At 37.2% G+C, this 70,832-nt stretch overlaps 8 protein-coding genes and 1 pseudogene across 8 annotated transcripts; 3 read left to right on the forward strand and 6 right to left on the reverse strand.

Annotated features, from left to right (window-relative positions):
- Positions 1–4,148: 4,148 nt before the first annotated feature.
- On the forward strand, positions 4,149–7,125 carry LOC136283959 (adenosine receptor A3-like). The gene is made up of 2 exons (XM_066173567.1): positions 4,149–4,222; positions 6,201–7,125. Exon 2 carries the CDS (start codon positions 6,220–6,222, stop codon positions 7,123–7,125), a length of 906 nt encoding a protein of 301 aa, XP_066029664.1. The 5' UTR covers positions 4,149–4,222; positions 6,201–6,219.
- Positions 7,126–18,541: 11,416 nt separating this feature from the next.
- LOC131768747 (histamine H2 receptor-like) lies at positions 18,542–19,508 on the forward strand. Its single transcript, XM_059084473.2, has one exon. The coding sequence runs from the start codon at positions 18,542–18,544 to the stop codon at positions 19,451–19,453; it is 912 nt and encodes a 303-aa protein (XP_058940456.2). The 3' UTR covers positions 19,454–19,508.
- An 8,380-nt stretch (positions 19,509–27,888) lies between these two features.
- On the reverse strand, positions 27,889–28,203 carry LOC131768771 (putative uncharacterized protein DDB_G0289245). Its single transcript, XM_066173568.1, has one exon. The coding sequence runs from the start codon at positions 28,201–28,203 to the stop codon at positions 27,889–27,891; it is 315 nt and encodes a 104-aa protein (XP_066029665.1).
- Positions 28,204–30,565: 2,362 nt separating this feature from the next.
- Positions 30,566–34,611, reverse strand: LOC136284002 (axoneme-associated protein mst101(1)-like). The gene is made up of 4 exons (XM_066173694.1): positions 34,556–34,611; positions 33,745–33,939; positions 32,254–32,448; positions 30,566–30,976 (listed from the first exon to the last, which is right to left on the reverse strand). Exons 2-4 carry the CDS (start codon positions 33,923–33,925, stop codon positions 30,774–30,776), a joined length of 579 nt encoding a protein of 192 aa, XP_066029791.1. The 5' UTR covers positions 33,926–33,939; positions 34,556–34,611; the 3' UTR covers positions 30,566–30,773.
- Positions 34,612–36,142: 1,531 nt separating this feature from the next.
- On the reverse strand, positions 36,143–44,434 carry LOC131768712 (cilia- and flagella- associated protein 210-like). The gene is made up of 16 exons (XM_059084441.2): positions 44,367–44,434; positions 44,238–44,290; positions 43,981–44,136; positions 43,461–43,514; positions 42,937–43,056; positions 42,356–42,472; positions 41,423–41,511; positions 40,784–40,910; positions 40,098–40,148; positions 39,805–39,879; positions 39,550–39,593; positions 38,832–38,952; positions 38,256–38,327; positions 37,516–37,599; positions 37,168–37,248; positions 36,143–36,647 (listed from the first exon to the last, which is right to left on the reverse strand). The coding sequence occupies exons 1-16, from the start codon at positions 44,410–44,412 to the stop codon at positions 36,288–36,290; spliced, it is 1,650 nt and encodes a 549-aa protein (XP_058940424.2). The 5' UTR covers positions 44,413–44,434; the 3' UTR covers positions 36,143–36,287.
- Positions 44,435–45,632: 1,198 nt separating this feature from the next.
- LOC131768746 (neuropeptide Y receptor type 1-like) lies at positions 45,633–47,204 on the forward strand. Its single transcript, XM_066173707.1, has one exon. The coding sequence runs from the start codon at positions 45,700–45,702 to the stop codon at positions 46,756–46,758; it is 1,059 nt and encodes a 352-aa protein (XP_066029804.1). The 5' UTR covers positions 45,633–45,699; the 3' UTR covers positions 46,759–47,204.
- A 2,977-nt stretch (positions 47,205–50,181) lies between these two features.
- LOC131768745 (capsule biosynthesis protein CapA-like) lies at positions 50,182–55,051 on the reverse strand. Its single transcript, XM_066173569.1, has 7 exons — positions 54,937–55,051; positions 54,002–54,245; positions 53,182–53,326; positions 52,685–52,855; positions 51,553–51,786; positions 50,712–50,833; positions 50,182–50,389 (listed from the first exon to the last, which is right to left on the reverse strand). The coding sequence occupies exons 1-7, from the start codon at positions 54,995–54,997 to the stop codon at positions 50,182–50,184; spliced, it is 1,185 nt and encodes a 394-aa protein (XP_066029666.1). The 5' UTR covers positions 54,998–55,051.
- A 1,338-nt stretch (positions 55,052–56,389) lies between these two features.
- LOC131768744 (capsule biosynthesis protein CapA-like) overlaps positions 56,390–70,832 on the reverse strand; it is a 22,278-nt pseudogene continuing 7,835 nt past the window's right edge.
- On the reverse strand, positions 62,172–68,018 carry LOC131768742 (capsule biosynthesis protein CapA-like). The gene is made up of 7 exons (XM_059084468.2): positions 67,810–68,018; positions 66,620–66,863; positions 65,804–65,948; positions 65,302–65,472; positions 64,136–64,369; positions 63,297–63,418; positions 62,172–62,971 (listed from the first exon to the last, which is right to left on the reverse strand). Exons 1-7 carry the CDS (start codon positions 67,868–67,870, stop codon positions 62,764–62,766), a joined length of 1,185 nt encoding a protein of 394 aa, XP_058940451.2. The 5' UTR covers positions 67,871–68,018; the 3' UTR covers positions 62,172–62,763.

The following is a 70,832-nucleotide window of genomic DNA, read 5'->3' on the forward strand; positions in this document are numbered from 1 at the left end:
TACGCAGGTGATATACAAACAGATAATTGATACAGCATAATTTTTCCTTTGAATAAAAACAGTATACTAAACTTACTCGACGTTGTGATCATTTGCATGACAGCCTGACTTGAACCAAAATAAAATCGACTTTTAACAAGCCCGGGATGAATAACTTAGAGGGACTCTTCCACACCCTCCCCCACACCTCAAATGTTAAGGAGGCTGCGTGAACACTAAAAAAAAAATCTTCTATTGCCTAATTGAAAAACACTTTGCGCAAAGCAAAGCAATGCAAAAATGTGCGCGAGTGAAAAATCCAGGTCCTGAGAATTCCAGAGGGTATACTGGTAAACCGTAATTTTTCCAAAGTTCTGTTTATTGAGTCGGTAAGGTTGAAGAATTATTTTATCAGTGATCCACCCATTCAGGGAGACTTGATAAAAACGAAAAAAAAAAATCAAACAAACAAAAAATAGATAAATAAGAAAAGAAGAAATTCAAGTATCTTAACACTCGCGAGCTTCTTTTTAACCCTTTAACTCTCCGATCTGATTGTTAATTCTCCCTTCTACCTGTTACCCATTTCCTTGTAAATTTAGTTCTGAGAATTTTGTGTTAGATCAAGTTAACAACTTCTACCTGGTAAGTTTAAATATTTTCATTATCTGTTTGCTGGATAATGTAGGGATATTATAGGAGGAAGTTTCATGTTGATCACTTTTGGGAGTGAAATGGTTAAGTAAGAAACTTTATTCCGGATTTAATCGCCTTGATTTTAAATTCAACTTTTGAACCATCGCTAATTTCAAGTAGATCGCGTGACGATATATTTGATTAACAATGAAAAATAATGAATCGTGCGAAATGAAGATAACGAAACTATTTCAACGTTATCAATACAAGTAAAATGCCTTAACATCGCTGTGGATCAGTTATCCAGTCTTTTGTTAGCTCGATAATAAATGCATCGCTGGTATCCATAACAACGAAGTGAACGAAGAACTTAGTGATATGGCATCTGCAGCACTTTCATTTGCACGACGAAGTGAAACATTCAATATGACGTTTAGTTTGTTTACATGTAGTGTGAAATTTTAAAGACTGCAAGTTTTTATCAAAAATTCATTCACTTTACCGAAATAAATCCATCAACGTGGGTTAACTCACAAGTAGCGTAGAACGAAGAAATATCTCATGCAAAGCATAAATTGTTGGAATATTTACGGCGATTTTTATGTCATGGTTATTTTTAAAGCAGGTTTATTCCACAGCTATTCTAGTTACCCTGCATGGGCGGACGACCTCTTATCAAATTGTTTTTCTTACTGAAACTAATTACCGCAGTAAAACAATGTTTTTAAGGTTTGCATTTAACAACCGTTTTTTATCTTTTGATGTCAAAAGATTTCCTCGACCACTTTATCGTTGTGTTTTATTGCGTTTGGCAGAAAACAAGAGGGAAAAATCATTAAACGAGGAAGAAAATTTAGCCATTGCAGCCACATTTAAATCGGGAGTCTTAAGTTTCAAAACGGCTGATTGGTTCAGATGAGGAGTTTCTAGTAAAGCCATGAATAGACGAGACTTACAGTGTATTAGATCAGCTACTTTAATACAAAGAATATCAATGTTGATAAAAAAGAGCAAATTATCTTGCCGAAATTAAAATCTTCCTGTACATTTCACATGAAATGCTTTAAGAAACATTACGTCCATAGGCTTCGTTTTATGGGCAACTGGGTTTATGATGTCTACTTTTCGTATTGAATAGCAACAGAAGTAAGACTCCAGCGGGTTTAAAGAATTGAAGTATGTGACCAACAAAAGTGTTTAAATGAGCGTCTATGTTAATAGTCTAAACAAGGTTGTGACGTTCCAAACAGGCCTGTATTTTTAAGAAATATACTTTACAAAAGCAATGGAGGACTCTTTGGCGAGTTTCCAAAAGTTAATCGAAACCGGCCAGGGTGAATGATCATGGATTGAGAGAGTACTCCATAGTTCTGCATTTCCGTTTTGAATAACTCCTTTTACTTTTATCGACCCATATGAGAGTTGACTAATGATAGAAACGGTAGAAACATCTGAACGACTAGAATGAAAAGCAATCCATTTTGTCGCTTTTAGAAAACTAAACAGCGATACAAGTGCAACGATTAGTGAGCTTCCTTTCAGTTCTCTTTCTCTCTGAGTGGAAAAAACAGGAATCGAGGATGATGACTGAGATAGCCTAACCAGCAACTGCAGAGATAACTAAGAGAGAAATTAGATAGAATGGGGAACACATGATGAGGTCTCAAAAATAAACGCATAACTGCAGCTGCTTACCATCAGAGGTATAAGAACCACCACTTTGAATGTAGCCGATAACCAAATTATAAATATTTGTTGTTTTTATTGTTACGGGGAAAGGCAGAACGTCGAGTTTTCAAATGGCAAGTATCAAAAAATCGGAATCATGATGAGGAGAGAATACTATCTTCATCCACTGGAGTTTGAGTTAAATTAAATACAAATGTAGCGGTAGATCAAAAGAAATAAACGTCACCGTGTTATTTTATTTTCTAAAGTTTTGTCGGCTGGATCATTTTTCCCGTTTAATATTATATATTCTTAGGTACTAATCAACAGCTTTTAAAAAATTCAACTCTATGATCAAGGAAATAGCTTATCTCTGATAGCATTTTGTAGTTTGACAACGATAAAGTAACGTACTCATTCCATATTAACGCAAATCAGGTGTATACTTCCATCCAAAATTCAGTTCGGTTGCAGTCAAATTAATATACCCTAATTACTTCCTTTATGATCCCGCCTGTGAGATAGTGAACGTGGGGCTGTCAATAAATGTCTTATTCATGAGAATATTTTTAACTTAAGATATGAAATTACAACTGTATTAGTTTCAAAAAATTACACCGTCGAATTTATGACGATACTCTTGAAGTTCTGTTCAGTAGGTTGTCTTTACTTATGACCTACCTTGCAAGAAAATAAAGTCTTAAATATAGAAATTATTACATTAATATGATAAAGTTGGTGATGTTGACTGATTACTAATTATTTTAGCTTTATACCTTATCCCTACAAACTGGGTCTCATTCGCACTCTTGTTGATAGAGCCTACAAGATCAACAACACATGGTTGGGTTTCTACGAAGACATCAAGAAACTCACTGAAATCCTTAAAAATAATCTTTTTCCAGCCCATCTGGTTGAAGGGGTTGTCGATCGGTACCTCACGCTCATCCGTGATGAGTGCGATCCCCCGGTCTCCGTTTCAGACACAACTACTAACTTTTATTTTGAATCACCTTACATTGGCCCTTTTTCTTTTGTCGCGCAAAAAAGGGTTCGCCGATTTGCTAAGTGTTATTGTAACAACATCGATATAAAGTTTGTTTTTTTATCTTTTCAAATAGCCGATATGTTTGGTGTGAAAGACCCTCGTGGGCTCCGTACGTGTATGGTTTACAAGTTTTTATGTGCGGACTCTAATGCCTGCTTTGTCTGCGAAACCCCTCGACATTTATCCACACGCGTAGGTGGGCACTTGCAATTGATCAGTGATTGCATTCTCAAATTTTCAGACATTTACATAATTCTCCACAATGTCGCACTCTTTGTTCTGATGAGTGTTGTAACATCTTAGATCACGCTGCCACAACTTTTCAACTCAAAATCAAAGGAAAAATTATTATCAAGTGAAAAATCGACTAAGAAGTTTTTTAAGGAAAAAAAAATCTTTTGAACCAAATTAAAAACATTAAAAAATATGCCTCGTATTTTAATTTTGAAATGTTTTCTCAGCCAGTTAAATCGCCTTCTTCTGTGATATAACTTCTCCTGTAAACATCAAAAGCTTTCAAAACTGTATTCAAGGTTTCTAAAAACTATTCATCTTCATTTATTTGATATTCAAGTATTGATTCTCCAGACGAAGCTGTTGTGCCGGCGGTTTGGGTTCACATAGATACGGAACTTTCTTTGAATTAACGACGTACAGGTTTGGAACAGTTTACCTGTTTTTCCTGTTCAGCTGCACTCAAAACGTCTTACGACATCTAGATATCATATGTCAGACATTTGGAAAGTCAAATTCGAGTCGTGATAGTGGTGTGTCTATTCTCTATCACTATTCCGTGGCGTGCTGTTTCTCATTCATTCGGAAAACCGCCTTTGGTCAAATTTGACTCTAACTCAGTTTTTAGGGGGTACGAAGTACTTCGTTATCAGTGAGGTAGGTTCGTAAGATTTCATTCGTTTACAAACTCTAGTTTTGGTGAGATGAAGTAAGCCGAGTTAAAGTGGGTGGAGAGAGTTTATGGAAAATCCTTTGAAAGCCTGTGGAAAATTCTAGAATTGTACTCCTATTTCCTCCTTCTAATGCTTATGAAACGGTTGATGAATTGGAGACCTCTTGTGAAAAACCTGTTCCTTCTCAGCCTTCATTACACGTTCGTGACGAGACGATGAAAAGATCTTTCTTTGTTTCATTACTGAGTACAACATTTTCCAACTTGATCCCCTCTTGCCATCTCTGTTATCATATTTACACACATCGACAATCTTTTACAAGTATGTGGAAATTTTATAATTTTAGCTCCTTTTGATTCTTATAATACGATTAAGGCAATCGAGATCTCTTGTATAAAGGCTTTTTATTATTCAGAGCATATTGAAGGAATGTTGTATTGTTGAAAAAAGAGGAAATTTGTTTCAAAATGAGAGAGGGACTGAATTATCAAACTTCTGGATATGTATACTGCACCAAAAAAAAAACGGAACATGAACGTGAGTCAAAATACAAAAGAAAGGTAGCAAATATAATTCTGTTGTTATGGTCACCGACAATCTTAATTGGCGATTAAGCGCGATAAAATTGTTAACCCTATTTTTACATCTGACTTTCACGGTGCGAATCAAGTTACACCCAGCCGCAAGAGCCGCCATAGTTTATGACTTCTCGAGTTTACCCAAACTCCTTTAAAAAAAAAACAAATTACATATGGACTTCATAATTCTAACAAATCGTTCAAAGCCAGTCGCTTCAATGATATAATTCCTCCCGCAAAAACCAAAAGCTTTCAAAGCTCCATTCAAGGATTTTACAAACTCTTTCCTTCCACTCGTTTAATGTGCTAATGTTGATTCTCTATTCAGCGGTTTTGTGGGTGGATTTACCACCATACGGGACGTTAATCACAATAACAATCGCGAAGGTTATAGGCGGATGTCTCTATCTGTAATTCTTGTTTAGCTGCACTAAAAATGCTGTTTTCCTTTCAGCTATAAACTGTCAATCATTCGGAAAAACTAAATTGGAGTTCTAAAAGTGATAAGTTTAGTCTGCATCGCACTCTTCCTCAGCATACTACTTTCCTTTCTATTTGAAAACCGCCCTTTCTGCATTTGACTCAAACTCAGTTCGTTAAAAGGATAAAAACACTTTCGTTATCATTGAGATAAGTTCAAAATATTCTAAAGATTCGTTTGCAAATTCTGCCTTCGATGAGATGAGGAAAACTGAATCAATATGGACGGAAATGTGTCATTGATAATCTTAATAATCGTAACGCGACGAAAAAGATATCTTTCTCCAGCTTGTTGCTTATGATATTGACAAAGGAAGAAATTTATCCGAAGCGAGAAAAGACTATGACTAAACTTCTGGGTGTAGAAAATAAAACATAAGAGATGCTTTTCCTTTTAAAAATGTTAGTTATATCTCACCGTGCCTACAGTTAATTTGTCTTTGAAATTTTCAAGGCGGTAACAACAACAACCGTAATTCTAATAGCGACACCGAGAAGAGGAGCAGGTCTTTCTATACTCAGTCTTTCTATTATGTTTCCAGAAGATCTCTAAATTTTTTGTTGCCATCTGTCTTTGGAGGCTATAAATTTCTTACAAGCAATAGAGATTACTAGTGGCAAAGCTTTCCGCTTATTCAGTAAACATCGACTGAAAAAGTTCAATATTATTAAATTCGTCTTTATCGAAAGGAAAAACTAAGGAAGAGGCTGAATGATTACATTTCGGGATATGAATCTTGCGTGAAACAAGAGGATCAGTTTAAATTAACGGAAGGAACTTAGTCGATCAAAACACTTCGAAAAACGTAAAAAGCAATATTTGAGATATTCCTCTACTGAGAATATTGATTTCATATTTCATTTTATCTTTGATTGAACTGCTTTTTGTTATTTTCATGGCAGCTAACAGAGCTCAGAGAAAATGCAGCCATTCTACTCAGCTTCGCAGTGTATTCCATGGCTTGTGTTCCTAATCATCGAATGTCTGGCCATAGTCATCCTTAATCTCATCGCCGTTGTTGTCTTTGTGAAGAAGAAGCGCCAGCTGCAGCGGCAGAGCACATATTTGATCATCCATCTGGCGATAGTCGATCTCTTAGTGGGCCTAGTCTCTGGGCCACTTCAGATTAGACGCATGATGAGGTGGTTATGTCCACTATGGAATTACAGACGAGAGACTATTTGGTCTCGTCGTTTATCTTTTGCATTTTTACATTTATTCTCGTTCACTTCCCTTATAAATCTTATTGCTGTTTCCTTAGAACGGCTACACGCAACATTTTGTCCATTCAGGCATCGCTTTGTAAGGAAATGGGTTTATAAAGCAATGATTATTGTCATTTGGTTAATAGCTATTGTTAGAGAAGTCGCCCAAATTTTCTTTTTGAAAATTTTTGATGTAGTAGTGATTGATACTTACTTATATTTCCTATTTTATGCAGTTTCTCTATTTGTTATCTGTGTATCTTACATCCTCATTGTTATCAAAGTACGATGTTGTCGTCATCCTCAATTCCATACTAGGTCCAAAAGAGAAAGAAAACTGACGGGTACTGCGCTTATCGTCTCACTTGCATCGTTACTTTGTTTTCTACCAGCGGTAATACATATTGCATGTATTCACTTTTCCTCCACTTATCTAGGGAATGTTGATATATACATGGCTGTGTTAGTTCTATTTTTAGCTAACTCGATTGTAAATCCTATAATTTACGCTCTTCGGATGCCAGGATTCAGAGAAGGTTTCTTACAACTAGTGAACAGGGTCCCAGACCTTTCTCGTATTGCCCCAGCAAACCTGGCACTTCGTAACCTTAGGAGAGCGTAGATTGATGGTAGGAAAACTAGATATAAAATTTGTCTTTTAAATAACTCTAACTTCTTAGCCGAGCAACATGTATTTCCATCTCATTTTTTGGTGATATGAGAGTAGACTAAGGATAGAAACGGTACAAACATCTAAATGATTAAAATGAAAAGCGATGCACCTTGTCGCTTCTGGAAAACTACACAACGATATAAGTGCAACGATTAGTGTGGAGTTAGGTTTTTCTTTGAGTGGAACGAAAAAATCATCGAGGAGTTTCAAATAGCCAGTATAAAAAAAATCGGAATTATTATGAGGAGAGAATACTTTCTTTTCCCTCTGGAGTTACTCTTAAATTAAGTAAAAATTCATCGATAGATCTAAAGAAATAAATGTCACCGTGTTGTTCTATTTTCAAACGTTTTGTCGGCTGGGTCACTTTTCCCCTTTAATATTATATATTTTCGGGTACTAACCGACAGTTTTTAAAAATTCAACTCTAGGATCTAGGAAATAGCTCATCTCCGATTGTATTATGCAGTTTAAGTACGATAAAGTAGAGAGCTTCGTCCAAATTAACTCAATATTGCAAGTGTACGCTTCCATCCAAATTTTGGTTCAGCTGCACTCAACTTAACACGCTTTAATTACGATCCCGCCTGTGGGACAGTGAAACGCAAGACTGTCAATAAATGTCCTACGCATGAAAGTATTTTTAATTTAAGATATGAGATTACAACTGTATTAGTTTTAAAACAATAAAACTGTCTAATTTATGATCACACTTTTGAAGTCTTGTCCAGTATGTTTGCTTTACTAATGGCCTACCTTCAACAACGCAATTTTTATGTAACTCCATACTATAAGATGCACTGTCTTTATCACCGCTTTAAAGATTTCTGTTCGTAAAACTTCTACCCATGGATCTTGCGAATACATAACTGGAAATAACATCCACAGCTGTAATTAATAACCTAAGTTAAGATAGGCAATTTCTTGAACTGAATATAATAAGGAACCAAGTTTACAGGAGAAGTTTATTTTTGATAAACAGACATAAGAAATATAAAATCGACCAGAGAAGTTTTTTAAAGGAAAAGAGAGAATTTTGTGGACCATTCATAAATACTTACACGAGAAAATGCCTCGTATTTCAATTTTGAAATGTTTTCTCAGGCAATTAAATTGCCTTCTTCAGAGATGTAACTTCTCCTGTTAACAACAAAAGTTTTCAACACTCCAATCAAGGTGTCTAGAAACTATTCCTCTCCATTTATTTAATATTCAGTTATTAGTTCTCCAAACGAAGCTGTTTTGCCGCCGATTTGGGTTCACTTAGATCCGGACCTTTTTTTGAATTAACGACTGACAGGTGTAGTATAGCTTGCCTATTGTTCCTGCTCCTGACGAGGTTTGCCCACCAAAAATATTTATGCAAATTAGGCTGAGGCGGAAGAGAAGAACTGAGTTCGCGCCCATAGTACGATCGATGTGATTCGGATGAACTTTCGGTAATTACTTTTTTGGCACTTTTTGGCGTCCAAATTGCATGTACAGAGTAACCCAAAACCTTTAAGCAGACCTTTCTTGTCATAACACGAATGTATTCCAGATAGTCCACTCCGGAAAATAACACCGCAAACAACAGCAAGCACAGCACAAAAACCCTCGTTCACCGTTAATTTTTCCGAAATGGTGAAAGACTGAAAAATTCAACATTACACTAACGTTTTCTGATATCTAAAAACGGATGGGAAATTCACTGTTCACCCTCAGTTAACTCAAGAAACACGCAGAGCTCATCGCATGTTACCCTACACCAGGAAAATGCCAATGAATAGCCTGTTTTCTTGAAATTTCATTAAATGATAATGCTCAAACCGTTTTAATCGGAAACATTTTCCGCTTTAAAGTTATTAAGCAGCGAGATTTATCGCATATCATCATATAGCTTTAGACGGAAATTATCAGACATACAACATTACCTTAACACCAAGAAGTAAGACTCATGCAGTTTTAAAGAATTGAAGTGCGTGATCAATAAAAGTGTTTAGATGAGAGTCTACGTTTACAGCCTAAACACGGTTGTGACGTTCTAAACACGCGTGCATTTTTTGAGAAATATACTTTACAAAAGCAAAGAAGGACTTCTTCCTGAGGTGGGTGAATGATCGTGCATTGAAAGAGTACTCCAAAGTTCTGCATGTCCAGTTTAAATTACTCCTTTTTTTATGCTTCCCCACCTCCTACCCCATTCGAGAGCAAGTAACGCAATAATATAATAATAATTCCTCACTTGAATTGCTTCATTACGTATATATTTCCATACGTTTGAAACACAGATTTCAAAAGTTTGGATTCGTTTATATAAGTTATGTAAATGAAGGCAAAAACTCCGGAACAAAATCGTCTCGAACAAAACAAAGACTATAGGTGACAAAAAAACCTTTAAACCCTATGCTTTGAATATCGCATATTGACTTTAAGTATTTATATGATCTGGGATGCGCAAAATGGTTACGTAATACACTCCAGTCCAAAATTTCCACTGGTTCAGCTGCACTCAACTTAACATGCTCTAATTACGTCCTTTACGATCCCGCCTGTGAGACAGTGAAACGCACACAAGGCTGTCAATTGATGTCTTATTTATGAAAATAGTTTTTAACTTATGACATGATATTACAACTATATTAGCTTTCAAAAAATTACACTAATTCATGATTATACTTTTGAAGTCCTGTCCAGTATGTTTGCTTTATTAATGGCCTACTTTGTAAGAAAATAAAGTCTTTAATTAAGAAATTACGACCAACTTTCAACAACGCAATCTTTATACAACTACATGTTAAAAGATGCACAGTATTTACCTTCGCTGTAACGATTACTGCTCATAAAACTTCTACGCAGTTATGGTTCGAATACTTCATTGGAAATATAATCCAAAGCTGTCATTAACAACTTGAGTTGAGATGGGCAATTCCTTGAACTGAATATAATGAGGAACTAAGTTTTCAAGAGAAGTTTATTTTTAATAAAAGAAAATTACATAAGAAATTAAAAATCGATTAACGAAGTTTTTTAAAGGAAAAAGGAAATTTTGTGACCATAATTAAAAGATTTAAGAAAACGCTTTGTATTTCAATTTTGAAATGGTTTCTCGGCCAGTTAAATTTCCTTCTTCAGTGACATAACTTCACCTGTAAACACCAAAAACTTTCAAAACGCCATTCAAGGTTTCTAGAAACCATTCATCTCCAATTACTTGATATTCAGGTATTGATTGTCCAGACGAAGCTGTTTTGCCGGCGGTTTGGGCTCACTTAGATACGGAATTTTCTTTGAATTAACGACGTACAGGTTAAGAACAGCTTACCTGTTGTTCCTGTTCAGCTGCACTCAAAACGTCTTCGGACATCTAGATATCATATGTCAGACATTTGGAAAGCTAATTTCGAGTCTTGATAGTGATGTGTTTATTTTCTATCACCATTCCTTGGCTTGTTGTTTTCTTATTCATTGGGAAAACCACCTTTGGTCAAATTTGACTCCAACTTTTTTTTCACAGAATACGAAGTACTTCGTTATCAGTGAGGTATGTCCGTATACATTTACAAACTCTATTTTTGATGAGATGAGGTAACGTGAGTTAAAATGGGTGGAGATAAGTTATGGAAAATCCTTTGTACGAAAATTTGCATATTTGAGCGATCGAACGAAAGAAGTCATTTCTCGAAAACTAAAATATGTTTTCTCAAAAAACTACACTATAATTATTAGGAAATATTGGGCTGCAAAATATGAAAGTAGGAGTGAAAGCAAATTTTATGTGACTTGCCACTGTTTGTCTGATGCATGCTGACATTAGCTCTTAAAACCCGATGCTTTGAATATCGCGTGTTGACTTTGGATTTTATGTGATCTACGATCCGCGATACGCTCCAGTCTCTGAATCGAATCCTGGCTGAGAGTAGACAAGAAGACTCGTATAAGAGTCGACTAAGGATAGAAACGGTACAAATATCTAAATGATTAAAATGAAAAGCAATGCATACATTTTGTCGCTTCCAGAAAACTAAACGACGATACAATTGCAACGATTAGTGAGCTTCCGGTCAGTTTTCCTTCTCTTTGAGTGGAACCAAAAACAATGATGAGTGAAGTTCTGTCCAGTAGGTTTGCTTTACTCATGACCCAGCTTGCAAGAAAATAAAGTCTAATTAAGAAATTATTACCAAATGAAAAAATCGACTATAGAAGGTTTTTAAAGGAAAAAAGAAAATTTTGTGGACCATAATGAAAAACATTAAAAAAATCCCTCATACTTCAATTTTGAGATGTTTTCTAAGCCAGTTAAAATGTTTTCTCAGCCAGTTAAATTGCCTTCTTCAGTAATGTTACTTCTCCTGTAAACACCAAAAGCTTTCAAAACTCCATTCAAGGTTTCTAGAAACTGTTGATTTTCATTTATTTGATATTCAGGTATTGATTCTCCAGATGACGCTGTTTAGCCGCGTTTTGGGTTCACTTAGATACTGGACTTTCTTTGAGTTAACGACATACAGGTGTACAACAGTTTACCTGTTGTTCCTGTTCAGCTGCACTCAGAACGTCTTCCGGCATCCAGATATCATGTCAGACATTTGCAAAACTAATTTCGAGTCTTGATAGTGGTGTGTTTATTCTCTATCTCTATTCCTTGACTTGCTGTTTTCTTATTCGTTCGAAAAACCACTTTTGGTCCAATTATGACTCAATCTTATTTTTAAGAGGATACGAAGTACTTAGTTATCAGTGAGGTATGTTCGAATACATTTACAAACTCTAGTTTTGGTGAGATGAGGTAAAGCGAGTTAAGATGGGTGGAGAGAAGTTATGGAAAATCCTTTGTAAGCCTGTGGGAATTTTTTTCGAATTTTCGTTTTGTTTCGTTCGTTTAATGCTTATGAAACAGTTGAGGGATTTGAAACCTCTTGTGAAAAGCCTGTTACTTCTCAGCCTTCGTTACAAGTGGAAAATAAAACATAAGAAAGTTTTTTGCTTTTGAAAATTTAGTTCTATGTTACCGTACCAACAGTTAATTTGGCATGAAAATTGTCAAGGTGGTAACAACAACAACAACAACAACAACAACAACCGTATTTCGAAAGCAGCTCCAAGAAGAGGAGCAAGTCTTTCTACTTTATATTTGACATATTTTTTTATTGGGAATATTTAATTTATATATCATTTTATCTTTGATTGAACTGTTTTCTCTTATGTTCATAGCAGCTAACAGAGCTCAGAGAAAATGCAGCCTTTCGCCTCAGCTTCGGAGTGCACTCCATGGCAAATCATCACAAGTTACAAGTTTAAATGAATCTCTTATTTTTTTTGCGAACGCGATTGAGATCACCAGTGGCAAAGCCTTCCGCCTATTCAGTGAACATCGAAAGAGATTTATATCATTAAATTCGTCTTTATCGAAAGAAAAAAACCGGAACAAGCTGATCATGATTAAATTTCCAGATATGAATCTCGCATAAAGAAAGACGAGGATCGGTTTAAGTCAACGGACGAAACTAAGTTGGTCAAACACGTTAAAAAACCTAAAAAGCAACTTTTGACATACTTTGACATTGAGAATATTGAATTCATGTTTCATTTTATCGCTTATTGAACTGTTTCCTGTTATTTTCATAGCAGTTAACAGAGCTCAGAGAAAATGCAGCCTCTTTATTCAGCTTCAAAGTGTATTCCGTGGCTTGTGGTCCTCATCATCGAATGTCTGACCATAGTCATCCTTAATATCATCACCATTGCTGTTTTTGTGAAGAAGAAGCGTCAGCTACAGCGGCGGAGTACATATTTGATCATCCATCTGGCGATAGTCGATCTCTTAGTGGGCGCAGTCTCTGGGCCGCTGCAGATTGAAATAGGAATGTCGCAGCTCTGTCCTTTATGGAATTACAGACGAAAGACTGTTTGGTCTCATCACATATCTTTTGCATTTGTACATTTATTCTCGTTCACTTCCCTTACAAATCTTATTGCTATTTCCTTAGAACGGCTACACGCAACATTGTGTCCATTCAGGCATCGCTTTGTGAGGAAATGGGTTTATAGAGCCATAATTATTGTCATTTGGTTAATACCTATTGTTAGAGAAGCCGCTCAAATTTTCTTTTTGGAAATTTTTGATGCAGAGGTAATTGATACTTACTTGTATATCCTATTTTATGCAGTTTCTCTATTTGTTATCTGTGTATCTTACATCCTTATTATTATCAAAGTACGATGTAGTTGTCATCCTCAATTCCATTCTAGATCAAAAAGAGAAAGAAAACTGACGGGTACTGCGCTTATCGTCACACTTGTATCGCTACTCTGTCTTCTATCAGTGATGTTATATGGAGTATGTCTTCATTTTCCCTCCAGTTGTTTAAGGAATGTTCATATGGATATGGGCGTGGTAGTTCTATTTTTAGCTAACTCACTTGTAAATCCTATAATTTACGCTGTTCGGATGCCAGGATTCACTTCGTAACCTTAGAAGAGCGTAGATTAATGGTAAGAAACTATTCATGAAGTTTGTTTTTTTAAATGACTTTAACTTATTAGCCGAGTAACATGCATTTCCACTTTATTTTTTGGTTTCCATTAAAATCTTAACATGAGTAAGAGAAAATTACGCTGGTGGTATACGAACAGATAATTGATACAGTATAGTTTTGCCTTTGAATAAAAACAGTTTATTCAACTTTTTATAAGCCCGACGTTGTGTACATTTCTACGACAGCTTGACTTGAAGCGAAATAAATGCGACTTTTAACAAACCCGGGATGAATAACCGGTGAATAACCATAACCGGTGAATAATTAAGTTTACTTGCAGTATGATATTGACGGCGGTTCATATTACAATTATTTTTAAAACAGGTTTCATGCCGATACTATTCGAGTTATCCTGCATGGGCGGACGACCTCTTATCAAATTGTTGTATTACAGACAACTAACTACCGCAGTAGAGCGATGTTTTGCATTTTACGAGCGTTTTTCATCTTTTGATGTCAAAAGATTTCCTCAACCACTTTATCGCTGCGTTTTATTGCGTTTGGTAGAAGACCAGAGGGAAGAATCATTAAACGAGGCAGAAAATGTTACCATTGTAACCACATATAAAGTCTCAAAAAGGCTGATTGGTTCAAATAAGGAATTTCTAACAAAACATCGATATAAGAGTGTTATAGTTCAGTGTATTAGATCAGATAATTCAGAGCAAAGAACATCAATGTGGATAAAAAGAGCAAATTATCTTGCCGAAATTAAAATCTTCCTGTACATTTCATTGAGGCTTCAAGAAACACTCCATCCATAGGCTTCGTTTTATAGGCAACTGGGTTTATAATGCCTACGTTTTGGATTGTTTGGAAAACAGAAGACTCCTGCAGTTTTAAAGAATTGAAGTGCGTGATCAATATAAGTGTTTAGATGAGAGTCTATGTTTACAGTCTAAACACGGTTGTGACGTTCTAAACACGCGTGTATTTTTTGAGAAATATACCCTAAAAAAGCAAAGAAGGACTTCTTCCCGAGGTGGGTGAATGATCGTGCATAGAGCGAGTACTCCAAAGTTCTGCATGCCCGGTTTAAATTACTCCTTTTATTATGCTCCCCCACCCCCTACCCCATTAATAATAATTCCTCACTTGAATTGCTTCATTACGTATATATTTCCATACGTTTAAAATACAGCCTTCAGAAGTTTGGATTCGTTTATTTGAATTAGGTAAATGAAGGCAGAAACTCCGGGACAAGATCGTCTCGAACAAAACAAGACTATAGGTGACAAAAAAACCTTTAAACCCTATCCTTTGAATATCGCATATTGAATTTAAGTTTTTATATGATCTGGGATGCGCAAAATGGTTACGTGATACACTCCAGTCTTTATCCAAAATTTCTCCTGGTTCAGCTGCACTCAACTTAACATGCTCTAATTACGTCCTTTACGATCCCGTAAAACGCACGCAAGGCTGTCAATTAATGTCTTATTTATGAAAATAGTTTTTAACTTATGACATGATATTACAACTATATTAGCTTTCAAAAAATTAAACTGTCTAATTCATCATTATACTTTTGAAGTCCTGTCCAGTATGTTTGCTTTACTAATGGCCTACCTTGTAAGAAAATAAAGTCTTTAATTAAGAAATTATGACTAACTTTCAACAACGCAATCTTTATACAACTACATGTTAAAAGATGCACAGTATTTACCATCGCTGTAACGATTTCTGCTCATAAAACTTCTACGCAGTTATCGTGCGAATACTTCATTGGAAATATAATCCAAAGCTGTCATTAACAACTTGAGTTGAGATGGGCAATTCCTTGAACTGAATATAATGAGGAACTAAGTTTTCAAGAGAAGTTTATTTTTAATAAAAGAAAATTACATAAGAAATGAAAAATCGATTAACGAAGTTTTTTTAAAGGAATAAAGGAAATTTTTGACCATAATTAAAAGATTTAAGAAAACGCTTTGTATTTCAATTTTGAAATGGTTTCTCGGCCAGTTAAATTTCCTTCTTCAGTGACATAACTTCACCTGTAAACCCCAAAAGCTTTCAAAACTCCATTCAAAGTTTCTAGAAACCATTCATCTCCAGTTACTTGATATTCAGGTATTGATTGTCCAGACGAAGCTGTTTTGCCAGCGGTTTGGGTTCACTTAGATACATACTGTACCCTCAGTTTATTTTATTTGTTTTCGCTCGGCTTATACGCGAATGCGTGCCCATTTATAATTGTTCTAATAAGTCGAAAAAATATAAGCCAAACCCCTCTCTATGGCTCAGATTTTACCAAATATTAGCGTCAATTTTTTGTGAAAATCGCTCGGCTTCTAGCCAAATAAATACGGGTACTCTAATTACTTCCTTTATGATCTCGCCCGTGAGATAGAGAACGTGAGGCCGTCAATAAATGTCTTATTCATGAGAATATTTTTAGCTTAAGATATGAGATTTCAACTGAATTAGTTTCAAAAAATGAGACCGTCGAACTTATGATGATACTCATGAAGTCCTGTCCAATAGGTTTCCTTTACTTATGACCTACCTTGCAAGAAAATAAAGCCTTTAATTGAGAAATTATTACCAAATGAAAAATCGACCATTGAAGGAAAAAAAAAATTTGTGGACCATAATCAACAACATTTAAAAAAATGCCGCGTATTTCAATTTTGAAAAGTTTTTTCAGTCAGTTAAATTTCCTTCTTCAGTGATATAACTTCTCCTGTAAACACCAAAAGCTTTCAAAACTGCATTCAACGTTTCTAGAAACTATTCATCTTAATTTATTTGATATTCAGGTATCGACTTTCCAGACGAAGCCGTTTTGCCGGCGCTTTGGTTTTACATAGATACGGAACTTTCTTCGAATGAACGACGTACAGGTTTGGCCACAAGCGGCCCAAGCTCACGTCTCAAGAAAAGCCAACGATTAATTCATGAACGCGTCACGTGTTGTGTGACTCTGTGTTAAGTTACGAGAGGAACCGTTGAAAATTTGAACACGTTATAAGGAATAGTATGGGGAACGAAATATGGTTGATTTACAACGATAAATATTTCGAAATATGAACATTTTTCTCGTAAAATCAATAAAACTTACTCATACCCTGTGTATCCGTTGTAGTTTTTGGCGATTTCTGCTGTTTTAAGCTTGCTTTACCATCATTGTTATTCATGGCAAAAGACGAAATGTTCATATTTCGAAATATTTATGGTTGTAAATCGACTCTATCTCGTTCCCTATACTATTCCTTATAACATGTTCAAATTTTCAACGGTTCCTCTCGTAGCTTAACACCGAGTCGCACAACGCGTGACGCGTTCATGAATTAATCGTTGGCTTTTTCTCGAGACGTGAGCGTGGGCTGCTTGTGGTTTGGCTTGTTGTTTTCTTATTCATTCGGAAAACCGCCTTTGGTCAAATTTGACTCTAACTCATTTTTTAGAGGACACCTACTACTTCGTTGTCAGTGAGGTATGTTCGTAAGATTTAATACCTTTCCAAACTCTTGTTTTGGTGTGATGAAGTAAAGCGAGTTTAAATGGGTGGAGAGAAGTTATGGAAAATCCTTTGCACACCTGTGAGAAATTTTAGAATCTTATTTTTATTTTTATTTATATTTTAAACCTTTTGTGAAAAGCCCGTCGCTCCTCAGCCGTCGTTACACGTTCGTGACCAGACGATGAAAAGATCTTTCTTTGTTTCATTACCGAGTACAACATTTACCATCTTGATCCCCTCTTGCCATCTTTGTTATCATATTTACGCCATCGACAATCTTTAACAAGTATGTGGAAATTTTCTTATTTTAGTTTGTCTCTTTTGACGCTTATAAAACGATTAAGGCAATTAAGACCTCTTGTATAAAGGCTTTTGCTTATTCAGAGTACATCAAAATAATGTTAAATCGTTGGAAAAAGAAGAAATTCGTTCCAAAGAGAGAGAGGGAGGCTGAATTATCAATCTTCTGGATATGTATTGCACCAAAAAAAAAGGAACATCAAATGAGTCAAAGTACAAAAGAAAGGTAGCAAATGTAATTCTGTGGCTATGGTCACCGACAATCTGAATTGGTGATTAAACGCTATAAAATTGTCAACCCTATTTCTACATCTGACTTTTGCAGTGCGAATCAAGTTACACCTAGCCGCAAGAGCCGCCATAGTTTATGACTTTTCGAGTTTACCCAAACTCCTTTAAAAAGAAAAAAACAAATTACAAATGGACCTATTATTTGTAGTAAATTGTTCAAAGGCAGTAAACTTGCCTGCTTCAATGATATAAACTTCTCCCGTGGCAATCAAAAGCTTTCAAACCTCCATTCAAGGTTTTTAGAAACTATTCATTTCCACTCCTTTAATTTGCTTATGTTGATTCTCTATTTTCAGCTGTTCTGTAAGTGGATTTACCACGATACAGGACTTTAATCACACCAACAATCGTGGAGTTTAGGCGGATGCTTTAATCTGAAATTCTAGTTTTTCTGCACTAAAAATGCCGTTTTTCTTTCAGCTATTATCTGTCAATCATTCGGAAAATGTAAATTGGAGTTCTAATACTGATAAGTTTGGTCTGCATTAAATTCTTCCTTAGCATGCTACAACAAGCGTGAGTGAAGAAATTTATCCGAAGTGAGAAAAGACAATGGTTAAACGTCTTGGTGTGGAAAATGAAACATAAGGGGTGTTTTTGCTTTTAAAAATGTTAGTTATATTTCGCCGTGTTTACAGCTAATTTTTCTTTGAAATTTTCAAGGCTCCGAGAAGAGGAGCAGGTCTTTCTACTGTATATTTGACATCTTTCTTTATTGAGAATTATTATTCATTTCATCTTTGCTTGAACTGTTTTCTGTTATTTTCATAGCAGCTAACAGAGCTCAATGAAAGTGCAGCCTTTATCCTCAGCTTCGCAGTGTATTCCATGGCTTGTAGTCCTCATCATCGAATGTCTGGCCATAGTCATCCTTAATATCATCACCATTGTTGTCTTTGTAAAGAAGAAGCGTCAGCTACAGCGGCGGAGTACATATTTGATCATCCATCTGGCGATAGTCGATCTCTTAGTGGGTGTAGTCTCTGGGCCGTTACAGATTGAACACATAATGGGGTGGTCTTGTCCACTGTGGAATTACAGACAAAGGACTATTTGGCCTCATAATTTATCTTTTGCATTTTTACATTTATTCTCGTTCGCTTCCCTTACAAATCTTATTGCTGTTTCCTTAGAGCGGCTACACGCAACGTTTTGTCCATTCAGGCATCGCTTTGTGAGGAAGTGGGTTTATAGAGCCATAATTATTGCCATTTGGTTAATACCTGTTGTTAGAGAAGCAGTTCAAATTTTCTTAAGGGGAATTGTTGATCGAATGGTAATTAATACTTACTTGTATTGCCTATTTTATGCAGTTTCTCTATTTGTTATCTGTGTATCTTACATCCTCATTACTATCAAAGTACGGTGTAGTCGTCATCCCCAATTCCATTCTAGATCAAAAAGAGAAAGAAAACTGACGGGTACTGCGCTTATCGTCTCACTTGTATCTTTACTTTGTTTTATACCAGCGATGATATATGCAGGATGGGCTGGCAACTACTCCACTTATTTCATAAATGTTCATATTCATATGGCTGTGCTAGTTCTATTTTTAGCTAACTCACTTGTAAATCCTATAATTTACGCTCGTCGGATGCCAGGATTCAGAGAAGGTTTATTACAGCTAGTTTACAGGGTCCCAGACCTTTCTCGTATCGCCTCAGCAAACCTGCCACTTCGTAACCTTAGGAGAGCGTAGATTGATGGTAGAAAAACCATTGATGAAGTTTGTTTTTTAAATAACTTTAACTTCTTAGCCGAGCAACATTTCAGCAGCATTTCCATTTTATTTGTAGTTTCCATTAAAATCCTAACATGAGTAAAAACTACGCTTGTGGTATACGAACAAATGATTGATACAGTATAGTTATTATCTTGAATAAAAATGGATTATTCAATAGCCCTGATATTGTGTTCACTTGCATAAAAACTTAACTTTGACCGCAAAAAGGGACTTTTAAACCTGGGATGCATTACTTAACTGAATTTAATATTTTGTAAATAGGGCGTCACGCATGAACGTAATGATATAGAGAAGAGTCTCTAAACGCTCTTCGTTAGCTCAGCGGATGAACATCGGAGAACGGAAAGGTATAACTTTACTGAACCGACCAAGGGAAGTGTGAACATTAATCCTATCGCCTTCTTGGGAATTAAGTTCAACTTTTCGGTGAGAGCCGGCTCATTAAAAATATTTTCCTGAGCTCCAAGTCGCATAATGACCTGCCACTTCGGAACTTGAGAAGGTCTTGGATAAATCGTTGGAAACTTCAAATGAAGTTTGAATTTCATATGTTCAGTCAGCGAGTATTTGTTTCGCCAGAGAAGATCTTGTCCTATAGGCTTTATTGCCTTTAGAGTATATATATGAATGGATGACTGAAATGGGTAAGGAAAAGTTCCGTTATGCAATAGCGACGTCACTGAGGCCCAGCTTAAGCATATATAGATGAAGCATTACCCATCAACTGGTAACTCTGGGTAACTCCTTTCAGACCGAGGTAACTGGGGACGGAGGAGAGAAATTATGTTGCTGTCGTCAACGACAGTCCTGGTACCAAGTCGGGATGAAATTGATAACCATGGTCAAGCTGATTTGCCCAATCTGAATCAGGAAGCACCTTGCCACAAGAGCTGCCATAGTCTAAGATGTCGCGAGTTAACACATACACACCAGCCCTGTAACCTTCCCGGGGAAAACAGCAGTTCTCTCAGTTTATTACTCAAAAAAATCAAAGTAAAATACTGAAATCACGGGAAACGGAATTCTCGTAAAAACCAAAAACGCGAGACGCAAAAACGCAGTGGTGAGAGCGCTCGCCTACAGGACTTCTGAAACGTCATATGTGGGTATAGTTAATTGTTGGTTCTCGTCCTTGCTCTGAAGGATTTTCTCTGAGTCCTCCGGTTTTCCTTTTTCCACAACAACCAACAGTCAATTTCGAACTGAAAACAGTAAAAAAAAAAATATATATCGAATGCCTTGCCATTGCCATCCTTAATATTATCACTATTGTTGTCTTTGTGAAGAATAAGCGTCAGCTACAGCGGCGGAGTATATATTTGATCATCCATCTGGCGATAGTCGATCTCTTAGTGGGCGTAGTCTCTGGGCCGCTACAGGTTGAACATAGAATGGCGACGTTCTGTAATCTGTGGAAGTACAGTCGTGAGCGTATCTGGTCTGATTATTTGATAGTGGGATTTGTAAATTCATTCTCGTCCACTTCCCTTGTCCATTTAGGCACCGCGTTTTGAACAACTGGGTTCATAAGGAGATGATAATTGTCATTTTGTTAGCGAACATAGGTAGAGAAACCGCTCAAATCGTGTCATATGAGATACCTACTAGCCACGAAAGGTTTCTTCACAATACCCTTTACATCTCTTTTTATGCAGTTTCTTTGTTTGTTATCAGTGTATCTTACATACATGACGGGTAAACTTGCATAAACGAACCGGAAATTTTGAAAGCTATATTTGTAATGTATGTTGTTGAATTTTAGGTATAAATGGAGTTTGATTCGGATGTGACGAGATCCACTTGTTTTGCTGGAGCCAACGTTGCCGGTACCTCATCAGTCTTCACGTTGGTTTAAAGTTTCAACCAGGAAAGAAATGGAGAACTGAAATGGTCACGATTTGTTGTTAAAAATGATACATTTCTATAATTGCGTTGTGTTGCCTTTTCTAGGGAAAATCATCAAGTCATTTCCAATCTTTCTTTTCATATTTTCGCTCATCAGGGCTACAAACTCATCGTGGAATAAGTTTCATCTGAAAACAACACGATTTTCTATAACACCATAACTCTTCAACTGCCTCTCGAGGTGATGCCAGCGAGCAGTCCAAAAAGTCTATTTCACCACCCAAAAATTTAATTACCGGAGCGACATTCATTCATTCTCTTCCTAGGGATTTTTATCGTTAGTTTTTTCAATTTTTATTTTTTTTCCCTTTGGAACTTAATCTTTTGAATTATTCCATCGCTGAATTGTTACGCTGGCGATGATATGTTCCTTGATAATTTTTGTGTTCCCTTAAAAAGGAGTGAAAGACAGATGGTAATGGAATTGATGATGGAGACAGTTTAGTTTTACATTTGAAAAAAAAGGAATAGATTATTTCACAGCTTTGTAATTAGTGTGCTTCTCGGCTCTGCAAAGATGCCATTTTTCATGACAACAAGACATCTCAAATGATCTCAGACTTTATTTAAAAGTATTTATCAATTATTATTATTCAAAACTATGCCTTCCTCCATGGACAAAATACTGTTACGCAGGTCTGTTCATTGACACCTGAGCTAGTCATTAGCAACTAGCTAATTCAAACACTTACTAAGACAGCAAGAAAAATAAAAATAAAACAATAAGATATCAACCAGCTGCATCTTTACACAGGCAGAAAATGAAAAAGTAGGTAGGTGGTGACTTTCATGATTGAGTTCCCGACTAAGACAGTAATCCTGGTATATATAACTATACCCCGACAATGTTCGTTGCTCTGAAGTAGTAGGAAAACCAAATGATGAGGCTACTGAGGATAAATGAAAATTTAGCAACGTTGTGAGCATCACGCATTACTTTCTTCTTTCATCTCCGGCTTTACTTTTCAAGGCCTCTGTTTCTTGTTTCATTTGCAGGGAATTGAGTATGCGGAGCAAAGCTAGTGTTTTTAGCTCTGGTACCACATACAGCTTTGCCTCTTTGTTGCTCTGGGTAGTAACACAGGCTGGAGTGGCTTTCTCCAAGGAATTTTTCTGTTCGTCATTCAAGTTTGCGGAGCCTCTATTGTTATCCATTCCTCACGCCTTAAACTTGCACCTTGCTGCAGAATAATAATAAAAAATGTGGAAATTAGTGCAATCAGGATGTATAAGATATGCTTTACGGGTCACCATTAAACAGACAAAGAATCAAAGAGATTTAGGAACTAGTTTAAAAACAATACCACTGATCAAGTTTTGTGAACATTCAAGTCTTTCTTTCTTTCTTTCTTTTTTATTTTTTTTTTCTACAAGAGAACTTTTCCTATTATAGAACATGTTCATTGGTTAAGAACACCCATGCCAAGAATTTAGCAATCCTGGGACTATGACATACAGAATCATTTTTTCTTTTACTGTGAGCGCTAAAACTCGGATGTACTCGTATTTAACACGCATCGAGAGATTTTGGTTAATAGAGCGTGCTCTATCAGAGTACAAACATAGAGCTCAGCTAAAGCTGTCACGCCATCTGCCAAATTGAACTATGTCCGACCTTTTCCCGGACTTCTCTGTAGCCTTTTTTTGGTGAATTGAAAGTGAAATTTCGTAACAAGCGAGCGGGCAAGTAGCAACAGATCTAGAAGGACCAAACAAAGGTTTGTAAGCATGTCAAGCGCCATAATTTACGTTATTATGATGTGAGCGGAGACGAAAATTCTCACCGAGAAAACGAGAAAACGAAACAAAGCGAAAATTCAAGGAGTGGAGAGAAATGTTCTACTACGTCTCGTGTGGCTCCCTACACTTCTTTCGTGCTTTAGCCGCTCCCTGCGTGCTTTACAGCAGGACAGAACATAGTTAAGGCTTCTTTATTTGTCAAATAAACAGTCTATAATCTCTTGACAGGCATCGAATAATTTATTTGATTGTGGTCTCTCATAATAATGCTATGCTACTATAATATTATTCCTTTTCACCGCCCTGTGTTTGAGTATCCCGATGACGATCGCACTGGTGTGTTGAACATCTCAGCTTCGCCATTTTGTTTCTTTTTTAATTGATTCACAAATGTAACTTGATCAAAATTTATTTTTCCCCAGAAACAAATTATATATTATCCATCTGATTTATAGTTGTTTCGATGCAATATTAATAATACAAAGTTTAACCGCTGTGTTAATATTAAATGCTAAGTAGAGAAGAGCACGAACTTACCTGAAATAAATTGAGGTCTGCTGGGATGTGACTTTACTCTGAATTTCTGACGCTATCAGTCTGGTGTCTTTCTTGCTAAATGCAAGTGTTTTATACGTTTCTGAGTAAACATAACACCATCTTCTGTCAGTATGTCAGCAATATTTTTCCGAGCAAAGAGCCAATTAAAATCAGTGGCTTATTTTAGGGAGAACACCAGGCCCTAGGGGATTTTGTTTTCTTGGGTGCTTTTTACTTCCGGTTAAGTCCCTGTGGTCATGACCTTGTGCGTGTTTGTTAGGATTCTTTATAAAATAACTGATATCGCGTGCACCCTGATTGTTAAAATGCACCGTAAACTCCCACAAAATTGAAAAATATTGTGTTCTGCTTTAAGTGTATTTTGTAAAAACAATACACCGCACTTTCTATCGGCTAACCGTCGTTATAACCGAGATGATGTGATAACACTCAAAAATTGAGTTTGTCAATCGCTTGCCTCCGGTTTGTGATTACAAACTTCTATCGTCTTTTCCCAACAATCCACGTGGGATCTTACGCCGGTAAACCGTGGAAAGTGCCGTACATTGTTTACATAGCTATAGGAATTTTTTAGCATGTTGTAAATTAAACCGACCCTCAAAACAAATTTATAATTTTGGTCCTAACTCATGACAGGTGTCTTTGCTACTAGACGATTTTATGGGCTATGAAAATTCAATTCGGGAATTACTGGCTATAGAAGGAATCATCGGGAGACTTCGATTTCCATAAACTGAGAGAAGTTTGGCGTCACTCATCTTAGGAACTGAAAATATAGAGCTATGAATCCAAGCAAGTTTAAAGTACTTATGATTTCTCGTATAATTTATCAGTTTGCACTACAATTCCTGAATTAATCTTTAGGGGAAAAAGGCATACGATATCCGTATATTTTCCGATCATGATGGGTGTAGAATAATCATTACTCAGGGAAAGTCCCGCGGATATGATTTGAATGTGATCGACTGGGAATAGCCAACGGAAGTTAGAATTCCCCCGAGATCAAAGAGCATAACGAACTTCCTGTGTAAAATTATCAAAAAAGCTGAGTGTGGCATTTTTTTGTTTTCTTGCAATACTACAGAATTTTGGCTTATTCGCCCTGTCCTATACCATGTTATTACCGATTCTTTTTCGAAAAATTTGGCAATGTTCTGTTGTGTAGATGACACGTAAATGTCTATAATGTAGGAACGACGACTCCACAAAGGGGTAATTTTTTTTTTAAACTAATTAAAACAATCGAACGCAAGGGCAGAGATCAACAACGATCTAATTGTTCACCAGATAATAAAACAATCAAAAGAGCGTTTGTTTAAAAATATTTTGACAATTCTTAGTCACATCGTTCATTAATTTTTCTTCACTTCGTTTCAGTTCTTCCATTTCATTTATTAATTTAATTCCATGTTTCATCGGGTAAGAATGAGAGGGATGAAAAAGTAAAGAAAGAATTTTGAGAAATAAAAACAGCATCTGTAACCACAAAGGTAAATATTGAGGTTTCCAAATAAATAAATATCCGGCATATGCGCTAGTTATAAGTCAGTCTGCCGTTAGTACTTTTTTTTTCCTTTTTCCGGAAATATGCAACTTCTTGGATGAAATGTGTGTACCAGTTTTTTTTTCTTCAGCAGGAAGGACAATTGCAAGGAGAGAGACGCTGATGGACTAAAATAAGAGAGAGGTGTAAATATGTAGTTTGCTTTGGGATACGCCTGGAGATATTATGGAACAAGATAGCTACTTATAACTTGATACTTTGAAGGTCAAGTGTTGTTTATGTGCTTGTCTGAGTCAGAATTCTGTTTGTTTTTTGGCTCGTTTCTTGATCTTTTTAATCAATAAATGTATTTCAAAGGAATGGCGCAGCCCCCTTCAACCAATATAACTTTTTTTGTTAAAATATTGATGATAACAGAAGATCTATTAAAAATGGGTCTTTCATTCATTTGGCTTGTTTTCACTGACAGTTTGGATAGGAATTATAGCGAGAGAGAGAGACTTCTTTTCCATAAGCTGAATCAAGTTTCGCGCGGTCAGTGTTTAGTTCGAAGAGTCAGGCGATCACCCAGCATCCTTCATGGGAAAATATAAAAGCTGAAGTTACGCTGGTTTCACCCGACAATCAGGGAATTACGAACTCTCAGTTCAAAGCTAACGATAAAGATAATTGAGATGTTCTTCACGTTTTCACGGAGTGACTATACGTTTTGGCTGTTTTGCTTCATTTTATTCCTATTATAAACAAATTTAGAAAACTACATATGCAGTTGACTCGCTGAGACACGTTTCCTCACTCTGCGTTATGATTCTGACCTCCCAGTAGGTGAAAAAATAGATAATTGAAAGATTAAACATTTTAGAGGGATCTGAACGTCACGACTGGTGCACAAAGCTTGATTTGATTAAAATTTTTTTTTTAAGTTTGCAATTTGAAAATTATTTTGGTGAAATATGAATCAGTTCATCATTGTGATTATAACGCGCTTAACGAGGGCTAGTCGTTTTGCAGATAAACGTCGCTAATTTCAACTGATAGCTTGACTCTACAATCTATACCGACTCTATGTCTTGAGACAAACGAATTAATGTTCTCCGCAATTTTCCATTCTAGTTATTTCAGTGCATTCTTCCACTCTACGTACTTAGTTTTGGCTCACTGATGTGGACACTCATTTTCCTTGTCGCAAAAAAAGACTTAAAATATCAAGATTTATCTCCCTTAACTGTCACAATAACACGAGGCTATGGGCAGAATTACTTTATTACGGAGTTACTCACTGACGCTAGAATTGGTAAACTGTTGAATATATAGCTTGGCTAACACGCTTCTGCATGTTCTGACGGAAATTACAAGGGTAAGACAAACCTAGACATGGAACTAGTCATCCTTCACGTAAATTCAAATCGAAAACACCGCCAAAGGGTGACAGAAAGGACTGTAGAAAAGATTCGTATGTCTTTGGTTCCCTTAGACCCTCCGCCAGCGTTTTCTTCTGTAGAATAGTAAAATAAGGTCGACGAGTGTTTTACAAATACAAATTGTTTTCCGAGAAAATGACGTCAGCATAATTTATCAAGATTTTCTCGGAAAGAAGCAAAGATTGACGTGTGAGACAACACAGAAGCGAGAGGTCTCCGAGAGATGATTATGTCAGCGTTAATTATCGAGATAATCTCAGAAAGATACTTGGTTTGACCAGTGAGATGGCACAGAAGCAAGTAAGTGCGTAAACGAGTTATTGCCATGCTGATGTTTGCTCTGCCTTTAGTTTAACTTTCGTATTTTTAGTAAAAGAAATGAAACCGCATAACCCACCGACGCTAAAATCAGTCAACAACTGAATTTGTAGCTTGGCTGACATGCTTGTGAATATTCCGATGGAAAAGACAAACCCAGACATGGAACTAGTCATATCCTTCATGTAAATTCGAATCGAAAACACCGCAAAAAGAGACAGAAAGGATGCAATTGAAGAGGCAACGACGCTAAAATCAGTCAACAGTTAATATATAGCTTGGCTGACACGCTTCTGCATGTCTTGACGGGAATTACAAGGGTAAACCTAGACTTGGAACTAGTCATCCTTCGCGCAAATTCGAATCAAAAACACCGCAAAAAGGGACAGAAAGGGTGCAATTGAAGAGGGAACGAGGATCTGAGGATTTGAAACAAAGCGGGCTTACATACCAACAACACAGGCTTGCTGTGATGATGAGACGCGAATCTCTTGAATCTCGCTTTTACTAGAGAAATAATGATACTAATGATCAAAATAAGATGACGATAACAATAAAAACGATATTCCCGGGAGCTGACTCGATATTAAACTATGTAATACTGTGAATGCTCTGTGAAGTTCTAAGAAAAAATAGTGAGAACTACATGGCCTGGTGTTTCGAAGATATATAGATGAAAAAATCAAATTACCTTCACTCCCGGTTGGTACCATTTTATTTCATTTGCTTTCGATGTACTTCAATCAATTTCCTAAATCGTCAAACGAGTTTTCCTTCGACGCTCTAAAAACTGCCACTACTACTAGTAAATAATGCTTAATCAGCAAGAAATTCAAATCATAGTTTAATAACAACCCTCAAAAAACAAAGACCATCAAATGTCTCTCACAAATGATGATAAACGAAATCATGCTCCCTTTGAGTTTAAAAGCAGTTCCACAGGCTTAGTTGTTCTGGTTTTCCCGCTTGTCTGCAGTAGACTGAGCGCGCGATGAAAAGCCTTCTTTTGGAACACCACCGCCGTGCTCTTTTGCTTCTGAACTCTGAATCCTTGACGCCGCTTCTTTAGTCATCGGATTTTTGTTCTGGTTTTCCCGCTTATCTGCCGTAGACTGAGCGCGCGATGAAAAGCCTCCTTTTGGAACACCACCGCCGTGCTGTTTTGCTTCTGAACTCTGAATCCTTGACGCCGCTTCTTTAGTCATCGGATTTTTGGGCTGCGCGTTTTCTCCAGAGCTTTGACTTCCTTGCTTGTCCATGGTTCTTTAGTTCCCTTGCTTCTAAAGTCAAATTCATTTGTGGCGGTAAAAGAGAAAGAAATGAACGTCATGTAGTGATCGGTTTTACGATGAGTGCCTTTCGTGTGTACATCATTATTTGAGGCGGAAAGAAATAAGGATATCATGCAGTGGAATATGTAAATTCCAAAGCACTTTCAGGTCGATTCAACCTTTAGGGTTGTCTTAGGAAACGGCTCTGTGAGATCGATCTTCAGATAGTAAAAGGCTTTGCTCATTTTTATCTTAGTTGAGAAATATAAAACTATCAAAAGCACGCTAGATAAAAGAGTATTCGAAATCGAAGATTTCCTTTGAAATGTCCACATCCACGCGTTTCTCATCCATCCTGATATGCATTGTCAACAATACTAACATCGAATGAAACCTTCCTCCTGCTCTAAGATGTCTATTCTGTACCTGAGAGGCTGGATAGACAAACTTAACCAAGGATCCTCTAGATTTTTCATACGATTCAGTCAAGAAGAAGACACGACTTCATTTTCACCGTCAAAATCGCCGTGATCGACGGCGAGTGAAGGCTATCTTAAAGATTTTCATAAGATGCATTTCAAAGCGCTTTCGTTTTCGAAGAGACATGCGATCATTGTAAGTTAGTAAACTGAATTAACCTAAGATTGCGTATGTATTGCGAAAAAAGCTCGACGGCGCGTGATATCAAAAATTTGAACGGTTTATCACTTTGGAAGCTATCCTACCTATATACTAATGCATTCGGCGGCCTCTAGTTCTCCTTTCATTGGATTTGACTGCATTCTCGGGAGGAATGTTACGAACTGAAACTGCAAAAGCAAATGATTAAGGCAACTAAGTATTGACTTACGTTATGTGACTGTAGAAAAGACTTGTATGTCTTTGGTTTTCTCAGACCCTCCGCCAATGTTTTCCTCTGTAAGATGATAGAATATTGTTAACGAGTCTTTCACAAATACAAATTGTTTTCCGAGAAAATGACGTCAGCATAATTTATATGGGTTTTCTCGGAAAGAAGCTAAGATTGACATGTGAGACAAACAGAATCGAGAGGGTTTCGAAAAATGATTATGTCAGCGTAAATTATCGAGATAATCTCAGAAGATACTTGGTTTGACCAGTGAGATGACAAGAAGCGAGTGAGCGCGTATACGATTTATTGCTATACTGAGGTTTGCTCTGCCTTTCGTTTAACTTTCGTATTTTCAGTAAAAGAAATAAAACGGCTTTACCCGCCGACGCTAAATCAGTCAACAGTTGAATATATAGCTTGGCTGACACGCTTCTGCACGTCCTGACAAGAATTACCAGGGTAAGACAAACCAAGACATGGAACTAGTCAACCTTCACGTAAATTCGAATCGAAAGCACTGCAAAAAGTGGCAGAAAGGGTGCAATTGAAGAGGGAGCGAGGATCTGAGGATTTGAAACAAAGCGGGCTTAGATACCAACAGACGCGAATCTCTTGAATCTCGCTTTTTGCAGTAGAAATAATGATACTAATGGTCAAAATAAGATGACGATGACAATCAAAACAATATTCCTAGGAGTTGACTCGATCTGTAGAATGATAAAATATTGTTAACGAGTCTTCGACAAATACAAATTGTTTTCCGAGGAAATGACGTTAGCATAATTTATTTAGATTTTCTCGGAAAGATGCTTGGATTGACATGTGAGACAACACAGAAGCGAGAAAGTTCCGAGAAATGCTTATGTCAGCATATAATATCAAGATGATCTTGTAGAGATACCTGGTTTGATTGGTGAGATAACACGGAAGCGAGCGCGTAAACGATTTATTGCTATACTGGTGTTTGCTCTGCCTTTCGTTTAACTGGCGTATTTTCAATAAAAAAGAAACCTAAACTTAACATTTAGATAAAAATATTGCTCTCAGCAGAGTCAGTCCTAACTCTAGGAAGAGCCAAGCATGCTGCTTTGAACACGTGCGGGTACTTCTAAGAAATTCGTCCTTGCTAGGAAACAAACAGCCCAACGAGACATCCAAAACAAAGAAACATCAAGCTTACATTATTGATTAAGTTCCCTTTCTTTGTTCTTTTATTCCAACATAATTCATGCCATGTGACTTTCAATTGTTAGCAGGTTAAGACCAATTTATATCATATGTTTAACAGCTGTTGCTGAGTATCTACATATTTCTTTTTACGTTGGACTCCAAGAGCCGGTGCTGTGCTTGAGCATAACTCAATGAAGTAAAGATAGACTGAAAAGGACAATTAAAAGCAAATTTTGGGATGTGTTACTTGGCTCAGACGCAAAAAAAACGTTCATAAGATTCTCGTCGACATTATCTCCACTCTCGAGTAATTCTGAGAGGGTGAACTCCAGAGGGATTTACCGGAATAAGATTCACTCAATCATTCGGAAACTGATCTAACTTCCGTTTTATTAATAGTATATAAAAGTCCCTTAGCACTCAACTCTAAGAGTTGAGACACAGCTAAGACAATGGTCAAAGGAATTATAACACCAGTTTCGTAATCATTAATTGTTAATCGTTATATCATCATGGCTTGTTATCTGATTCAGGCTCATTTCCCTTCTTCGTCCTTCGCTGCTTCATTCTTGTCTGCCGCACGCTGAGCGCGGGGGGCAAAGGTTCCTTTTTCAACTTTACCGTCATTTTTTTTCGCTTCAGCGCTCTGAATACGTGCTGCTGCTTCTTTGTCCATCTCCGTCTTCGGTTTCCCTTCTAATTTCTTACCGCCTTTATCGTCCATTGTAGCAGTTTTCACTACGACAACAAAGAAACCGCTGTTTGTATCTTTTTTTCCGAAAACGCTATTCACAATTCCCACTCTGGTTCAGTTGGTAACAAGAATAGTTATTAAATGTTCATAACTTGCATATTTTCCTCAACGATTCAAAATGTGCGTTATTCGCTTCGCACAATACAAAGAATAAACCTTTGTTCACAAAATACGTTTCTGGTCTGTAGAATACTGAAATAGCGGGGTATACGTAATTACTAAAGGTGTCTATCTATTGAAGCCCTTTTCCTTACTTGTTTTCTTAGTGCAACCATGAAGTCTTAAATCACAGACGGTTTGCTTGGTAACTTTGCAGAACATTAACATCTTCTAGCCTGAATTAGTTTTAACCAATTTATACCCGATAGGAGATATGAATGTCCACCACCCTTGGACTTCTTTAAACAGTCGTATTTTGTTTTTTTTAAAATAAAGTTTGATAACTTTTCCAATTCCCCTTTTCAAATCATTAGTGCGGGACGGGTTTACAGACTGAATGTTTTAGCTTTGAAGAAGGTCTTGATATCAAGAATTTCATAAATATTTCACCTCATCTCTGTATATAGTACAAATAGGAGAGAGTTTATGCCCTCGGCAATTAAATATATTCAAATCTCTCTACTTGATGATGAAGTTTAAACGCCTAAGACGAACTTCTTTTCTTTCGTTTATCTTTTGAGACTTCCCTTCACTTTGACAAAGGGAACTTTGCTCTGATATCATGATTACTGTTACCTCGTGAAACATCGTGGTGTTGGGCACTATATTGAGTGCTTTGTGAAAATATTATCTAAAGATAACAAGAACCGTAATGCAATTTTCAGGGAGGGAGGGGCAGAAAACTTCTCTCATGAAATAATAACGTCTTATTGTCGAAGACTGGTGGAACTATAGATGAATGGGGAGTGGGGGTAGGGGGTTGAAGTGGGGGTGGGGGATAAGGGTGTGGGGTTGGGGGGTGGGGGAATGAGGAGTGGACGGGGTAGCAGGCGAGAAAAAATACACAACAGCGATCCGAACAAGCCATAAAGGAATGGTTGGGCCGGATCTATTATTTACAAGAATAAGATTCACTCAGTCATTCAGAAAATTGATTTAGCTTCCTATTTATTTATAGTATATGAAAGCCCCCTAGCACTCATCTCTGAGAGTTTAGACATAACTAAGACAATACTTAAAGGATTTATAACACCGGTTTCGTAATCATTAGTTGTTAATCATTATATCATCAGGGCTTGTTATCTGATGCAGGCTCATTTACCTTCTTTTTCCTCCGCTGCTTCATTCTTGTCTGCCGCACTCTGAGCGCGCGCGGCAAAGCCTCCTTTTTCAACTTTACCATCATTTTTTTTCGCTTCTGCGCTTTGAATACGTGCTGCTGCTTCTTTGTCCATCTCTGTCTTCGGTTTCCCTTCAGATTTCTGACCGCCTTTATCGTCCATTGTATTAGTTTTCACTACGATAACAAAGAAACCGCTTTTTGTAGCTTTTGTTCAGAAAACGATACTCACAACCCTCACTTTGATTTGGTTGGTAACAAGAATAGTTATTAAATGTTTATATTTGCACATTTTCCTCAACGATTCGAGATGTGCTTTATTCGCTTCGCACAATACAAAGAATAGACCTTTGTTCACAAAATACGTTACAAGTCTATAGAAAACTGAAATAGCGGGGTATACGTAAATACTGAAGATGTCTATCTATTGAAGTCCTTTTCCCTCTCACTTGTTTTCTTAGTGCAACCATGAAGTCTTAATTCACACACGGTTTGCTTGGTAACTTTGCAGAACATTAACATCCTCTAGTCTGAATTACCTTCAACCAATTTATACCCGATATGAGATATGAATGTCCACCACCCTTGGAATTCATTAAACAGTCGTATTTTGTTTTTTTTTAATAAAGTTTGATAACTTTTCAGAGTTTGATAACTTTTCCAATTCCCCTTTTCAGGTCATTAGTGCGGGACGGGTTTACAGACTGAATGTCTTAGCTTTGAAGAAGGTCTTGATATCAAGAATTTCATAAATATTTCACCTCATCTCTGTATATAGTACAAATAGGAGAGAGTTTATGCCCTCGGCAATTAAATATATTCAAATCTCTCTACTTGATAATGAAGTTTAAACGCCTAAGACGAACTTCTTTTCTTTCGTTTATCTTTTGAGACTTCCCATCACTTTGACAAAGGGAACTTCACTCTGATATCATGATTACTGTTACCTCGTGAAACATCGTGGTGTTGGACACTATATTGAGTGCTTTGTGAAAATATTATCTAAAGATAACAAGAACCGTAATGCAATTTTCAAGGAGGGAGGGGCGGACAACTTCTCTCATGAAATAATAACGTCTTATTGTCGAAAACTGGTAGAACTATAGATGAATGGGGAGTGGGGGTAGGGGGTTGAAGTGGGGGTGGGGGATAAGGGTGTGGGGTTGGGGGGTGGGGGAATGAGGAGTGGACGGGGTAGCAGGCGAGAAAAAATACACGACAGCCATCCGAACAAGCCATAAAGGAATGGTTGGGCCGGATCTATTATTTACAAGAATAAGATTCACTCAGTCATTCAGAAAATTGATTTAGCTTCCTATTTATTTATAGTATATGAAAGCCCCTTAGCACTCAACTCTGAGAGTTTAGACATAACTAAGACAATACTTAAAGGATTTATAACACCGGTTTCGTAATCATTAGTTGTTAATCATTATATCATCAGGGCTTGTTATCTGATGCAGGCTCATTTACCTTCTTTTTCCTCCGCTGCTTCATTCTTGTCTGCCGCACTCTGAGCGCGCGCGGCAAAGCCTCCTTTTTCAACTTTACCATCATTTTTTTTCGCTTCTGCGCTTTGAATACGTGCTGCTGCTTCTTTGTCCATCTCTGTCTTCGGTTTCCCTTCAGATTTCTGACCGCCTTTATCGTCCATTGTATCAGTTTTCACTACGATAACAAAGAAACCGCTTTTTGTAGCTTTTGCTCAGAAAACGTTACTCACAACCCCCACTTTGATTCGGTTGGTAACAAGAATAGTTATTAAATGTTTATATTTGCACATTTTCCTCAACGATTCGAGATGTGCTTTATTCACTTCGCACAATACAAAGAATTAACCTTTGTTCACAAAATACGTTACAAGTCTATAGAAAACTGAAATAGCGGGGTATACGTAAATACTGAAGATGTCTATCTATTGAAGCCCTTTTCCTTACTTGTTTTCTTAGTGCAACCATGAAGTCTTAAATCACAGACGGTTTGCTTGGTAATTTTAGCAGAACATTAACATCGGCTAGCTTGAATTATCTTCAACCAATTTCGTACCCGATAGGAGATTTTAATGTCTGCCACCCTTGGACTTCATTAAACTGTCGTATTTTGATAACTTCTCAGAGTTTGATAACTTTTCCAATTCCCCTTTTCAGGTCATTAGTGCGGAACGGTTTTACCGACTGAATGTTTTACCTTTAAAGAAGGTCTTGATACCAGCACAAAAAAATATTTCACCATATCTCTGTATATAGTACAAATAGGAGAGAGATATACATAGTATATAACTTACATTGAGCAGGAATCAAAAGCGCGAATTACTCCTTGCCAATTGCACGAATCTTCTTGCTTTGTCTTCTTTCGTAAACTGTTTACGAGCTATGTGATACCTAGGTATTTAAATAACACAGTCGATTCTCGGAAAAATCATGTCAGCATAAATTATGATAATGCTTTCTTGGAAACTTAACCCTTTCACCCTAAGATCAGTATGCATTTTCTCCGTAAAAAATTGTATATAACCGTATAAAACCGTATATATTTCCTGTTGTACTGACAAAGAGAATTTGTCTTCTCTCTGAAACTGTTTACGAGCCATGATACTCAGTTATTTAAAAAGCACAGTCGATTCTCAGAAAAACCGTGTCATTAAAAATCATGATAATGCTTTCGTGGAAACTTAATCTTTAACACCCTAAGATCAGTATACATTTCCTATAGCGCTGACAAAGAGAATTTGTTGAACAACCAACAGCTTCTTTAGTTGGTGGTTATTAAATTTACTCTCGACCTCAATGTTTGTTTTAGGGGGATACTGATAGGAGAAATTAGTTGCTGATCACTCTTAGGGGTTAGAGAGTCAAAGCTGTTTGTTTCAACCAGTAACTGATACCGGAAGAAGACTCAGGGGCGCTGGTGACTATTCAGTTTGCTAGTTTCCTCAACCGGAACTCTTGCTAGAATGCAACTAATGTTATGATATGCATGTTTACATAGCCGTGCATACATAGAAATACAGGCCATCATGGTTCAATCCGAGTCATCATTTAGCAGGATTAAGAAGTATTCCTTGATATTCCAATCGCGTGCGACGATTCTGCGTCAGAGGTAATTAGCCTTGGAGTTTATGCTCCCGGAAAATAAAATACATTAACGTCTCTCTACTTATTAACGAAATTTAAACGCCGAAGGCGAATTTCTTTTCTTTCGTTTATGTTTTGAGCCTTCCCTTCACTTTACTCTGATATCATGATTACTGTTACCCCATGAAACATCGTGGTGCTGAGCATTATATTGGGTGCTTTGCGAAAATGTTTTCTAAAGATAATAACAGTGCCTTGTTTTCTCAACCACTACTATTGTTTCCAATTTGATTTAATAAATTGTTTGGGTTTTGTCTGATATTTTGTCTCCAATCAGGAGGGAACGCATAAATAATGTTGTTCAATTCAAAATGCTTAATAGTCATTGGTTGTAATATTTCCTTCCACAAACGATTGTTTTTCAAAACGCGAGCATTTGCTTCACGCGACAACCGAAGTTAAAATTTACCATCTTTATTTTTCTATTTGCACTCTTTTCTTTGCCAGAATATTTTGTCGTGTTTCTGATCTCTGAATAAAAAATCCTATGATGTCATTAATAACAGTCAACGTCAGCCACCGTACTTAACAGCGACTCAGAGAAGAAAGAGCCTTTTCATTCTGTCTTTGGCTTGAGGTCCGATAAATAAATGCCTGAGACGATTTTACCACTAATATCACCACCTCTACCTTAATTTATGGATCAATCAATAAATTCCAAATACTAAGTTGGTTTAATTAAGGAAACTGGGATCGACATGTAAACATCCTCTCCATCATAAGCTGGAAACCTAAAAGTCTTTTGTAACTTGTTTATTTCCAACCAGTGTATGACACTTCATGAAATCCAGTCATTCTGAAAATTCTGTGGGCAAGAGTTTATTTCCGAGACACGCAAGAAAGTCTATTTACAAGTAAAAATTCATCGCGCTTTAAGGCAATTCACCAGGTAAACCCTAAGCGCTTCCTACTATCGCCAGGATTGCCGTAAATTTTCGTGTGTGAGCCTTTCACTGTTCCATCGGAGTAATTTGGCAACTGCACCCCTGAAGCATCCCCCACAAGGTAGCTTGGTCGAAGCCCTCGTTTGCCTTCAAATTTGGGCCCACGACCTCCTCCGGGCCCTTCTTGCGCGGCCTTCATGAGTGGGTAAGGATTACGGCCATTGTTTCTAGCCTCAGTAATGACCTTGTTAGCATACTCTTGGAATTGAATCTCCTCCTCTCTGAGAAGCTCCCCGTTGCGTTTGTCTAAGTCTAGTTCCGCTTCCTTGGCTTGTTGTTCTCGCTCCTTCACTTCGGCCTGGCGACAAAAAGAAAGAAGCTTTTAATATTTCAACGAATAAAACTCGTTACAATGCGGAATAAATCAGTATTTCTTGCCGTTTATACGGAAAACGCGAAACTCCCTGCCGGAAAAATAAATCGATTCGCGTCCATCCGCAACAAGGAGTTTGTTTTGTTAGTAGCTAGTTGGTACTTTTTTTTTATTATTTTTTTTTATTGGCCCCTGATTGCAGTTACACACTTTTCGTGGTCCCCTCAGGGTATTATTGGATATTAGAGTACCTAGTAAGTCACCTTGCTTTACAAAAACACCGTAAGATAGGTTTTGGTTAGTCATCGTGGTAAATAACACTTTCAAAAGAGAAATGTAATGCATACTGCTAGTCTTACCGCAGTCGCAACGTTGTGATCCACATATGAAGTGATTAAATCGTGAAACAAACGATTGCATTTCAAAAACACCGTGTTTCTAACTATCTCATTGGCTAAACAATTCTGATTAATATGTAACAAAGAATCGATACTTAAGTACTCACAATCTGTTGCGTTTGAAGTTCTTTGAGTTTCTTGCATTCGGACAGCTGTTCCAGACGTTTTTCTTCTTGTTTCATGTGGAACTACAAGGTAACAACAGAAAAGATCAACTGATATCACATTTGTATAAAATAAATGTCAAGATAACAAGGGGAATAAAAATTAACAATCCCGTGCTAAAAGAGGTAGACTAATCCTTCTCGACTTGAAAACGAAAACCCCTGAATATTCAACACGGGAAATATATACTAGCAGCCAGCTACAAAGTTACTTTTCAATAGCGAGTTGTCACAACCAATAACGCGATATATAAAACTATGCAATGCTGATCATGGAAATACTATACTTACCAGTTTATCAGATTTCACTCTGTTGCGGAGTATTTCACGATCTTTTTTGGCTTCCTCCATGGCCCGGCGTTCATTTTCTTTCATCTGGAACATGTGAAGAATGCGTGATGTTAGGAAATAACTTGAGCAGTTAGGTACCAAGAAAAAACCGAATTCTTCACAGGAACTGCTCTCAAGTGCAAAAACGCAGCAAGCAAGTTATCTCGCGGTATGTATTGTACTGTGTTGTGTTATGCGTAAGAAATGTAGGAAATACTTTTATGGGGTCGTGCTCATTCTTTTGTTTCCAAAATTATTTCAACTAACGAACAAGAATCATACGAGAATAAACGGTTTAATCGCCATCGAAAGCTGTTTCAGTGACTCCCTTTCCAGACCTTTTGAAATGGTACCCTATACTTCTGGGAAAGATTCGATCACCTACAAGTTCATTTTGAACTAATTTGCCTTTCCACGCGTCAAGAGGAACATTGAAACTTTCCTCACGTTTATACCAAATCTAGACGATCATCATCTTCATTAATTTAAATAAAACACAATTTGATATTATAAACAATAATTTTTGAAAAGCTCAAATCACGTTTCACGGGATAATTCGTGGCATCAATCAAGCTTCATATAAAAAAAAAAATAATAAAGAAAAATAATTATTGTATAACGTCCTTACACAAAATCGCTACATCACAACTATAGCGCCTTGTGTAGGATATACAGTCTAACACGCTAAGTTTTAAGATTACCATGTAGATCCTTTGATCGTGAATCTCCTTTTTGGCCTTCATATCAGACTCGTATTTTTGTCTCTCTTCCTCCTAGCAAAATAGAATAATAAAAATACTCATTAATTTACAGCTAGCAGACAACGATCGTTTCCAAATTTTTAAAATCTTTTCTTATTTCGCTTTCAATTTAAAATTTTATTCATTATTGTTAAACAAAAAACAAAACAAAACAAAACAATCACAGCTGCTAATTCGAACACAGATTAATACCATCCTCAGCCAAATAAGGGCTCACAGTAAAAACAAGAAAACTGCTGAGGCTAGGGAAAACGCGAGTGACTGAGTCCAATCGGTGAAGAGCCTGGCGCTAGTTTTCTGAACCAATCACAAGGCGAAATAAAGCAAAACCAAACCAACCTCGGCATACTTTATACATCAGCCAATCAGAAGAAAGGAATATTTTAAAAGGAAATCGGCAAAAAAATAGCGCATACGAATGTGAAATTGGCTCCAGCGCAATTGTTTCAGTTTCGTTCCCTCAGCGCACGCTTGAAGACTACTTTATTGTTAAATCGAAAATTGTTGTTATTATACCTCGCGCTTCCTTTCCCTTTCTGCCACAGTCTTCGCTATTCTGTCGTCTTCATCATCTACTTGCTGCTGCATCTGGTTGGCCAGCTTCTTTCTCATTCTCTCCGTGTGATCCTGGAAGGCTCTGTAAACAAACATAAAGAATTTTGAGAAACTGCGGGAAGATGCAGCGAGCACAATTTTCAGTTAATGCGACTGGTTAAATAAAAATTTCGACTCATACAGTAATTTTTCTTCGATTTTCAACATCTAGAGGACCCCCCATGAGCTAACCTTAAGCGAGGTACAAATGTAAAAACTAACAGTGTGAATGTGTTTTGACCTGTGCTTGCTAAACAGACGAGTGATTGATCAACAACAACCATTATAACATAGCTAGTAAATTTGTCTAGTCAAATTCAATTTCGCGAGCGTGCTTCATATTCCTATTGTGCACGCTCATGACGTCAACAAACATCCCTCAAACATGAAAATGTTATAAATCAATTGGCTCATACGTCAGCTATGCGTTCATCGAGATATGAAGCGCGCGGAAAGTTTGGAGAGCACGAAAGATGCGTAAGAGTTGCTCGAGGCGTAGCAATTCCCCAAAAAACAAATGAACCAATTGTTAACTGATAAATGGCATACTAAATACAGGAATTTTTGTGTTCATCTTTTTAGACCGAGAACAAATTCCGTACAACTGCTAAAATTTTACACTGTACATACTATACATTACCTGAACAGTTCACTTTCTTTCTCTTTACGCATCCTTGCCATTTTCTACAGTTTAAAAAGACGAGAAACAATACATTAACAAAACACAGCAACACCGAGGATACTTCCCTCCTCAACTTAAAGTTGACGACGGCATGTATTTTGAAAAGCTGATGTTTGGAGCGTTACAACACTCGAAGGGTGCTACTTTTTTTAAAACAAAACATAGAACAAGAAACAAAGGTAAATTCTGAGCTTCTCATTAAGGCTTAAGTACCTTTTTGGCTTGAGCAAATTGTCGAATTTCTTCTTCTTCGTCTTCGGCTTTTTTCTGCTCTGACTGACGCCTAACCTGGTAAAGCACAAACAAAAGAAATTGCTTACATATGTACGTGTCCCTTTCAATGGAGTGTTTAGAAAAAGCCTTAAGGTATTAACAATGATCTCAGCTCTCATAAATTTAATTCCTATTGAAACAGCCATGATGCTTTGCTGAATATCCAAAACTATTATTACACTGCAGTCACCTTTTAAACACGCACAGCCTTAATTTTATCAAGTTAAACATACTTCTCTATCAGCCAGCTGCCTCTGATGTTCTTCCATAATCTCCTTTTTATCCTTAAATTCAAAGAAATAAAACAATGATATTGTATTTGAAAAAAGAGGTAATTATTCCACTTAGCCAGATCTGTTCTGAGTAGAGTTCTTTTAAAATACATTCTCGAAAGGTGTCAAAATTACTTTCCCAAGCAACACTTGTCTGGTACATATAGCTACATGCATGCAGGCTGAAAACCAAAACTAGATTTACAATGTACATGCACATGTAACTGCAACTCTCAATCGACAACTTTTACTGAGATACATGTAACTCTTATAAATGGCAATACAGTACAACATGGAATCTTTTGATTGGATTCCAAAGGCCCATCAACAGATGAGAAAAACATTTTGTTGTGCACTGGTACACATACAGTACCTGTACACATTTCTTGCAACATATAGATATTTAATTTGCAATGCATGTATTTAACCCCTTAACTCCCATGATGTGTTTGTCAATTCTCCTCTTTAGCTGATATACAATCCCTTGTAAATTAGTTACAAGAATTTGGTCCTACATGTAGATCAACATAACAACTTCTTCCCAATAAGTTCTAGCATTCTCATTACTTTTTTGCTGGATGATGTTTAAAAATTGTAGGGAGAGTTTACATGTTAGTCACTAATGGGAGTTTAAGGGTTAAACAAACCTTTCGTCTCTGTTCTTCAATGGTCTTCTTTGCTGCCATGTACATGTCAACTTGTTGCTTAATATTCTCTCCCTCCTCTATGTCAACTTGTTTTGCTTTTTTCCCTTCTTCAATGTGATCAAGAATTCTAGAAAGAAAGGCATGTGAAATTAACATCTTGTAAACTAGTCAAGTATTTGTCTCACATTATGCTGATTAACAATTATAAATTACTTAATTAATAAAAATGACATTAGTTTGAAAAACATTAACTAGTAAGCCAAACATAAAAGATTTGAAACACAACATTTAAGCTGATGTAAACTTTACAAAGACAAGTTATTCATAATTCTTCCAAAGATGCTTGTTATTTGGGTGGTGGCTGTTTCATGTGCAGTGTATAAATACTTGTAATAGATATGAATCACTGTACATAGTGAGGATCAAGACATACTAACAGTGTACAGTACTCTGTACACATTGATGAAACATTGTTTGGAATATCTTAAAATAGTTTTTGACACTTTTAGAACTGTGATTTATTCTATAATATAGCAGGAATTTTAGAATCTGCACTTTCTATTGAATAAGAGAATTTTTAGTTTCTATGAAGTAATCTATAATTATCCTCAGTAAACTAACATTTGTAAAGTTACTTACTGAAGGTTTTGGAAATCTGCTACTGCTTTTCTCTCATTGTATCTCCTTAAAGCCCTCTTTTGGTCTTCCATAATGGCTTCCTCACGTTGCTGTAAGTGGATGAAGAAGGAAGAAAAGGAAAAAAACCTGTGTTAAACCCAAAGCAGGCTTCAAAATAAATTGACCAAACATACACTGTACAAAAAATGCCTGTAATTAAAAAAGGAAAAAAAATAAACAGCAATGCTCATTGTACATCTTGTAATGTTACTAATAAGGAATGAGTGGAGTCCAATTTAGTCTGTAATCATACGAGTGATTAATAAAATTGGACGACCACCAAGCGGGAGTCCAATTTGTGTGATTACAGACAGAATTGGACAACAAGAAATCCTGTTACCAATTAATCATAACCATTTCAATTCCCCAAAAAAACAAATACACCTGACAATGTATCTAGCTAAAAATTCCTCCATTTTGTAAATTGCCTAGTTTTTCTTTGGATAAGTGGTTGTTGCTATGGTTATTGTAATTAATTCTATGATTGGTGGAATTAGCTGAGTGGACTTAGCATGATTGGCTACTTGAACTGTCCGATTACAGGTGTCAGATTACAGCCAACTGTCAGATTACACTGTCTGATTATAACTGTACAGAGTGATTAGTGATATATAAAGCAGCTGATGTACCAATCACATGTGAGGAAATTGTAAAGGTTATGATTAACCAAGTGAAGATACAAGAACTTTCCCCAATATTTTCATTAACAGGCTATAGACTTAAATTACATCTAAAGGATAAATGTTGTACTTGTGCAGTTGTATACATTTAATCAAACACTTAAATTCACACCACAAAATCATTAGGACAACAGGTACAGTTTATTCTGAGGGTTTATCACAAATTTTTCGGCACACGCAGACCTTTGTGAAAATATTATCCCCCATGACTTACCCTCTGCTGAAGTCTTAAAAGATGATCCTCTCTAATCTTATCAGCATTAAGCTGGCCATTTTTCATATCAATCTGGGCATCTCTCTCTTTAAGAACCTCTGTTAGAAGGAGGGCACCCTATTAGGAGGGGAACCACAAAAGAAAAAAAAACTTTAGAACAAATAAAGTATCAGCCAGGGCAACAACCCAGAATAATGAAAATTTGGTGCCCAGCATTGGCTCACTCAAAACAATCAGGGATTGAAAATAGAACAAGCATGTACTTTATATAGAAGTCTTGCAACGGTATTGATCTAGTTAAGCAAACTTCTTAACAATTATTATATTTGACACTAGCAGATTAAGCTATGAAACATCTCTCCAGTTCAAGACCCCATTTAAATTAAAGGAGGTGTGCACCATATCCAAGGTATTCGAAAGCATACATACATGTATATAAAAACATGGTTCTTGAGAGCAGGAAAATGAAAACTTCCTGAAACAGGTTATTCATATGTTTGTATGCTGGCCCAATGAATTTGTGTCTCAATTATGTTATAAAGAAGGTTTTTCTGCAGCATCTGACATATGACATTTCTTACATGGAATGTCTTCACTCTGTCAGTCTGATAATATTGCAAAGTCTTTGCTCTCTCAATGGCTTCCTTTCTCTTTTGGGCCTGATGTTTTGCTTCTTCTTTGTCAATCTTGACTTTTTCCTCCTGCCAAAGGAAAAAATCTGTAATGAGGCTGAGGTCCTCTTCATTTCTCTCAACTTCATAGTTAACAGCTTTGCACTAACTGATTTACACAGTGTGCGAACAGTATCATATAGTATTCTCTTACATTTGCTGCATTTACAACACACAGGGGCAAAATTACTAAATGGTGACTGACTGAGACAGAGGGAGTTTTTTTCTTAATCACGAGGGCACTATAGGTGATCAAGAGGGCGTGATTACTTGGTAATGATTAAGCACAAGCCTTTTTCTTGTTTAAGCAACAATTTATTGATTTCAAAATTTTCCCAAAAATTTCCCAAGTCACTAAAGCAACTCAGGCAATTTTGGGAAAACTTTGAAAACAGGCGATTATTACACCTAATATTTAATTCTGTTTATCTCACCTCCTCCTTTTCTTCTCGTAATTGTCGTGCTTGTAGCTTCTTCAGTCTCTGACCCTGTAATAATTAGCCAATTTATATTTAGACATCACCGAAATGCAGTCTTCGTACCACCTTTTTATCGGTAAGTTTTGAAAGGGAATGATCGTTAAACGAGATTCTTGTGCATCTACGTGCATGTTAAATAAGTCGATTTAGTGGAAATCTACATGTATATGTTGCAATGGAGTTTGTGTTATTTATGGCAAAATATCCACGAATACTGGCTATAAAAAGAGCATTATATCCTCTTTCAAAGTATAATAAGTATGCTCAGAAGTACGGCGTGAAGTCTAGTAAAGAAGCATGAACATTCCCCTCGGAAAAATGTCGTTTGGTGATTACGTGAACATAGCAACATAACATAATCGTGACCATCACCTCAAATCTGTGTTTACACGCACACAAACAACTAAACTTCACTTACCCTGAATAAAGCTTTTATTGGGAAAATGAAAATTATGATAGAGAATTAAAACCGTACCTCTATGGTATTTTCCCAGTGTTTTACTGATTCTTTAGAAATGGCGTGGAGGTCCTCTCTTTCTTTCCTCTTCGCTTCCAGTCGCATTTGCTCCTCGTTATATCGCGAAAGGCTGTTCTGGATGCGCCTCCACGAATCGGGCTGGAGAACTGTTACCTATAATTACAAAGTTGCACAATTTTTCTCCCATGTACTGTTATAGGCCGACGCTAAAGTTCGGGGAAAGTATCTCAAAATTATAATGAAAACACACTCACCTCACGCGGGTCAACTCCTTCAGGAATGACGCTGACTTTCGCACCACCAAATTCTATATAGTTGAAAGATATAACACATGTTAAGTCACAAATTCAGTACAGGAATACGAGCTAGCTTCGAGAAATTACCTCTTGTTTGACCCTCTCGCCGACCATGCATGATTCTCGACGCCATCTTGCTCGAAATTGTTCCTTCGGTTGTGGTCCCTGAGTTTGCTAACCGTTGCCAAGTCAACGATTGTTGGCAAATATGAGACTGGGCCGAGAACGCGTATTTCGGGAAGACCTTGGCCTGGCGGCGAGTTTACAAATTTTGGAATAATTTTAATTTTTTTCCTTAAAATGCGGTTAGCACGATCACAATTTATATGTATATTAGACAGGTTTATATATTGCATGGCGACATATGGCGATAAGATCGGTTTACTCCGGCTGTTTAAATAACTAATCAATTTTCTTCATTTTTTTGAATAAACATGCCCAAAAAAAAAACAAAAACAAAAAACAATGATAATGATGAAGAAGTTTTTGTTGTAACGTTCGATGAAATGAAACTTATGTGCTTTATCTAGATCGAAATGTCTGCATGATGCAACAGGGGTAAAAATCAGTGACAATCCCCAAAAAAATCGGAAAGGTTTCGCCCATCATTCTTTTTTATATTGATTGGCTGAGCTCGAGGAAATATACTTTTAATCATAGATAAATTCTTTTCATCGGTTTTCTTTATTCTTCCTTCCACTAGAATATTTTTATTTGAAGACAAACCAAGTTTCACGGGCAATGAGTTCGTGACAAATGCTGGCTAATTACCGACAGTTTGCAGCTTGTAAAAACAAAGTGACAACCGCTTTTAAAGAAATCAATACGTGGCCATTATGCTACATGAATATATACACCAGCTAATTTGTCGAGTTGCCAGAAAACTTAACGCATTTGGAATAGACTCATTAGTTTCTGGAGATATACCTTTGTTCTCCATCAGGGAAAGTGAAACTCCGTCCGTTATCAATTAAAAATTGGCGAAATAATACAAACCGCCGTAACGTATTCTTAAAATCTGATGTTTTGAGACCTGGCGTAATACATGATCAAAAGAAAATTATTTTCTCTTGATTTTAAAAAATACACCAGCTGTATTAATTGAAAAAATACCTTTTTTCACGGAGGTGCTGTAAAACTTTTGAAAATTTAACGATGTCATTTTTTCATTATTTACTTTCAAACAAATTTTAGCTTTAGGAGCTTGTAAGGTAAGAAATTCAGTTGTGTCCGCTGTTTGGACACCTGCCCTCATTTACAGTTCCATCGAGTTGTACATTATTAATTTTCGTGCGCAGCACAATCATAGATCATGAATATTCCACCCTAACGTTACAAACCCAAATCTTTTCTGCACAACTGCCAGAGAGAGAGAAGCTTGCTTAGGCTGCTATAGAACTCTATAATATTGAATCACAAGATGTCTATAAACTTAAACACATCGATGAATGGAACACACCTGCTCGTACTCTGCTTCAATCCTATAGCGAAAAAAGTCTCGCTAACACTGGCTTACTGCGGGATTTTCGTTTTCTCATTGGCGGGAAATAGTTCCATAGCCATTATCGTGTTCAAGTCTCGAGCAATGAGGAAACCCATTAACTTTTTAATCGTAAACATGGCCATGTCTGATCTGCTTTATGCGATTTTCGTAGTTCCGCCAAACCTGGTAGGGGTGTACGCCGAAACCTGGCTCGTGGTTGGACTATTCGGCGAGGTTTCATGCAAGCTAGTCGAGTTCTTGATTTACGTTTCTGCCTCTGTGTCAGTTCAGAGCTTGGTTCTTATAGCAGTGGATCGATTTGGAGCTGTGGTATTTCCTCTTCGACCTCCACTCATGACTTCAAAGTTGTGCTCTTTCTTTATTGTTACTACTTGGATCATCTCACTCGGTATCTACTCCCCTTATTTTCTTGGGAGCCACCTGGTTATGAATCGTCATGGCAAACTCATTTGTGCGACTCTTTTTAGTGAGGTCTTAAACGAAGTTTTCGTGTCCTTTACTTACGAAACGGTAGTTCTGATCCTTTTCCGCTGTATTCCTTTGGTTTTGATAGCTATAGTATACATAGTTATCTATTTCAAACTCAGACGACAGAATGTGCCCGGCGAAAGATCCATCAACGGTGGTGATCAACACAGAAAGAGAGAAAGAAAAGTACTAAAGATGTCCGTTGCTATCGTGCTGGCGTTTGCAATATGTCTGTTGCCCTTGAGTATCTTCAGAATTATCGTAAATTACGTACAGATCGTACCTTCTTGCGGGTGGCATCGCTTCCTCCTCGCTAGCTACCTTTTGGCTCTTTCAAACAGTGCTGTGAACCCTTGCATTTGTTTCGTTTTTAGTGGAAATTATCGTCAAGGGCTAAAGAACCTGGTCAGCTGCTTTTCCACAGAATTGAGGGCTAATCAAGTCCCGTGCAATCAAGTAGAACCTGCCACAACTATTGAATTAAGATTTTTTAGCCGCACCTCGTGAGGAAGGAGAATAGGCTGAAGAAGAAGAAGAAGAAGAAGAAGAAGAAGAAGGAGGAGGAGGAGGCAGAATTTTACGGGAAATTAAGTTTTGAATTTCCTTGTATAGCTTATCGCGTTCTTCTACTTCAAAAAAGAGAAACGTTTGCTTTTTTTAAATCAAATAGATTTGAAGATGTTTGTAGAGGCAGGAGTGCCAGAAATATATTCTTGAGCCTTCGAGTTAATTAAGTTTCTCAGAGGTTGGCACAACGTCAACTCCTCACCCTGAGGTGCACATTTTAAACAAAACAACCAGCTTGTTTATACCCCTACCAGCTGGAATTTTGGCAAATATCCATGCTTTATTTGATGTATTTGTTTGCGCATTTACATTCTCCACAATAAGCAAAGTGGACTGAGAAGCCCCGGTGGGAAGGGGAGAGGACAACTGTGAGAAAGGTGCCAATATTCAGCAACGACACAGTCAACAGTCATTTATAACGGATATTAACTTTCTTTTTAGGGCTTTTTATTTATTTATTCATTTGTTTATTTATGGTTTTTTTGGCATAAAACATATCGCAGCTGTGTTGATGTGCGATTTTTATTCTGAGTTCCATAAAATGGGGATGACCCATTAAATTAACGTAGAGGTAGAAATTAGTGGATAGGTTAAAACAAGAGAATATGAACCAAGAGAATTTATCCCCATGACCCATGATATTCTTTTGGTTACTTTGGCTTATACTTATGAAAAAATCATACCTTGAGATGTTAATACTGAGGATCCGGGAAAGCCTTAAATTGTTACAATTTCCGAGAACGAAATATTCATAAGACTCGATTTCAAATGTATCTGGTTTGCTTCCAAATCAAAAAACGCTCGGGCCGGAGTGCTTTTAATTGATTGGGTCCTGCAATGATTACTTTACCTCAGTGCTGATGCAGCCTGAGAGCTAACATACATTTTAAGAGGTTCGTCCACTGAGCATCTCTTGATTAACAAAAGGAGACTCCAGATTACCCGCAGAGATATCAGCCTCTCTCAAATATGGTGCCACGTCGTTGAAAGAGTCATTATACGAGTGATAACCACGTTCTACGTAATATCCTCACCGGGTCAGAGAAGGAAATGTCTCCCACAAACATTAAAGTGACGCTTCCTAAAAGTGAAGGGAACGCAAATGTTATGGAACTTTCGTAAAATTCCAGTGATAATTAATGAAAGTAACTTTCAATTGATCATCAAAAGTAATTTGAAATTGCTTGTTTTTGCCTTACTTCGATCTGTGACTGATCTAGAAAATTCTCACAACTCTCTGGTCACCCGCGTTTTACCCAGCTGTGGGCTGCTAAAACTTTTAGGGCGACGCGACATAATGAAAATTTGATAAACTAATAAATGTTTTATTTACTGAGCCTTTGAAGGCGGTTGTTAACTCTGGTATATAATAAGGATGAAATCCGTAGGTCGCCGTTTCGAGCCTGAATGTTCTTGAATCAAACTGAATCATTTGCGCGGGAGAATGGCTGAAACGCTCGCTATTCTATAAGACCAACTGCATGAGGGAACGTTTTCTGACATTTTTTAAGCGAGCAAAATCGTAAATCAATATTTGTGGAATTTTTTTTGCCTCTGACACAAAGAAACATGTAAATATTTCAAGTGATTATGTTTCTTCTGTTAAGAGGAACGTACACCTTAACGACGCTTGTAATGTCAAAGAATGGAAAACTGTCCCTTGGAAAAATATATCGAGTGATTGGTTCATTTAGTAGTCTCACCTTTATTTGCGTTAACTGCATATGACCCAGATATCAAGAAACAAATGGCTATTACGTTCATGACGAAGCCAGAGACCATGCTCTGGTATGTTGAAATCATCGCTTTCATTGTGTCTTTAACAGAATGCTCCAGTATGACTGGTCCTTATCAGTCTTTGTTTGTAGTTTAATTGGGTGTTCCGTGTTCAAACTGTCCGATCTCGACCGTTTGATTGCGAACACTTGTAGTCGGACAGATCAAGCTGGAAAAGTAGGCAGCCAATCAAAATTAAGCCTTTTAGCAATCAGCTAATCAAACTTAACTACTTAGCTAACGCTAGCCAATCACGATGAAGGAAATTTTTTCAATTTGAAATGCAACCGCAGATGGAGAGGTCCACATTAAATACAAAAATGCATCAATAAGAAGCATTTGCTCTTATTAATTTAATTTTCATTCCTGAGTTTCTCACATTTTCTAATTTACTCAATTAATTTGTGTCGTACATTTAAGGTTTAATCATAACCATTGCAATTTCCTATATTGTTCTAGATGTATTTTTTTTGGAAATTGTAATGGTTATGATTAATTGGTAACAGGACTTCGTGTCGTCCAATTCTGTCTGTAATTAACAATTCTATCTGTGATTAACAAATCGGACTCCCGCTTCGCGGTCTTCCGATTTTCTTGATCACTTGTATGATTAAAGACCGATTCGACTCCACTCAATCCTATTAAAATTTTGAATTGTAGTCTAATCAATCCAAAAAAGTGGCACACGCGGCGCAGCGCAACCTCGTGTGCCACTGATGTTCTTACCACATTTTGACGTCCTCTGTGATCTATTACTGAACAGACGCACGGCAACTTGGAATCTATTTGTTTTATATAATAAAGAATTAAAATAAACGGAAAAAAAGTTTTAATGATGACTTCATCTGTACGTCTGTCCTCCAATAGATCATAAGTGAGAACCAATCAGAACGCGTGCATAACTGAGCTTATTATACAAAACTGTATAGATAAACTATCGGTGGACACATCGGCTTTCGATGGATACATCAACCACAGCTATCTGTAGCATGCATGATCCACCCATATGAATAATAAAAATTTTACCGTATCACGACGAGAAAATTTAGAAGAGATTTTGAAAATTATTTTTAATTTGCATTTACACTTAATTTACTCATAAGGCTAGACTCGCTGATGATTTAGTTGGTTCATAAAATTGCAGATCATCAAATTCTTTTGCAGGAATCCTTTAGATTGTGTATTGTAAACGCAGAATTCGGGACAATCACTTAAGTGTTTCATATTAGCTATAGGATTCAAGATTTCCGGAAAAAACGTCCGATGCTTAAAAAAATTATTGATTAGCTTAATTGTGATACCATCTCTAATGGTACCAGATCTCTTTAGACGATGGATTCGAAGTAGAAACATGAATAACTTTATTTCAGGACTCCATTTCTCACACGGTCCAAAATTTGTTGATTTCACTATCATAGTTTGCAGAGAAAGGTTGCCAAAATTAATGTACAAAGTGTTAATACACGTGCTGTAAATGTGCTATAGTTCCTGCGAATTAAACTTTTCATCTCTTTATGTTTTGTTACCATTGCATGGTTTTATTGAAGTTTCTGTTTCTCTTTGTGCGTATTTTCCATTTTGTTTGTATCAAAGGCTATTTGTCTCTCGGAGTTCAGAAGTCTTCATGATCAAGTCATCTGCGGAGAGTCTCCCATTTCTTTTTATCTGTCTCTTATCCATATTTCTGCAAACTGTGATCCATTTTGCATCCTTTAAAATCGTGGGATGAATCCGCTTTCTTTTAAGATCAAATGCGATTTTCAGTGGCAAATATTTTGCATCCACGACGCCTCGCCTGAAACAAAAACATCACTAAAAATAACGACTTATTGGACCTTCAGGAAATGACTTTGTACCTCTATACGTGAAGTACGAATTGCCAATATGAGGAGTAACTCACTTTGCAATATCAGGCCAACTCATCATCTTACTAAAGGTGATATCTCCTACATTTTTACTAATCTAGTGTCAATGGCTATGATAATAAAAGCAAGGAATTATATTGAAAATGATACAGACAGTTACAAAGGCAGTGACGATGATAGGCGCTCACGATAAAAAAGTTTATGCAAATATGATTTTACATCAACTTTAAGAGTTTTGGTGTTCATAAGTACCTTGAAACCGTAACTTTCAGCATTTGCGACGCACTTATATCACCCGAATTTTCCAGCACGAAGTGTTCGAAAGCCTCTATTTTGTATTGATTAGGTTTCTCTCCAAGTCTTCCATACGTCTTCTAGAAAAGTAAAGAAAAGCAACCGGCTTTGCATTTTAATCATGACATTTGAGGTAATGACAGTAACGGTAACGATAATGGTAAAAGTTAAGGTAACGGTAACGGAAACGGTACTGCACCAGTAAAGATAACGGTAAAGGTAACAATGAAGGTAACGGTAACAGTGATGGTGAAAATAACGGTTAAGGTCATGGTAACGGAAACGGTATCGTACCGGTAACGATAACAGTAAAGATAACGGTAAAGGTAACGGTAACAGTGATGGTAAAAATAACGGTTAAGGTAATGGTAACGGAAACGGTAATAGTAAAAGTAACGGTAAAGATAACGGGAAGGATAACAGTAAAGGTAACTGTAACGGTACTGGTAGCGCCTCGTGAGTCCACTGTCGATTTGTTTATCACGACATTGGAGGCAATAACGGTACCATAACGGTAACGATAACGGTAACGGTAACGCTTAAGGCAACGGTAAAGGTAAAGGTAACAGTAACGATAGTGGTAATGATGGTGGTATGAGTTTTCATCGATTTATGGAACAACACTTTCCTTTTTGCTCTTTCCAAGTGGCGCAGTAAAGCATAAACCTATTTCTGCTCCATCTGAGATGCATTAGATTCTTAAACCAGTTTTTTTCTCCAGTTATTTATGGTTGGTCTCAGACGAGGACGGAAGCTTAAAGAATCTGTATGCAGTGTTAGTTTAGTTGTGTTATTTTACCGGGCTACTTCCACTTGGTGCTCTACCCGGATGGAACAGGAAATTTCCCAAACTATATGCTACAAGTTTTCGATGTTTGACGTAGCAGGGCTGGAGCACGTGTGGATGGCTTCCAATGATCACATGCACACCGAGAGACAGCAGGTGCTTGTTTATACGACGCTGGTAGGGAAGCGGTGTCAGGAAGAGTTCTTGCCCATAATGCATCATGACGACTATTATGCCGACTTTAGCCTTTGGGAATAAAGATACTGATAGAATGAGAGATGGTAAGTTTTAAGCTCGATAACGAAATAGGGATAGTTTTTCGCCTTGTCACGAGCGTGGGACAAAGAAAAAATTCTGATTTCCAATAATTAATGAAACCTTAGACCTTCAGATTCCACGCTCAGATGCTCTACCACTAAGCCACAGAGACTCTGTGGTGAGCGAGACTCGTACTGATGGTAGTGTTTAAAACAATTTTCATTGGACCATGCAAAGAAATCAGGGATTGCTTTTGACTTGCTTATCATCGCTCTATGACTAGCGGAAGAAATTGAAGACAACCCGCCAATCAATCAAATAAAAAAGTAAAACCAATTGTAAATTTGACATTCATCTCGACCGGCGCTTTACAAAGTTTGCCTCTTTTTCCTTCGCGTTCTCATTGTGTCGTTGCGGTATTAATTTTTTGTTTCGCTTGGTGAGCCTTTGTGATTATTTCGGTTTTGTTTATGCAACAATCACTCCAAAGTACCTCTATTTATAATCTAGCGTCTGTTTCAAGGAAGGCCCTTTGCAGATATTTTAAATGCTTTTGTGTATCTGCCCCCAACTCCCCCCCCCCCCCTTTCCTCTGCACGAGCATGCCATTCATTTTTTAAGGGAGTTTGTGCGTTCCTCGCCACCAGTATGTGGTATGTCTATCTATCCGTCGAATCTTGTCATGGAAATAATCAACACCAATCGGTGGTAAAATTGCTTTGAAATGGAAGATAAATGAAATTAAACAAAAGTAAAGAAGTCTTACAGTCTCAATTAGCAGAGAGAAACGTGCTAAGCTGTACATGTCTGATTATCGTTTAGTTTGTCAAACTCGTATCACAATTCCGTTCCTTAAATTATTATCAAACCTAAACTAAAACAAAACCTTCTTCAAATGTTGGACATCTCGTGTAGCAATATCATCTCGATAAATGGCTGGACCAGAGTTGAACAACATTCTCATTTCAGTGCAGTTCTTTTTAATTGTTGGACTTATAGTGGCGCAGTAACCAAGGAATCCAATCTTTATTCCTTCCCTTTCAAGGATGAGTGGTTCCTAAAAACAACAAGGAAAAGATAGGGTTTTTTTTGAGGTGAAGATATTCAATTTCAAAATTGTACTGCAAACAGAGGACGAGAATAAACAACAGACCATATGAAGTCAAACTCATGTAAAAAACCCTTCGCGGAATTTATCACAAAAATTCCCATATAGAACTTGGAAATGAAACGATTAATGACACACTACACTCATTCATAAAGCTTCATCATCCCGAAAATTCTAATGAGAAGAGTCGAAATAGTTCGTATGTTAATGAGAGTGAGGAAATGGGCAGGGAGTGAGAAAGGGTACTCTTTGAGTGCTACAGCGAATGATGATACCTGTGGCGAGTCATACTTTCCAAAGCTTATACCAAAATATTGTATTCCTGTCTTTTTGAGAACTTCGACACTGTTGTTTGCTCCCTCAGAGCCAAAATCGTTCAAATGATTGTTGGCAAGTGTTACAGCATCAAATCCTGCAAAACTGGTGAAAAGGATAGAATCAGACGGGTGATGCTTAAATGAACACAAATTTAAATTTTATGCCTGCTTGTCATGCTGCCAGGCGGACACGAACCTCAACTGTTCTCTATTCTGGTATTGGATGCAACTGAGATAGGGGGAACGCAGGGGTATTATTTGTTTCTGTGTTAAAGGGGGACTATGGTAAATTGAATACAGAAAAGGGAGATCATTAGAATAGGTACAGAAAGGGGAACCACGTGGTTCTCAGGGGGAACGCAGGGGGGGGAAGGTATTCATTTCTGTGTTACAGGGGGACCATAGGAAATTGACTACCGAAGAGGGAGACCATTAGAGGGCACAAAGTGGGGGGGACTACATGGTTTTCAGGGGGAACGCAGGGGATTATTCGTTTCTGTTTTACAGGGGGACTATAGGAAATTGACTACCGAAAAGGGGAACCATTAAAATGGTACAAATCCTTATGGGAGGATCAGAAAAATGTTATTGTCAAACAACTGTGAACAATATGCAACGAGCATAGTGTATTGCAAGAACAAGCAGTGCTAATGGAATGAAAAATATGAACACATGAATTGTGATTTAGCACCGCAATCTTTTGAAATTTTTTACTGAGGATTAATTTTTAAAGGGAAAGTATGCATATTTTAGAATATGAGGATCAAAGGATGTTTACCTCAGAGCTGGGGCGGCCTCGGGGCTAGCGTCTAGTATAACTGTTTTCTCTCCATCGTACATTGAATTGTACATGTCTTTGTTTATAAATGGAGACTCCAAATTGGCCACAGAAATGTCTGCCTCTCTGACATATGTTGCAACTTCACTAAGAGTGTCATTATATGAGTGATATTTATGTTCCACGTAATATCTGATGGGACCGGCGAAGGAGACATCTCCAACAAACAGCAAGGTAACGTTTTCTGTGACAGAAAATCGAGACAACGATTCCTTATTAGCGGGGAGTTAATTGTCAAAGCACATCGTCACTCACATTCATTTGTTATACACAGGCTAAGATTTACCCACTGAAAAGGCGCAAGATAATTTTTCATTTACAAACTGGTCTAAGTAGCAGTGAGCCATGCCACTCAAATGACATGTATCGTTGGTTTGTTTCAGAAATCTCGGTTGTTCGTTGCGCTCACTCGTTTAATTTCTGCTACTGACTTACCAACGAGTGCTTTTAAAAATAACATACAGACAGACCTCCATCAAGTACTTCATATAAGTATTTCAAACATCATAATTTTAAAGTGAAGTCCGTCAGGAATTACGCAGCAATGAACGAAACAGAGTTTCAGCTTGATATAACAAGTGGCCCCAGGCATTGAATCGATATCTTTGATTCTTCAGATGATAAACAACACTTTTTTGCAGATAAATGCTCCTATATTGTCAAAAAACAAATCCCAGAGTAGAAAAGAAAGTAAGAGCCAGAGATGTACCCTACATAACAAAGGAGTGGAAGGCGGCAATTAGATCAGAGAAAAGAAGATGGCCGCAAAGAAATTTGCTCAAGAAAGAACCCTAAGTGTCCCCAGTTAGCAGCAATGTTAAATCACGTTGAAACGTAAATAAAAGTTATTATCATTATTATTGTTATAGTCTTACCGGTTGTTTTTGCAGAAACTCCGTAGTAAAAAGAAAACAAAAGGTAGACAAGAACATCCATGACGTTCCGGTCAGCACAAAACAGGAGCAAATTAAGTTATTTCTCTTATCCGCGTAAATCAAGCAGTTCTTCATCAAGAACTTTGATCAATTATATATAATTACCAGTCATCTGCGTAAAAGCATAAAGCTGTGTTCTATGTTCTGAGGGTCTCATAAATATTTTTCTTTCAATATCAAAGCAAAGAAATTAACAGAAAAACAATAACACATATCGACCCTTTGACATTGACAAACAGGTGTACCGGTAACTGTTTCATCATCGTTTTCATAGCGATTTCAGGATGTTACGTGTATGACAAGGACGACTCAGGGTTTAGGTTTTTTAAAGACCGGTTTTTTTTTTCTTTTTTTTGTCTACACGTCAATGTGTATACTTTTGTAAGTTACTGTTTGGCTCTCGAGAATTAACTCGTCACTTTATCCGGCTACGAGTCAAATACGCGTTTGTGTATCAAATCTTTTTCCATGTGTGTATTTTGATAACTGCTCATTTCTCTTTCGACTGCGAAGATTATTTTTTGCCACACTGTAAAAATTCAACAGACTTTTACATACCCTCTGTAGTCTGGGGTGGAAGGAGCAAACGAAGAATAGGCAGTCTTTAAAACAAGAAAGGAAGAAAACGGACGGCGCAAAGATATATTCAAGTTGGTTCAAACACAACAGAGATGTGCACATCTTTATTAAATACCAATCAACCTCACTTTCGTGTGTCATATGTTTATTATATATAATTACCAGTCATCTGCGTAAAAACGTAAATCTGTGTGCTATGTTCTGAGGGTCTCATAAATTTTTTTTTTTCAATATCAAAGCAAAGAAATTAACAGAAAAACAATAACACATATCGACCCTTTGACATTGACAAACAGGTGTACCGGTAACTGTTTCATCATCGTTTTCATAGCGATTTCAGGATGTTACGTGTATGACAAGGACGACTCAGGGTTTAGGTTTTTTAAAGACCGGTTTTTTTTTCTTTTTTTTGTCTACACGTCAATGTGTATACTTTTGTAAGTTACTGTTTGGCTCTCGAGAATTAACTCGTCACTTTATCCGGCTACGAGTCAAATACGCGTTTGTGTATCAAATCTTTTTCCATGTGTGTATTTTGATAACTGCTCATTTCTCTTTCGACTGCGAAGATTATTTTTTGCCACACTGTAAAAATTCAACAGACTTTTACATACCTTCTGTAGTCTGGGGTGGAAGGAGCAAACGAGGAATAGGCAGTCTTTAAAACAAGAAAGGAAGAAAACGGACGGCGCAAAGATATATTCAACTTGGTTCAAACACAACAGAGATGTGCACATCTTTATTGAATACCAATCAACCTCACTTTCGTGTGTCATATGTTTATAGAAGTATATATATAAATGCAACACTGCTTTTAAAGAGATACCTAACAGCCAAAAGGGGAAATTGATAGAACGAAGAGAGATGACGCGCTTCCACTTTTCTCCTTTCTTTTGAATAGGGACCGAAGTGAGACGGCGGGAACATTCACGTGCAGAACGCTCTCTCAAACACTGGAATCGAGCGCCGAAGGCGTGAAGCGATCTCAACGGGAGAATCTAGATTTTTAGGAGCCATGGATATCATGCATGGTTGATAAAACTTTAAAAAATTAACGTTTTTCCACAGGTACAAGTTGGTGACCAAGGGAGTTTTAAAATTTATTCGGCTTGGCGCAGAGGTCTACATAACATTCTTTTTGCTTTCAGAGTCGTAAAAACGCTATTTATATCATTATTTTCTTCTAATTAAGAGTTATGCAGTTCCAGTTCCAGTTTCCAGTCTTTTTAAGTTCTGGCATTCCTTGTCGTCATCTCCACAAACAGTAGACCATTTGGTGTGCTTCTCAGGTTCAGGATGAAGTCGCTTTTCTTTCTGATTAAATACAAGTCTCATGGGGTGATATTCGGCTTTTACTATACCATGTCTGAAAAATGGCAACAGTTTATCTTAGTGATGTAAATAATCCATGCGTTTTGAAGGAAACGGAAATGTGGTGTATTAAAATGCTTCTTTTCTTTACATGCACACATGCAGTTATCATTATAAATGAACATAAGCCCTACTCCTTCCAAAATCACGTTGGATTGAAAAACTCAACAGTCAATTTCTTATTAGAGTGTTCTATGCTTATTTATTTACATATTAAGTGAATTTCTCGCGATGAAATTAAATTTCAAATGTTGACAGATTGACTAACATCACTCGCATAACGCATGACCTTGGACAAGAAACAAAAATCCTGCATAACATGTCTACATAACGATATACAAACAACGAAAACGTTCAATGTATACTGTCAATACCATGCTCAAATGAACAGCAGTTTAGCTAATAGGTCATTATTAGCGCTGCAGGACGCGCGTTTCTCCGCCCACGGGAAGATTGAAGACGAGTCAGGGGAAGGTTTGCTTGAGGCTTAGCTCTAATAGTTAGTGCTAGACCCAATGCAGCCTTGCCGCTGGCTCGCCTTGCTAGAGGCTTCATACTTTCCTGCGGGCGAAGAAGAGCTCATGCCGAAGCATGAATAATGAAAACCTGCTCGCGGGTTAATCGGATCGAAAACAACACACTGTCTACGCTAGAAAAATGAAACAAAACTATATGTTAAGATTGGAAGGGAAATACAGCGTGTTAGCTTTGGAAGGGTTGTGGTGTAATTGGGATTTGGAGGTAAATATCTGATCAACCAAAAATCATTTTAAAAAAATGGATTATCTTCGATCGAACAGGTATTTTTAAAATCCTGGCAACAACATCAGAATTTTTCTTTGCAGTCCCTTGCCGTATTTACTCTTAGTTGCGGTCTGAATGGTAAAGTAACTCACGAAATATGTCAGCCCAATCGCCAAACCAGTTAGTTCTTATATTATTACGGATGGCCCATCAGTTAAATGGCATTTGTGTTCCAGTCATATGGAAGAGTTCTATTTTAGGGATTTATGTTTTCTAGTACCATTGAAAACAATGTCTTTACCTTGAGACAGTCACTCTCAACATCCGGCTCATTTTCAGCATATCTCTTTCTTCATAAGTGATATACTCATATGATTCAATCAAGCGAGGATTTGGTTTAAAACCCCTTCCACCGTAAACTAACTGCGTAAAAAATTGGACTTAGTTAAGATCAAACAAACAAACATTGTCAATCAAACAAATCCATATGCTTTTCAACAAAAATCCTTTGTCTCCTATGAATCGCCAGTACTTACAATAAATGAGACCACCAGCCCACCACCATTGTAACTCAACCATCTAATTTTTTTCCTCAATTATCTTAAAATGATTATTTCCTTACGGTTAATGTTCTCAATGTAATGAATTGACATCAAAGGTGTTCTCTAAATCAAAAGAAAAAGGCTCGTTACCGGGTTGTTTCCACCTATTGGACGCAAAGGAGGAAACAAGAAATTTCCTAGACTGTATTCCACAAGTTTGTTGTCCTTGGTCAGCCAGTGAGGTTGCAGCACGTGCGGATGTGATCCAATGATCATGTGGACTCCAAGAGACCAAAGGTGCTTTGTTATATGAAGTTGGTAATCGAGCGGTTTCAAAAGCACCTCTCTTCCCCAGTGCATGTATACCACGATGATATCCACGCCAGCCTGTAACAGTTAAGAAAGAACCCAGTTTTAGTTCACGCTGGTCGTATGTGTACTTATTTCTTGTAAAATATTTTGGTTTCTTATCTCGGGACTGACTTAAGAATTAAGATGACGATGAAGAGAAGTTTGTACCTTGTACTCTGATTGAAGGTAAAATTTCAACTTTGAGTCAGCTCGATCGCAATTTAGATTGCAATGTTTATGAAAATCAATAACTCGGCCACGAAATCTTTTTTCTGATTGATTAATAGATATATCTACTGAGAACACCGACTTGCCAAACTTAACCTTTTCCTTCTCTCTAAAATTCATAAAATGATTAAAAACTTAACTAAATAAGGTCTTGAAGCAGAAAAACCCAACGAAGAGTCATTATATTCAATAGTTTCCCATGGTCATCTTTAGTTTCTTTTTACACTTATGATAATTCAATTTAATATAATATTTATAATAATAACATCATATACAAATAGTTGAAAACTTTCGAGTGTGGGTTGAGACTTGAGCTCACGCAACATCAGATGGTAAGTGGGATTTTGCAATGATCAAAACCAAGAAATTATCATAAGTTTTTAATCTCTTGTCAAAACTTAAAACCATAAGTTCTTACCTCTTTTATTTTTCTAACATCTCTTGTGGCAATATCATCCCGATAGATAGCAGGACCAGATTTGTACATCCTTCTCATCACAGTACAGTTTGGGAAATCTGGTACATGGTCACAAGAAATCCTATTTTTATTCCTTTTCTTTCCATTATCAAAGGTTCCTAGAAATAATCCACCGAATAAAATATCTGAATTGTAATTGTTTTCTTTTTCCAGATCTCCTAATTCTAAACAAGTTTATCTCAATTCCTTTGAAGAAAATAAGCGATCATAACAAGTTGATATTTTACCCATAACGGTTACTTATATAACTACATTGTAATCTTGAATTTTTTTCTCGAAACACCTCTCTGGATGTCCTTATAGTTAACAAAGTTTTAGCCACAGGTTTTTGGAGGAAATACAACAGGTGCTTTTGAGAATTTTAATTTCCCTTTCACCCCTTATCTCCCAGAAGTGATTATCATGTAGCTTCTCCCCATAAAATCCATACATTATTCAGCCAACAGGTAATGAGAATAATCGAAATTATCATATTTAAGTTGTTATATTGATCCGACATCAATTGTCTTGAACTATTTAGGAGAAAATGTGCAGTAGCTAGAGAGGAGAATTAGCAATCAGATTTAAGGAGTTAAAAGGTTAAGTAATTAGACAAATATTTTTGTGGGCCCATTTTGTTGTTGTGTATGTGAAGTCGACTCGCTTAAGCTTGTAACATGATAGTAAATACTTCATTAAAGGGAGAATCATTATTGATATGGAACTACCTGAGATGAATCAAATCTCCCATAAGTAACGCCGAAAAATCTTATTCCTTCCTTCTTAAGAATTTCAACGGTGAAATTAGCACCTTCAGTGCCGAAGTCGTTGAAATGATTGTTGGCAACTGTGACAGCATCAAAGCCTGCATAGCTGTGGAACGTCGAAAGTTATAGATGTAAATATCACTCTCAACATAGTATGAATTGAAGACTGCTATGAAAAGGTTTGTGTCTAGAATTTACGGGAAGTGGTAAATCGCTGCGTAAATGAAGATTATGAGGTCGCATGTGTGTCTCGCAGGTTTCCTTTTCTGAATACTTTTTCGCTGGAACTCTGCGATTTTAGATGTTGCCTTTTGATAATATGTTAATTTTGAACACAGACGCTCTTAAAACGCAGACTTCAACCAGAAGAAAAGTAAAATACGTCAGGGTGTGCTTTACCATTAACTACTCCACTTAGGAATGAGGAAATTGCATAAGGCACAGGAAAACGTGGGTGAAAAATTTTAAATGGCAACTGGTTTGACTTTTATATCTGACCGGTTGAGAGGATGGCGCAAATTTTCTAGACTAGTCAAAGAGTGAAAAAAACTGAGCTAAACCAATACAATCCCAGACCATTTCCTATGCTCAACTGAAAATTGTTCTGAGGTCTCTGTTTACCTCAATGCTGGAGCAGCTTCGGGACTGGAATAAAGAATCGTCAGCCTTCTCTTATCTTTGAACATGTGACGATAAACCTTTTTGTCGACGAAAGGACATTCCAAATTGGCCACGGATATATCAGCATCCTTGATGTATCCTGCCACTTCACTGAAAGAGTCCTCATACGTGTGATAGTTGTGTTCAGCGTAGTATTTCACGGGACCAGCGAACAAAACATCACCCACAAACAGCAAAGTGACGTGCTCTAAGGGTAAACATAGTCAATTATATCCTGGTCTATACAGAAATCATAGTTAGTTCTTTTTTTCCCAAGAAATTCGATATTCACAACGATGAAGTCCAAGAATTGGAAAATGGCACTTCGAAGTTCATAAAAAATACTTTTTTATGTTCAAACTGTCCGATCTCGACCGTTTGATTGCAAACAGTTGTAGTCGGACAGGTCAAGCTGGAAAAGTAGGCAGCCAATTAAAATTAAGCCTTTTAGCAATCAGCTAATCAAACTCAACTATACTTAGCTAACGCTAGCCAATCACGATCAAGGAAATTTTTCAATTTGAAATGCAACCGCAGATGGAGAGGTCCACATTAAATACAAAAAAGCATCAATAAGAAGCATTTGCTCTCATTAATTTAATTTTTCATTCCTGAGTTTCTCACATTTTCTAATTTACTCAATTAATTCGTGTCGTACATTGAAGGTTTAATCATAACCATTGCAATTTCCTCAAATGTGATTGGGGCACTTACTGCTTCATTTTTCACTAATTATTTTGTAAAGTTGTAATCGGACAGTTGGCTGTAATCGGAAAGTTGTAACAGCCAGTCGTACTTAATCTATTCAGCTAGATCACAGAATTGATCCCAATAACAATTGCAACAACCACTTATCCTATGAAAAACTGGCGAATTTCCAAAATGAAGGAATTTCAGTTTAACTTTAGACATTGTCTCTACTGGAGATAATTGTTCTAGATGTATTTTTTTCGGAAATTGTAATGGTTATGATTAATTGGTAACAGGACTTTGTGTCGTCCAATTCTGTCTGTAATTAAGGATTCGATCTGTGATTAACAAATCGGACTCCCGCTTCGCGGTCTTCCGATTTTCTTGATCACTCGTATGATTAAAGACCGATTCGACTCCACTCAATCCTATTAAAATTTTGAATTGTAGTCTAATCAATCCAAAAAAGTGGCACACGAGGCGCAGCGCAACCTCGTGTGCCACTGATGTTCTTACCACATTTTGACGTCCTCTGTGATCTATTACTGAACAGACGCACGGCAACTTGGAATCTATTTGTTTTATATAATAAAGAATTAAAATAAACGGAAAAAAGTTTTAATGATGACTTCATCCGTACGTCTGTCCTCCAATAGATCATAAGTGAGAACCAATCAGAACGCGTGCATAACTGAGCTTATTATATAAAACTTTATAGATAAACTATCGGTGGACACATCGGCTTTCGATGGATACATCAACCACAGCTATCTGTAGCATGCATGATCCACCCATATGAATAATAAAAATTTTACCATATCACGACGAGAAAATTTAGAAGAGATTTTGAAAATTATATTTAATTTGCATTTACACTTAATTTACTCATAAGGCTAGACTCGCTGATGATTTAGTTGGTTCATAAAATTGCAGATCATCAAATTCTTTTGCAGGAATCCTTTAGATTGTGTATTGTAAACACAGAATTCGGGACAATCACTTGAGTGTTTCATATTAGCTATAGGATTAAAGATTTCCGGAAAAAACGTCCGATGCTTAAAAAATTTATTGATTAGCTTAATTGTGATACCATCTCTAACGGTGACAGATCTCTTTAGACGATGGATTCGAAGTAGAAACATGAATAACTTTATTTCAGGACTCCATTTCTCACACGGTCCAAAATTTGTTGATTTCACTATCATAGTTTGCAGAGAAAGGTTGCCAAAATTAATGTACAAAGTGTTAATACACACGTGCTGTAAATGTGCTATAGTTCCTGCGAATTAAACTTTTCATCTCTTTATGTTTTGTTACCATTGCATGGTTTTATTGAAGTTTCTGTTTCTCTTTGTGCGTATTTTCCATTTGGTTTGTATCAAAGGCTATTTGTCTCTCGGAGTTCAGAAGTCTTCATGATCAAGTCATCTGCGGAGAGTCTCTCATTTCTTTTTATCTGTCTCTTATCCATATTTCTGCAAACTGTGATCCATTTTGCATCCTTTAAAATCGTGGGATGAATCCGCTTTCTTTTAAGATCAAATGCGATTTTCAGTGGCAAATATTTTGCATCCACGACGCCTCCCCTGAAACAAAAACATCACTAAAAATAACGACTTATTGGACCTTCAGGAAATGACTTTGTACCTCTATACGTGAAGTACGAATTGCCAATATGAAGAGTAATTCACTTTGCAATATCAGGCCACCTCATTATCTTACTAAAGGTGATGTCTCCTACATTTTTACTAATCTAGTGTCAATGGCTATGATAATAAAAGCAAGGAATTATATTGAAAATGATACAGACAGTTACAAAGACAGTGACGATGATAGGCGCTCACGATAAAAAAGTTTATGCAACAATTATGATTTTACATCAACTTTAAGAGTTTTGGTGTTCATAAGTACCTTGAAACCGTAACTTTCAGCATTTGCGACGCTCTTATACCACCCGAATTTTCCAGCACGAGGTGTTCGAAAGCCTCTATTTTGTATTGATTAGGTTTCTCTCCAAGTCTTCCATACGTCTTCTAGAAAAGTAAAGAAAAGCAACCGGCTTTGCATTTTAATCATAACATTTGAGGTAATGACAGTAACGGTAACGATAATGGTAAAAGTTAAGGTAACGGTAACGGAAACGGTACTGCACCAGTAAAGATAACGGTAAAGGTAACGATGAAGGTAACGGTAACAGTGATGATGAAAATAACGGTTAAGGTCATGGTAACGGAAACGGTATCGTACCGGTAACGATAACGGTAAAGATAACGGTAAAGGTAACGGTAACAGTGATGGTAAAAATAACGGTTAAGGTAATGGTAACGGAAACGGTAATAGTAAAAGTAACGGTAAAGGTAACGGGAAGGATAACAGTAAAGGTAACTGTAACGGTACTGGTAGCGCCTCGTGAGTCCACTGTCGATTTGTTTATCACGACATTGGAGGCAATAACGGTACCATAACGGTAACGATAACGGTAACGGTAACGCTTAAGGCAACGGTAAAGGTAAAGGTAACAGTAACGATAGTGGTAATGATGGTGGTATGAGTTTTCATCGATTTATGGAACAACACTTTCCTTTTGCTCTTTCCAAGTGGCGCAGTAAAGCATAAACCTATTTCTGCTCCATCTGAGATGCATTAGATTCTTAAACCAGTTTTTTTCTCAGTTATTTATGGTTGGTCTCAGCCGAGGACGGAAGCTTAAAGAATCTGTATGCAGTGTTAGTTTAGTTGTGTTATTTTACCGGGCTATTTCCACTTGGTGTTCTACTCGGATGGAACAGGAAATTTCCCAAACTATATGCTACAAGTTTTCGATGTTTGACGTAGTAGGGCTGGAGCACGTGTGGATGGCTTCCAATGATCACATGCACACCGAGAGACAGCAGGTGCTTGTTTATACGACTCTGGTAGGGAAGCGGCGTCAGGAAGAGTTCTTGCCCATAATGCATCATGACGACTATTATGCCGACTTTAGCCTTTGGGAATAAAGATACTGATAGAATGAGAGATGGTAAGTTTTAAGCTCGATAACGAAATAGGGATAGTTTTTCGTCTTGTCACGAGCGGGGGACAAAGAAAAAATTCTGATTTCCCATAATTAATGGAACCTTAGACCTTCGGATTCCACGCTCAGATGCTCTACCACTAAGCCACAGAGACTCTGTGGTGAGCGAGACTCGTACTGATGGTAGTGTTTAAAACAATTTTCATTGGACCATGCAAAGAAATCAGGGATTGCTTTTGACTTGCTTATCATCGCTCTATGACTAGCGGAAGAAATTGAAGACAACCCGCCAATCAATCAAATAAAAAAGTAAAACCAATTGTGAATTTGACATTCATCTCGACCGGCGCTTTACAAAGTTTGCCTCTTTTTCCTTGCGTTCTCATTGTGTCGTTGCGGTATTAATTTTTTGTTTCGCTTGGTGAGCCTTTGTGATTATTTCGGTTTTGTTTATGCAACAATCACTCCAAAGTACCTCTATTTATAATCTAGCGCCTGTTTCAAGGAAGGCCCTTTGCAGATATCTTAAAATGCTTTTGTGTGTCTACCCCCAACCCCTACCCCCCCCCCCCTCCCTTTCCCCTGCACGAGCACGCCATTCATTTTGTAAGGGAGTTTGTGCGTTCCTCGCCAAATATACATACGAATACAAAATGACGAGTATGTGGTATGTCTATCTTTCCGTTGAATCTTGTCATGGAAATAATCAACACCAATCGGTGGTAAAATTGCTTTGAAATGGAAGATAAATGAAATTAAACAAAAGTAAAGAAGTCTCACAGTCTCAATTAGAAGAAAGAAACGTGCTAAGCTGTACATGTCTGATTATCGTTTAGTTTGTCAAACTCGTATCACAATTCCGTTCCTTAAATTATTATCAAACCTAAACAACTAAAAAAAAACCTTCTTCAAATGTTGGACATCTCGTGTAGCAATATCATCTCCATAAATGGCTGGACCAGAGTTGAACAACATTCTCATTTCAGTGCAGTTCTTTTTAATTGTTGGACTTGGAGTGTCGCAGTAACCAAGGAATCCAATCTTTATTCCTTTCCTTTCAAGGATGAGCGGTTCCTGAAAACAACAAGGAAGAGATAGGTTTTTTTTTGAGGTGAAGATATTCAATTTCAAAATTGTACTGCAAACAGAGGACGAGAATAAAAAAATAACACACCATATGAAGTCAAACTCATGTACCAAACCCTTCGCGGAATTTATCAGGAAAAATTCCCATATAGAACTTGGAAATGAAAGGATTAACGACACACTACACTCATTTATAAAGCTTCATCATTCCGAAAATTCTAATGAGAAGAGTCGAAATAGTTCGTATGTTAATGAGAGTGAGGAAATGGGTAGGGAGGGGGAAAGGGTACTCTTTGAGTACTACAGCGAATGATAATACCTGTGGCGAGTTATACTTTCCAAAGCTTATACCAAAATATTGTATTCCTGTCTTTTTGAGAACTTTGACACTGTTGTTTGCTCCCTCAGAGCCAAAATCGTTCAAATGATTGTTGGCAAGTGTTACAGCATCAAATCCTGCAAAACTGATGAGAAGTATAGAATCAGACGGGTGATGTTTAAATGAACACAAATTTAAATTTTATGCCTGCTTGTCATGCTGCCAGGCGGACACGAACCTCAGCTGTTTTCTATTCTGGTATTGGATGCAACTGAGATAGGGGGAACGCAGGGGTATTATTTGTTTCTGTGTTAAAGGGGGACTATGGTAAATTGACTACAGAAAAGGGAGATCATTAGAATAGGTACAGAAAGGGGAACCACGTGGTTCTCAGGGGGAACGCAGGGGGGGTATTCATTTCTGTGTTACAGGGGGACCATAGGAAATTGACTACCGAAGAGGGAGACCATTAGAAGGCACAAAGTGGGGGAGGACCACATGGTTTTCAGGGGGAACGCTGGGGATTATTCGTTTCTGTTTTACAGGGGGACTATAGGAAATTGACTACCGAAGAGGGGAACCATTAAAATGGTACAGATCCTTATGGGAGGATCGGAAAAATATTATTGTCAAATAACTGTGAACAATATGCAACGAGCATAGTGTATTGCAAGAACAAGCAGTGCTAATGAAATGAAAAATATGAACGCATGAATTGTGATTTAGCACCGCAATCTTTTGAAATTTTTTACTGAGGATTAATTTTTAAAGGGAAAGTATGCATATTTTAGAATATGAGGATCAAAGGATGTTTACCTCAGAGCTGGGGCGGCCTCGGGGCTAGCGTCTAGTATAACTGTTTTCTCTCCATCGTACATTGAATTGTACATGTCTTTGTTTATAAATGGAGACTCCAAATTGGCCACAGAAATGTCTGCCTCTCTGACATATGGTGCAACTTCACTAAGAGTGTCATTATATGAGTGATATTTATGTTCCACGTAATATCTGATGGGACCGGCGAAGGAGACATCTCCAACAAACAGCAAGGTAACGTTTTCTGTGACAGAAAATTGAGACAACGATTCCTTATAAGCGGGGAGTTAATTGTCAAAGCACATCGTCACTCACATTCATTTGTTATACACAGGCTAAGATTTACCCACTGAAAAGGCGCAAGATAATTTTTCATTTACAAACTGGTCTAAGTAGCAGTGAGCCATGCCACTCAAATGACATGTATCGTTGGTTTGTTTCAGAAATCTCGCTTGTTCGTTGCGCTCACTCGTTTAATTTCTGCTACTGACTTACCAACGAGTGCTTTTAAAAATAACATACAGACAGACCTCCATCAAGTACTTCATATAAGTATTTCAAACATCATAATTTTAAAGTGAAGTCCGTCAGGAATTACGCAGCAATGAACGAAACAGAGTTTCAGCTTGATATAACCAGTGGCCCCAGGCATTGAATCGATATCTTTGATTCTTCAGATGATAAACAACACTATTTTGCAGAGACATGCTCCTATATTGTCAAAAAACAAATCCCAGAGTAGAAAAGAAAGTAAGAGCCAGAGATGTACCCTACATAACAAAGGAGTGGAAGGCGGCAATTAGATCAGAGAAAAGAAGATGGCCGCAAAGAAATTTGCTCAAGAAAGAAACCTAAGTGTCCCCAGTTAGCAGCAATGTTAAATCACGTTGAAACGTAAATGAAAGTTATTATTATTATTATTCTTTTGTGAAATTTAAAAAACGATCTCTGGCTAAAACTTTTAAAAATACGAGCTTTCGGCTGTTTGCGCTACAGCCTTCAACGGGTAAAATGATAAAAAGGCCGCCTTTTTATCATTTTACCCGTTGAAGGCTGTAGCGCAAACAGCCGAAAGCTCGTATTTTTAAAAGTTTTAGCCAGAGATCGTTTTTTAAATTTCACAAGATGTTTTATCCTGGCTGCGGCCCCTCTATCTTTTCACATTATTATTATTATTGTTATAGTCTTACCGGTTGTTTTTGCAGAAACTCCGTACCAAAACGAAATCAAAAGGTAGACAAGAACATCCATGACGTTCCGGTCAGCACAAAACAGGAGCAAATTAGGTTATTTCTCTTATCCGCGTAAATCAAACAATTCTTCATCAAGAACTTTGATCAATTATATATAATTACCAGTCATCGGCGTGAAAGCATAAAGCTGTGTTCTATGTTCTGAGGGTCTCATAAATATTTTTCTTTCAATATCAAAGCAAAGAAATTAACAGAAAAACAATAACCCATATAGACCCTTTGACATTGACAAACAGGTGTACCGGTAACTGTTTCATCATCATTTGTCACCCACTTGTTAAGGGTGACAATGGTTTTATCAGGTGACCTGTGAGGCTTCTAGTTACTTACCAAGCCGTCGTTTGGTCTCGCCTTTTCCCCACGACAAATAGATCTTAACGGGTTATGATTTTTACGGCTAACGGTACAATCTGGCCAATTGGATGGGGGAGAGAGTGCGTTAGGGTCACGAGACTGAATCATATGATAAAATACTTATTTACTGTGTAAAGGGGCAGCAAAAGTATCTGGCTATTGCTAGCTATTACATAAAGACTTTGCAGCGCTCGGCACCTGCGTCATGATCTTGACCCAAATATGTTCTCTCGGCCCCACCAGTCAGTCAATAATTACATACTATTTTTCTGATGTGTTTCCTTTTTGAAAATGGAGATAATAAATGTCCCCGAGAACATTGCGGTTCGAACAGCAATTAAAAGAGCTTAGTTCACCATTTCCTGTTACATTTTGAAATATTTCCGTAGCAAAACCTTTTCATAGCGATTTCAGGATGTTACATGTATGACAAGGACGACTCAGGGTTTAGGTTTTTTAAAGACCGGTTTTTTTTTCTTTTTTTTGTCTAAACGTCAATGTGTATACTTTTGTAAGTTACTGTTTGGCTCTCAAGAATTAACTCGTCACTTTATCCGGCTACGAGTCAAATACGCGTTTGTGTATCAAATCTTTTTCCATGTGTATATTTTGATAACTGCCCATTTCTCTTTCGACTGCGAAGATTATTTTTTGCCACACTGTAAAAATTCAACAGGCTTTTACATACCTCCTGTAGTTTGGGGTGGAAGGAGCAAACGAAGAATAGGCAGTCTTTAAAACAAGAAAGGAAGAAAACGGACGGCGCAAAGATATATTCAAGTTGGTTCAAACACAACAGAGATGTGCACATCTTTATTGAATACCAATCAACCTCACTTTCGTGTGTCATATGTTTATAGAAGTATATATATAAATGCAACACTGCTTTTAAAGAGATACCTAACAGCCAAAAGGGGAAATTGATAGAACGAAGAAAGATGACGAGCTTCCACTTTTCTCCTTTCTTTTGAATAGGGACCGAAGTGAGACGGCGGGAACATTCACGTGCAGAACGCTCTCTCAAACACTGGAATCGAGCGCCGAAGGCATGAAGCGATCTCTACGGGAGAATCTAGATTTTTAGGAGCCATAGATATTATGCATGGTTGATAAAAACTTTAAAAAATTAACTTTTTTCCACAGGTACAAGTTGGTGACCAAGGGAGCTGTAAAATTTATTCGGCTTGACGCAGAGGTCTACATAACACTCTTCTTACTTTCAGAGTCGTAAAAACGCTATTTATATCATTATTTTCTTCTAATTAAGAGTTATGCAGTTCCAGTTCCAGTTTCCAGTCTTTTTAAGTTCTGGCATTCCTTGTCGTCATCTCCACAAACAGTAGACCATTTTGTGTGCTTCTCAGGTTCAGGATGAAGTCGCTTTTCTTTCTGATTAAATACAAGTCTCATGGGGTGATATTCGGCTTTTACTATACCATGTCTGAAAAATGGCAACAGTTTATCTTAGTGATGTAAATAATCCATGCGTTTTGAAGGAAACTGAAATGTGGTGTATTAAAATGGTTTTTTTTACATCCACACATGCAGTTAGCATTATAAATGAACATAAGCCCTACTCCTTCCAAAATCACGTTGGATTGAAAAACTCAACAGTCAATTTCTTATTAGAGTGTTCTATGCACATTTATTTACATGTTAAGTGAATTTCTCGCAATGAAATTAAATTTCAAATGTTGACAGATTGACTAACGTCACTCGCATAACGCATGACCTGCATAACATGTCTACATAACGATATACAAACAACGAAAACGTTCAATGTACACTGTCAATACCATGTTCAAATGAACAGCAGTTTAGCTAATAGGTCATTATTAGCGCTGCAGGACGCGCGTTTCTCCGCCCGCGGGAAGATTGAAGACGAGTCAGGGGAAGGTTTGCTTGAGGCTTAGCTCTAATAGTTAGTGCTAGCCCCAATGCAGCCTTGTCGCTGGCTCGCCTTGCTAGAGGCTTCATACTTTCCTGCGGGCGAAGAAGAGCTCATGCCGAAGCATGAATAATGAAAACCTGCTCGCGGGTTAATCGGATCGAAAACAACACACTGTCTACGCTAGAAAAATGAAACAAAACTATATGTTAAGATTGGAAGGGAAATACAACGTGTTAGCTTTGGAAGGGATTGTGGTGTAATTGGGATTTGGAGGTAAATATCTGATCAACCAAAAATAATTTTAAAAAAATGGATTATCTTCGATCGAACAGGTCTTTTTAAAATCCTGGCAACAACATCAGAATTTTTCTTTGTCTGAATGGTAAAGTAACTCACGAAATATGTCAGCCCAATCGCCAAACCAGTTAGTTCTTATATTATTACGGATGGCCCATCAGTTATATGTCATTTGTGTTCCAGTCATATGGAAGAGTTCTATTTTAGGGATTTATGTTTTCTAGTACCATTGAAAACAATGTCTTTACCTTGAGACAGTCACTCTCAACATCCGGCTCATTTTCAGCATATCTCTTACTTCATACGTGATATACTCATATGATTCAATCAAGCGAGGATTTGGTTTAAAACCCCTTCCACCGTAAACTAACTGCGTACAAAATTGGACTTAGTTAAGATCAAAGAAACAAACATTGTC

Source organism: Pocillopora verrucosa, chromosome 10 (genome assembly GCF_036669915.1).
Source record: "Pocillopora verrucosa isolate sample1 chromosome 10, ASM3666991v2, whole genome shotgun sequence".
In the NCBI taxonomy this organism is placed as follows: Eukaryota; Metazoa; Cnidaria; class Anthozoa; order Scleractinia; family Pocilloporidae; genus Pocillopora; species Pocillopora verrucosa.

Bases quoted from the DNA above. Each gene is read 5' to 3' on its own strand.
- LOC131768742 (XM_059084468.2), bottom strand. From the start codon at position 67,870: ATGGATGTTCTTGTCTACCTTTTGATTTCGTTTTGGTACGGAGTTTCT. The intron at 65,949-66,619 runs GTAAACATCCTT...ACTTCTCATCAG, and splicing joins GAGGCCGCCCCAGCTCTGAG to TTTTGCAGGATTTGATGCTG. The intron at 64,370-65,301 runs GTTTTTTTTTAG...TTATTCCCAAAG, and splicing joins ATGTCCAACATTTGAAGAAG to GCTAAAGTCGGCATAATAGT.
- LOC131768771 (XM_066173568.1), bottom strand. From the start codon at position 28,203: ATGGACAAGCAAGGAAGTCAAAGCTCTGGAGAAAACGCGCAGCCCAAA.
- LOC136284002 (XM_066173694.1), bottom strand. From the start codon at position 33,925: ATGGACGATAAAGGCGGTCAGAAATCTGAAGGGAAACCGAAGACAGAG. The intron at 32,449-33,744 runs GTAAATGAGCCT...TTGTTATCGTAG, and splicing joins AGCAGCGGAGGAAAAAGAAG to TGAAAACTAATACAATGGAC. The intron at 30,977-32,253 runs GTAAATGAGCCT...TTGTTGTCGTAG, and splicing joins AGCAGCGGAGGAAAAAGAAG to TGAAAACTGCTACAATGGAC.
- LOC131768746 (XM_066173707.1), top strand. From the start codon at position 45,700: ATGTCTATAAACTTAAACACATCGATGAATGGAACACACCTGCTCGTA.
- LOC131768712 (XM_059084441.2), bottom strand. From the start codon at position 44,412: ATGGCGTCGAGAATCATGCATGGTCGGCGAGAGGGTCAAACAAGAG. The intron at 39,880-40,097 runs GTATGTTTAACT...GTGCTTTACCAG, and splicing joins GGCAGCTGGCTGATAGAGAA to GTTAGGCGTCAGTCAGAGCA. The intron at 38,953-39,549 runs GTAATGTATAGT...GTTTGTTTACAG, and splicing joins AAAGAAAGTGAACTGTTCAG to AGCCTTCCAGGATCACACGG.
- LOC131768745 (XM_066173569.1), bottom strand. From the start codon at position 54,997: ATGGATGTTCTTGTCTACCTTTTGTTTTCTTTTTACTACGGAGTTTCT. The intron at 53,327-54,001 runs GTAAACATCCTT...CCTTTTCACCAG, and splicing joins GAGGCCGCCCCAGCTCTGAG to TTTTGCAGGATTTGATGCTG. The intron at 51,787-52,684 runs GTTTTGTTTTAG...TTATTCCCAAAG, and splicing joins ATGTCCAACATTTGAAGAAG to GCTAAAGTCGGCATAATAGT.
- LOC131768747 (XM_059084473.2), top strand. From the start codon at position 18,542: ATGAAAGTGCAGCCTTTATCCTCAGCTTCGCAGTGTATTCCATGGCTT.
- LOC136283959 (XM_066173567.1), top strand. From the start codon at position 6,220: ATGCAGCCATTCTACTCAGCTTCGCAGTGTATTCCATGGCTTGTGTTC.